This window comes from Sarcophilus harrisii, chromosome 2 (genome assembly GCF_902635505.1).
Source record: "Sarcophilus harrisii chromosome 2, mSarHar1.11, whole genome shotgun sequence".
Classification (NCBI taxonomy): domain Eukaryota; kingdom Metazoa; phylum Chordata; class Mammalia; order Dasyuromorphia; family Dasyuridae; genus Sarcophilus; species Sarcophilus harrisii.
Window position 1 is genome coordinate 493,096,639 of NC_045427.1, and position 72,089 is coordinate 493,168,727.

Sequence of the window (72,089 nt, forward strand, 5' to 3'; positions counted from 1 at the left end):
TGAAATTGTTTCTCCTAATGAAATCTCCTCTCCTCATATCACTTCATTTGGTGGATGGAGATACAGGGGAAAGAATAAGGGAAAGATCATAGGCCCATAGATCTTCTCAGACATTTTTAGGTCCTAATGCAAGGATCTGGACAAACAGAGGAAACAGATGAAAACCCTGAGGGGTTGTCCCCCCCTGAGGGAGGTTGGTACTATCTTCCATTGGTCCACTCTATCTCTGGGGCTCAAAGATTGCTGCTAATCAAGTCCTGTCTTTCTCTAATAAGTGCCATTGTTCTCCTAAAGTAAGCTGTCTCATTTAGAAAGTTCAGGAGACATAATTTTCTGGGTAACATAATTTTCATCTTGTTAATAATGTTAGCGTATTCATAAAGAGTCAATGGCACTCTCAAATGCCAAAAACAATCATGGAGGTGGGTTCATAGCTTATATGCCCTTGGAAGAGGGGTATTCCTGAGGGTGACAACAAATTCTGAATGATTAACAATTAATGAAAGAATGAATAATGCAATGAGGAGCTGAGAGTCACATGAAGTTGCTCTTGGACAAAGGGATTTTACCCAAACTACCCCCAGCTTTGGACAATCTTGACAAATGATTTACCTCCAACCAAGCTTGATTGAGTAGAATTCACCTGAGATTATAGACTCTTTATAAAATTGGGTAAGGTCTGATAGAGGAGAAAGTGAGTTCAACTTTCAGAAACCGAATTTTTTTTTAAATAAGGACTTTAGAAAAAGGGAGAATTCTGAATAAGCATTGGTTATTACTAAATATTTCTCTCAAAATTAGTTTCTCAATGGGAATTAAAAGGATATCTCTTTCTTGTACTTGAGGTTATTTACAATTAATTTTATGGGCAATTAATTTTAGCCATAGTCCATTGTGGCCTGGAACAAAACTTATGTCCTGAATCCCCAAACTTTCCTTTTCACATGTGCATCTACAATGACTTCCTCAAGATAGAAAAGAAACATCTCAAAGGCATAGCTTTATTATTTTAAGTCCACCCGTTGAGTTCAGAGCCCATAACATGCTGTGAGTTGCTACTGTTCAATCATTTGAGTCATGTCCAACTCTTCATGCTCTCATTTTAGAATTTGCTTTGTTTGTTTATTTTTTGCTAAGGGAGGGGTTAAGTGATTTGCCCAGGGTCACATAGAGTTTTTCTTACCAAAGATACTAGAAAGATTTGCCATTTTTACAGATGAGAAATTTGCTATGAAACTTCAGTACAAATAAAGAAATAGAAGGCCACTCAATTTTACATCTATAATATCTCTCCCATTGCTCCCTTGACAAAGTCACCATTTTTACACAGGCCTTCACTATTTCATGGGTCATTTTTGTAATAGATTGATGTTTGGTCTCCTTTCCAAAAGCCTCTCACATCAATCCAAGTCCATCCTGTACTCAGTTTACTTTTTTATTTTTCTTATTTAATATTTTCCCCAATTACACTTAAAATGTTTTAAAATTTATTTTAAAAATTTTTGAGTTCTAGGTTCTCTCCTTATCCCCAGGCACAATTAAGAAACGACATATGAGGTTATGTAAAAAATTTTCATGAAAGTCAAGTTGTGAGAGAAAACATAGATCTCCCACCCTAATGAAAATAAAAACCCTTAAGAAAAATTACATTTAAAAAAAGATAGAGAAAATCCTTCAATCTGTATTTAGATTGTTCCTTCTCTGGGTATGGATAGGATTTTTCATCATAAATTCTTCAGACAGTCATGGATGATTATACTACAGAGAATAGCAAAGTCATTTATAATTGGTCATCTCAGAACATTGCTATTACTTTGTATACAGTGCTTTTCATTTTGCTTGAGTTTATGGAGGAGTTTCCAGGTTTGTTTGTTTATTGTTCTATTTTTTTCTGAGAGTATTCTGCTCATCATTTCCCACAGAACAATAATGTTCCATCACAAAAACATCATGGTTTATCAAGTCATTTCCCAACTGATGGGCATCCCCTCAATTTCCAATCTTTTTGCCCTGAAAAGAGAGCTGCTATGAATATTTTTGTACATATAGACCATTTTCCTTTTTTTAAAAAAATCTCTTTTGGTATTCATGTAGTGGTATTGTTAGGTCAAAGGATATGTATCAATTTATAGCCCTCTTGGGCACAGATTATATATTTTGATTATTTATCAATTGGGATATGGTTCTTATTTTTTATTAAATTGATTCAGCTCCCTCTATGTTTGAAAAATGAGGTCTTATCAGAGAAACATGCTTCAAAATTCTTTTTTACAATTACTATTGATAACTGCTGTACTCAATTTGCAAAATGATCTTCCTAAATCATGTCTAACCACATCATCTCCCCTACTAAATCAATTCCTGTGGCTTCCTACAACCACCAAGTTTGAATCTGCTGTCTGTTCTACAAAGACCTTCATAATGTGCCTTCCCTTAAATTTTCAAGCCTTCATATACAATACCATGCTGCTTCTAATCACCCCCAAGTATTTCATAATGTAGACTATCATGCTACACTTATTATGAAAGATCTCCTGAATCTGGGAATTTTCACCAGTATTTCCACTTCCTCTTGAATGATCCTTCTCATTTCTGTCTCTAGGCTTGCCTAGCTTTCTTTAAGTCCCAGACAAAATCTTACCTTGTAAGAGAAGCCTTTCTTATTCTCCTTTAATTCTAGTAGCTTTTGTCTACTGATTATTTCAAGTATAACTCTATATGTGTATGTATAAATGCCTACGTATAGTTCATATATAGTTGTTTGCATATGATCTCCCTCCATTAGATTATGACTCACCTTTTCAGAAAGAACTTTTTGCCTTTCTTTGCATCTCCAACTTTTAGTATAGTGCCTGGTATACAGGAGGTGCTTAATCAATGTTTATCAACTAATAGAAAGGGCTTTGGATTTAGAATCACAGAATATCGTATAAAATCCTATCTCTGAGATATCATTATGAACTTCCAAAATTTGTCACACACCAATCCAGGATTCAGTTTCCTCATCTGTAAAAGATGATTAGAATAGATGATTTTTGAGGATTTTTCTTCAGCTCTATAGTGATGACCTTATCATCTTAAGATGTTCTTGAAAGTTCCAATAGATTTTATATCCTAAGAATAATACTGAAGTACCCTACTATACCCAAAGTAGCCAGGAATCATTCCTAATGAACTTTTTTTCATTGCCCTAAAAAGTCAATGGTTGCTCATAAGGGGGAAGAACTATGATAGGCAAAAATGCATTCAAGAGGGGATCCATGTGACAGTCAATGGGCTCTCGTATGATATATAACTGAAGCAACTCCAATTTACTGGGTAGCCAGGTTGAAACATCACTGGTGTGTTTCCTGGTACAATGAGAAAAGTAAAACATTTAGATTTGAAAAAGACAACTGGAATACAGACTACAAGTGGGTATTCTGTGGTTCAGACTGAGTTATTATTTATAAAGACAAGAGAAAGAATGGAGAAACCCCTAAGGACTTCATTAGTCATAATGTGGTTTCTATTAAAATGTAAGTTGGGATTTTTGAACATGGGAAAAGGAAATTCACCATTCCCTCAAAATATCATATGGAAGTTTAAAAAGAGGACATTCCCCAAAATGCTAAGTGGGAAAGGCAAGATGTCAGTTAAAATTACATGGGGTTTTCATGTATGACTGGGGAGGAGGGGCAGAGAATAGGGAAAGCAATGTAAAGGGGATAGTGACCTGAAAACCAACTTCCAGTGTCTGAAATTTTCTTTTTGCTCAGGGGTGAGCTGCCCACAGACAGTGGAACAGCATCCTCCATTTCTGAGTGTCCAGGTGGAAGAGAATATCACAATCAATTGTACTTATTCAGACCAAAATTTTCAAGGCCTACAGTGGTTCAGGCAGAATCTTGGGAAAAGCCTCACCTTATTAATTTACCTGGCTTCAGAGTCAAAGCAGGAGGGAAGTTTCAAATTCATGATCAACAGAAAATTTAGTCACAGCTCTCTGCACATCACTGCCTCCCAGTCTGGAGATTCAGTCACTTATCTGTGTGTTGTGAAGGCACAGTGATCCCCAGGTACCTGCGGTCTGTGCACAAACCATGTAACTAGAGCCCATTGATATACCCTGGAAGAGTGCAATAGAATGACAACCTCAGAGCACTTTATTTTTTCTCCCAGTCTTTCTCCCATCTTTCTAGATTCACTCTGGGAACCTCTTAATTATTGCTTTACCTTATAATTCCAAGATCAGGGGTTTGTTCCTCCTTTTCTAACCATCCCCAGGTGCTTATGGTGCTTATGCCTACTACAGAGCAGTGACAGAAAGCCAGAGCAATTTAAGGATGCAGTTGAGGGTCTGGTAGAGGTCACAATGTTTTTTATTGAACTGCTATTTTCTTATGTTAATACCTCTTTATACCTACCCCCTATGCAGATGAACATCCCTTGTGACAAAGAATCTAAGGGGGAATGGAACAGTATACACAACAGTTATCAAGTCTGACAGGATTTATAACATTCCATATTCATTGTACTACTACCCCCATCCATTCATCTGTGTAAAGGAATAGAAGGGAAAGAGCCGCTATAGCTTCCCATTTTCTCCAAAACTTTTTTTTATTAAACAACGTCCCCTTTGAATTGTTGGTCTTAGCATGTATATTGGTATAATGTTTTTTCCTACTTTGATTCATTCTACTTCACTCATCAATCCTTCATATATGACTTAGCACACTTCTCTTAATCAGCCAAAAAGCATTTATTAGTAATGTATTATCTCTCAGTGTTTTGGACATTAAATGATGTGGTATTTGGAAGGGCCTTAACAAACCTATTACATAATAGGTGCTTAACAAATATTTGTCTTCTCTTCTTCCCTATTGTGTACCAAGCACTCTACTAACTTGGCCTTACAAATATTAACTCATTTAATTCTCACAAAACCCCTGGGCGGTAGATGCTGTTCTGATCCTTGCAATCTAGTTTACAAAACTGAGATAGACATAGATGAAATGAATTACTCAGAATCACATAATGGTGAATGTCTGAGGTCACATTGGAACTCAAGTCTTCTTGGCTCCAAATTTAGCACTTTGTTCACTGTGCTACCTTCTTGTTGTTGTTGTGTAACCTTTGTTTTCAAATAAGACCATGAAATCAGCAAGATAATGTCGTGTCATAATGTGAGTTTGTATTGAAGTGAGGTAGGGCTATTCAAAGTCACCTGCCTCACTCTCCCCTCCAGAGCCATCTGGGTCCAGTGGCCAGATATAGATTAGGACAACTGGAAATGGCCCAGGATGCAGTGGGAGAGGTTGGTCTTTTCAAGCTAAGATCTTTTCCAGGTCTCAGTTTGACTCCCATTAAGTGATTAAAGCTAGGTCAGAATTAAGGCAGAAAATGGCCTCTTTTACCTAGTCAAAAAAAAGTCAATCTGAGAAGTGAAGACCATCAGGATTTCTGCTCAAAACAAAAACAATTGCTATTTACATTCACTGTGAGCAAACAGAGTCCAAACAGTATCTCTTGGGCATGGGCAGGAGTCTACACAATTGGTCAATCAACGAGAGGCTGAGTGATTTAGGGCCTTACATAGCTCTCCTCAACAATGAGATGATCGATGCCAGTTCCAATGCTCTTGTGATGAAGAGAGCCATCTCCACCCAGAGAGAGGACTGTGGGAACTGAATGTGGTTCACAACATAGAATTTTCACTCTTTTTGTTGTTGCTTGCTTGCATTTTGTTTTCTTTTTTCTTTTTTTTTCCTTTCTCATCTGATTTTTCTTGTGCAGTAGATATTTGTGGAAATATGTATAGAGAAATTGCACATGTTTAACATTCATTGGGTCACTTGCTGTCTAGGAAAAGAGGTAGAAGAAAGGGAGGGAAAAAATTAGAACACAAAGTTTTGCAAAAGTGAATGTTGAATATATTACTACTATATTTAACATATATTGGATTACTTTCCATCTAGGGGAAGAGGTGAGGGAAGAGAGGGAAAACTGGAACAAAAGGTTTTGCAAAGAATTATCCATGCATATGTTTTGAAAAATAAAAAGCTTTAATAAAGAAAAAAATGTTGAAAATTATTCAAGTATATATTTTGAAAATAAAAAGCCTTAATTAAATAACTGGTCCTTAATAAAGAAATCTAGACCCAAACCCCAGGATATCTAGCAAAGAATTCACAATTTAACAAGTCTCACAAACACAAAGATTTGGTCTTGGCTTTACTGCTAATTTTTATTTAACCTACACATGCAAGTTTCCACAATCAGGTAAGAATGTCCTTAAAACTCGTTCAAGTTTAAAGGAGCAGATATCAAGCACATTCCTACAGGTAACCTACAACACCTTGCTTAACCATTAAAAGTTATAATCCTTTGGACAAAACACATGCATTTCAGGATATGATACCTTATGTGGATCAATGGAGAGGAGGCAAGCAGGGTGAGGTCGGGCAGAACTTTTTGGTCCAAATGGCCATTCTAGTACTGCTACTCGCAAATTGCTGTTCATCCTTTGTTCTCAAAGAGAACCATGACATCAGGAAGGTTATGGCTAGTTTCTCAGATTCCAAATTCTTGAAAGTTCCAATGAGCACAGCTGAGAACCAACAACAAACTGAATTTCTTTCCAGAAATGATTTTAATTAATTAATTAGTAATGTAATAGACTTTGTGGTGATGAAAGTTTTCATAGTACTTCTCCCACTCAAGAGGAGGAGAATCCTTTCACGAGATCATGAGGATACGCATTTGGAACCAAAACTTAACATGTTCCTAGAATCTCTTTCTTAAAACACCAACTAACAATTAATCCTTAAGTGCTTCCTATGAGCTCAGCATACTGCAAAGCATTTTCTAATTTTCATCTCCTTGTGATCCTCACAACAAACTGGGAATGTGTATTATTATCCTCATTCTACAAATGAGGAAATTATGGAAAAGAGAGATTATGTGACTTGTTAAGGGTCAGACAGTTAATGTCTGAGATAGGACTTGAACCCAAATCTTCATGACTTTAGAACCTGAACTCTAATCTACTTAGTTGGCCAACACAACTTTTCATAACTGCTATTGATCTTTCATAAGCTATATGAAATATAGCTTATGAACTATATTCTATATTTATTTATATAATATATATTTCATATATTTTCATAAGCTATTGATTGATTTTATGTCACTTTACCTTCCTTCAAGGATTCATGGACTAGATAAACTAGACTACTCTATGTTCTCCCTTTCATTTTGATCTTAAAAGTTTCCTATGTATCTCATATTCATCACACTCCCAATAGACACAGGGTTTGTTGTATATTTCTCTCCAGAATAGTGGCTTGCATGTAACAGGCATTTATTAAAGACCTGTTTATTGGGAGAAAGAATAGAAATATGATGATCTCTCTGCCCAAAATGTTCATGAATTCTGAATAAGGATTATTTTGTCATTGCCTCAGAAATATAATATCCATGGCCTGAGGAGGGCAATATTGTCTTGTCTGGCTTACCTTCAGCTGACTGCTCAGGCTGAGCATCTATGAATGTGACTGCTAAAAGTCTTTGAAGTATCAGAACAGGCTGATTGGGGAAACATTCAGGCTGATAATCCCTACCCTATTTCACAGAGTGAAAAACACTAGTTACACTAAGAAGTGACAAAATCTCTTTTCACTGAAGGATTCATTTCCCAGAACCCAGAACTAGTTGTTCACTGATCCTGGTATTGGAAGATGGAGACATGCTATGGATATGGAGCATCTCTGCTGATTCTGTGTCTTCACCTGGCCTGTGAGTTAAGGGGTTTCTATACATGGGGACAGGACAACCCAGAAGCCATTCCCCCAAGGAGTCAGCAGCAGTCAGGGACCAAGCAAATGGGGCTTGCTGGCTGTGTTGTGGAAATGATAGACAAAAATGAGGAGATATGCTGACCTGATGGCCAGGGACCTATGTCTCACATTGTCTTTCTGCCCAGGGGTGAGCTGCCTGCAGAAGGTGGAGCAGAGTCCTCAGTCCCTGAAGATCCAGGAGGGAGAGAGCACCACAATCAACTGCAGCTACACAGAAACTACTAGCCAAGGGCTGCAGTGGTTCAGTCAGGACCCTGGACAAGGCCTCACCTCCCTATTTTACCTAACTTCAGGGGAGAAGCAGAATGGAAGGTTGAGATCCAGGTACAGCATGAAGGAGCACCACAGCTCCCTCCACATCACCAACGCCCAGCCTGGAGACTCAGCCACCTACCTCTGTGCTGTTGAAGCACAGTGATCCCCAGACACCTGCAGGCTGTGCACAAACCTAGAAGCTGCGACACAGACCCTTCCAGAGAGCACATTATGGTCCCCTATAAGCATATCCTTATCACATGTCATAACATAGCACATTATTACTCCCTTGTAAGCATAAGCTTTTTCTCCTGGTTCTCCCTCAAATTCTTTCATGGATTCTGGGATCAGTCACTTGCCTCCTGACCAAATCCCATCGCCTCCAGGTGCCCCACAATGTTCCCCATATTCCTGCTTCCACTACATTCTACCCAGGTTAGTATCATTCTCACTCCAACCATTGAGGACAATGGATTGTGGACAGTAAAACAAACACAGCCTCTCAATCAGGAAGCACAAAATAGCATCTATGACAAGTAGCATGGGTGCTGGTATACATGTCCTAGTGCTACTGAAACCATGCCCCCCCCCCATCTAACTAATTCCCATGCATAAGGGCAATCACCTAAGAAACAGTTTGTCAATTAATTGATTAATTATTTAGTTATTAACCAGCCAGTGGTTGAGTTATATACTTTGGCCACTGGAGGGTGCTCTGCTTACATATAAATGAATAGGGGGGGAGGAGGAGGGTTCCCATACTGACTAGAGATCTCCAAGTCTAGTACTGTATAAATTTAGAGTTATGATCTGAACTTTGGCAAAAATTGAATTATACAAAAAATTCTCAACCCTGTTATAAAAGCCATATTCTTAATTTAGAGAAGAGATTTCTCTGATTCACAAACTACTTGTTTCATTAAGAGGATTCAATTAAAGTAACTATAAAATGCTACCACAGCAAAAGAACAAAATTGTGATCTAAATAGAAAAGGCTTTTTGATAGTAAGTTGAAATGAAATTGTTTCACCTAATGAAGTCCTTCTCCAACATTTGGGAGATAGAGCTACAGGAGGGAGAATAAAAGGAAGGAAAAGGAAGGACCATAGGATTATAAGTCTGCTTAGACTTTTTTAGATCCTATTAAGATGAGTTGAGCAAACTGTCCTGTTCTCTCTAAGCCTCTGGCCACTGCCACAGTTCTCCTAAAGTAAATTATTCTCCCAATGGAAATAGGAAGAATAGCCCTTTCTTGTAGTTGAGTCTACAACTCGTAGACAATTAAATTCAACCAGAGTCCAGTGTGGCCTGGGATAGAAACTTTATTCCTGGATTCTCCAGGCTTCCCTTTCAGTTTTAAAGCCACAATGATTTCTTCAAAATAGAAAAGAAACATCTCAGAGTCATGGATTTATTGCCTCTAAGTGCCCCTCATAGGTCTATAGCCCAGAACATGCTGTGGATTGTTGTTTAATCATTTTAGTCATGTCTGAGTCTTCATGGCCCTGTTTTGGTGTTTTTCTGGGTAATTTGCTATTTCCTCTTACAGTTTATTTTTTAAGAGATGAAGAACATGACATGAGATGTCAATACAAATAAAGAATTAGAAGTCTTCTCAATTTTACCTCTGTAATATCTCTCACATATGCCCCCATTACTCCTCTGATACTGTCACTATTCTGGGGAAGGACCTGGACTATTTCAATAGCCTGTTGGAGGGTCAGTCTACCACAAACTTCTACCTACTCCATGTATCTCTTCTACTGAGCTATCAGAGTGATCTTTCTAAAACCCGTGACCAACCTAATGATATCCCTTATTACATCAATTCTTGTGGCTCCCTCTCACCACAAGGATTGAATTTTTTGTCTGGCTTTCAAAGAACTTCATAAGGTGACTCCCTCCCTCCAAAGTTTTTCAGTCTTCATACACCTAAACTCTTCACTGACAATTATCACCTGAGTATTCCAGTTATACCTTGCTGTATCTTTTACAAAGGTTTTTATCTCCTGAATACGAACATTTTTACTGACATTTTTACTTCTTGAATATACTCCTTACCTTTGCTGCCCGGCTTATTTATTGTTCTTTAGGTCCCAGGTAAAATTTGACTTTCTATGAGAAGCCTTTTTTGTTTTTCCTTAATTCTATTGATTTCTGTCTGCTGATTATTTCAAATTGAATATATGTGTATAGACACATATGCATATGTTATATATATATATATATATATATATATATATATATATATTTCTTTGCTTGTGATCTCCCCATTACACTATGACTCCCTTCATATGCTAGGACTTTCATTTAGCTTTCTTTGCATTTCAATCTTTTAATACAGTGTCCAGAACATAATAGGTACCTAATAAATTTTTAATGACTAATAGAAAGAGTCTTGGACTTGGAGTCCCAAGATATTGTATAAAATCCCATTTCTGAGATGTCACTATGGACTTTAAGTGTTTGTCACAACCAATCCAGGATTCAGTTTCCTTATCTGAAAAATAAGTAAAAGAGATAGTTTATGAAGTCATTTCCAAATCTAAATCTATGATCTTATCATCCTAAGAAGTCTTCAAAGATTTCAAAATATTTTATATATTAAGGATAGTACTGAAAGCTTTGTACTGTAATACAAAAGGTTCCCAGTGGGGATCTAGAAAAAATGAACTTTTTTCATTGTCCTAAAATGTTATAGTTGATCATAAGGGGAGAAAGACTATCATGGGCGAAAATGCCTATAATTGAGGATCTATCTGACTGTGAATGGATTCTTGTGTGATGTATAACTGATGACATTTTGATTGGCCAGTCAGATTGAAGCATCACTGGTGCTTCCTGGTTAAATGAGAAAAGAACAAACATTTACATTTAAGAAAGATGCCTTGATTATAAACTACTAGTGTGCATTCTAAATATCAGACCTGAGTTCTTATTGATCAAGGCAAGGGAAAGAATGGAGATGCCCTTAAGAACTTCATTAGTGATCATATGGCTTCTGCTAAAATGTGAGTTCAGAGCTGGGGGCATAGGAAAATTGAGACTCATTATTCCCCCCAAAATATTATATAGGATCTTAAAGGGGGACATTTCCAAAAATTCTAAATGGGAAAGGAAAGACTTTAATTAAAATCTTGTGGGCTTTCCATGAATTAATAGGGGGAGCAGAGGGTGGGGAAAGCCATGTAAAAAGGATGACTACTTTCCAGCATCTGAAACTGTCTTTTTGCACAGGGGTAAGCTGCCAGCAGAGGATAGAACAGCATCCTCCATTTTTGAATGTCCAAGAGGGAGAGAATATCACTATCAACTGCACTTATTCAGAACAAAATTTTCAAAGCCTACATTGGTACAAGCAGAATCCTGGGAAAGGCCTTACCTTACTAATTTACCTGGCTTCAGGGACAAAACAGGAAGGAAGATTCAAATTCATGATCAGCACAAAGGATCGATACAGCTCTCTGCACATCACTTTCTCCCAGCCTAGAGACTCAGCCACCTATCTGTGTGCTGTGAATGCACAGTGATCCCCAGGCACTTGCAGCCTGTGTACAAACCCTGTAGCTGGAGCCCAGTCGTACTCCCTAGAAGAGTGCAATAGGGGGAGTTGTTGAGGTTTTTTTCTCCTAAGCTTGTCTTCTTTCTAGATCCCCACTGGGAACCTTTTAATTATATCTCTACATATATCCAAGATCAGGGGTTTATCCCTTGTGTTCTGATCATCTTCAGGTTACTACAAAACAGTAAAAAAAAAAAAAAAAAAAAAAAAAGCCAAGGAAATCTGAGGATGTAGGTGGATCTTAATTTTTTTTTTTCCTTATTGAATGGCTATTTTATCATCTTGACTATATAATATCTATTTGTACCTACCTCTATGCAAAGGAACATCCCCTATGATAAAGCACCCAAGAGGGGAAACAAACACTATACACAACAGTAATCTAGGATATGTAATATTCCATATACATTGCATTCCAACTCTATCCAAGTGATAAAGGGCTTTGAATGTTCTTTAGAATTTTCTGAATTCCTTATCATCATTGACATTGAAATATTAAGTGAATTAATATATCATCATATGCTCTCCCCCAAATATCATAAGTTTCAACTCAGCCTTCTAGAGGAGTATTAGCATTGAAGACAGAATCATAACAGCAGGAATCTTTTTTTTAAATGGGCAGTTCTAGACTCCCTTTTTTCCCTCAGATGGGTCCCTAGGTCTTGACAGACTTTGCCATTCTCACATCTCCCTCTTATTAACATTTCTCTCTTGAATTCTTCTGTTTCAATTATTTTATATCAGATTTCCAGTTGCCCACCTAATTTTTATCTCTCTGAAATGATTAATCCTTCCTTAATTCTAATAAGAATAATAGGAAAAAGGGGCAGTTGACCCAAACATCAACATCATAGCTAGAATTTCCCTAATGTTTTAATTTTTCAAAGTGTTTTTCACATATTATCTCATATGATCCTCACAATGGCTCTTAAGGAGCTATTTTTACCCCTATTTTACATATAGGGAAGCTGAAGCTGAGAGATATTAAGTAATCTACATAGTATGTGTTTCAGAAAGCATTTGAATTCAGATCTTTCTAATTCCAAGGCTATTCTCAGAGTCATTAAGAATGGTAAATATCACCTATATCAACATCAGCAGTTCTCTTACTCTTTCAGAATTTCCCAAAAAATTGAAAATTATGGACATATGCCAATCTTCATTACTGCAGGACTTTCTCAATGTTCTTCACACTATTGAAACTAAAGGACTGAATAACAATTAAACCAAAACAGCAACAACAACAAAAACTATCTAATAGAAAACATGAAGTCATTTAAATAACAACAGTTAAAAGTATCAGAATTTTAAATTTTTTTTATTTTTTAATTGAATAGCTTCTTCTTTCTACTTCTTTCACTGTTTTTTAAAAGAAAAAACAGAATACTGAATATAAATCAACAGCTGATATATTCACTTTTTTCTTTTTCTTCTGTTTTTTTCTCTCACACTTTTCCCTTTTGTTCTGATTTTTCTCTCCCAACATGATTGTGAAATGTGTATTTTAAAAATTAATGTATGTGTATAATCAGAAAAAAATCAAACAATAAAAAAAGAAAAAAAGCAGATTAGAAAGAGAAATACAGAAAAGGAAAATAAAAAACAGAACAAAACATTGTCTTGTGCCCAGAGAACATCGCTGGGGATTCAAAATCTATAACAATAAATTTCCATTTCAAGAAAGCATGTATAATAATGGAGGAAATAATATTCATGAGTATCCATTTTTTCTTTGCTTTCTTGTAGGTTATTCTTTTGTTCTCTGGTGTGCACTTTTAACTTTATTCTCTTTACTGTATTATCTATTAATAAAGTAAAAAAATACTTTATTATTTCCACTTTCATCCTCCCATGTCTCCCAAGTCAACTACAGTTAAACACAGATATATTTATATATACATATATATTTACACACAAACATATATATATATATATATAACCCTCTATACAAAGATGAACATGAATGTATACATTTGCATTTACTCATATGTAGACATGGATCTAAAACAATATTAATATGAATGACATATAATGATTTTTCTTGACTGAATCTTTAAGTTTGATTTTGTCTAAGATCAATGACAAAATCAAACTTATTCTAAGACAAATAATTAATAATCTCCTTTTTTTCTAATAATTTCTACTCCTGATCCTTGTTGTAGTGCTTATGTATATCTCTTATTTCCTATTCCTGCTAACTCTTCTACTTTTAATTCTGCTCTTTACCTTGCCTTGTTATTACTTAACCTTCCCACATTCATCAATCCCTTACTTATCTTCTCCCCCGACTCTTTCCTTCCTTCTTTACGTCATCCCTCTTAATTCCTCTTAATCTTAATCATTCTACTCCAAATAATGTAAATATTTTTCTGTATCCCACCTTATCCTATGATACTCTTTCCCCTCTCTTTATCCCTTTCCCATTGATCTACATATTTTCTTTCCCTACCATTACTCTATACACCTTTCTATACTCAACCTTACCCCTTTTCCCTTGCCCATTAATCTATACACCTTGTCCCACTACCATAAATCTACATACCCTTCAATATCCTAACTCATCCTATTCCCTCCCTCCTTATTTCTTTATAGAGTCTCTATAAATGTATAGATTTCTATAGATGTACCCTTTCTTTTGAGCTCCCCAATTACTGATGTCAATCTTAAATATATGGTATACATTTCCATGCACAACATATAAATGATTTGTCTATGTTGAGTTCTTTGAAAATAATCTTTGATACTGGCTCTTGTATGTTAAATTTTCTATTAAGTTTGGATTTGATTGAGGCAAACAGCTGAAAATCTGCAAGTTCATTAAATGTCCATTTTTTTTGTTCAATATTATGAATAATTGTGCTGGATTGGATATTTTTGGCCTCAAGCCTAATTCTTTTGATTTCTGGTATATATTATTCTAGAATCTGCATTCTTTTATTTGACTGCTTTAAGTCCTGTACAATTCTAATTCTAGCTCCAACATATTTGAATTGCCTTTTTTCTTTTGTTTTGTTTTTTGCAAAATTTTCTCTTTGATCTTAAATTTGTTCTTGAAATTTGGCAATTATATTCCTATGTGCTTTCTACAAAGCATTTCTTTGAGGTGGTGATTAGTGGATTTTTTTTCTATTTCTATTTTTTCCAAGTATTCTATGACTCCAGGACAATTTTCTTTGATTTTTTTTTTGTTGTTGCATTATTGTATCAAGGTGTTTTTTGGGTTTCTTTGGTCACAGCTTTCAGGTAATCCAATTATTCTCATATTTTTTTCTCCTTGATTTGTTCTCCAGATTTGTTTTTTTTTTAATATTTCACATTCTGTTCTAATTTTTTCATTCTTTATATTCTGTTTTGTTATTTTTTGGTCTCTTATAGCTTCACAAGTTTCCCCTTGTCCAATTCTAATTTTTAAAGAGTTAGTTTCTTCTTTAAGATCCTGTATGTCATTTTCTAATTGGTTAACTTTTTTTTCATAATATTCTTATTTTTCTTGGATGATATTTTTAGTTGTTCCTCAATCTCTCTTACTTGATTTTTAAAGTCTTTTTTGCATTCTTCTATAAATTCTTTGTGGGCAAGTAGCCATTTAATGTTATTCTTTGAGGTAAAAGAGGCTTTTTTTACTTTACTATCTCTCAAAAGATGACTTTTTTTAAACCTATTCCCATAATAAATTTCTTTGGTTGGGTTCTTTATTACTTGTCTATTCATTTTTTTTATTTGAGAAGTATTAGTGTAAGCCCCTTTAATCCTGTGGTGGGGAGGTGGTGCCTCAATTTTCACTTCAACTCTCCTGTCTACTTGGAACCTCAAACTAAAAGCTCCATCCTCCTGCAAGTGCCCACAGCCAATGGAAAATCTGCCCCACTGGATGTAGTAGTTCCTTCTTGCTTAAGGCTGCATCTCTGCAGCACAGCTTGGTTTGGTGTTCCTAATCAGAGGAGGTTCCCTCAGTCTTTTAGGATTCAGATCCCTGACTTTCCACTCTGTAGAGGAAGTGAAAGTTTCTGTGATTGGGGCTGAACTCCAGCTAAACCCAGCTTGTCCCAGGGTTCTCCACTTGCTGCTTCTGTGGAGTCAGCCTGGAAGTATTTATGCTTCATATTAATTAATCCCTGTCTTGAGGTCTTTGTTCAGTCTTCTCAGACTTCTTGGATGGGAGAACCCCGTTCTGCCCCAAGTATTGATGTTTCACCAGTCTATAATTGCTCTGCAATTTTGCAATTTTGTCCTGTTTGTAGGGGAAATCTAGAGATCCTGAAATTTTGTGACCTACTCTGCCATCTTCCCAGAATCCTTTTCAGAATTATTTTTGCTTCTAAGAATAGAAACTCTTACAGTTCAGTGAAAACATGATTAGAACTAGACTTTGAACTTTCTTAGTTTCCATTATTCTTACAAATGCAATTTGCTGTTGCCCCCAAAGTCATTTCCAGTTATTTCCCAACTAGTCTGGGATAAAACTAGACCAAAGTCTCCATGCCCAAGAGACATTTCAATTGGCAAAGCTATTGGTTTTCTTAGTCTCCTTCCAGAATCAGCACCTGGATTTTATCTCTAATTATGGAATACACAACTTCCTCATGGCCTTTGATACTGGTAATCACCTTGACTTGCATGTTCCCAGAACTCCAAATTCTTGAAAGTTCCAATCAGCATATCTGAGAATCAACAACAAACTGAATTTCTTTCTAGAAATTATTTCAATTACTTTCATAAATTTGATAGACATTATGATGATGAAGATTTCCACAGCACTTCTCCCACTCAGAAGAAGGAAGATTTTTTTTCACCAGACCATGAAAATATGCACTTGGAACACCTAATTTGCATGTACAATAACTTTTTTAAGACAACAACATCAACAAGAACAACTTACATTTATAGAATTTTTTCAGTTTTTATCTTATTTGATCCTCACAACTTAGGAAGTAAGTGTTATTGCTATTACCATTTTACAAAAGAGGAAACTGAGGAAAAGAGAGATTACGTGACTTGCCAAGAAATTGAATTCAAATCTTCACAAATCTAGGCCCTATATTCTAACCACTACATCATCTAGCTGCCCAATACAGCCTCTTTACGATTGATTACTGATAGGACTTATTTCACATTTAAATCAAATTGAATTCTTCATGCTAGACCTGAATCATCCTGAGGACAGGGAAGTACCATCTAATTCTACCATATAAATCTGCCACCATTTGCAAGATAAATATTCAATGATAGGAACAGTCACTTCTGACTCTTTCTTGTCCTTTTTCCAATACATTCAATTACATTTAAGTCTTATTTCATTCAGTCAGATCTTTATCTCTTTTAATATACGTCCAAATACTTGTCCTGCTCCAATGTATCCTTGTAGCAATATGCTTTTAATGTTTCTATCTGTGGGGTCTTCATAATGTTCTACTATGATGATGTCACAACTATTCTCAAAAACCTTCAGGTAGCTTCCCATTGTTTTCTGAGTAAAGCTTAAATTCCTGATCCTGGTATTCAAGATCCTCCATAAATTGGCCATTAGCTATTGGTCTAATCTTATGTCACTATTTCTCCCTTTCAAGGATTCATGGGCTAGATAAACTAGACTACTCTATACTCTCCTCCCATTTTCATCCTATAAGTTCCCATTTCAATTGTTCTGTTCATCTCATCCCCAAGCATTCAATTGTCCTCTTCAATTTCCATACATGTCTGGTGGAATTTAATAATCCAATTCTTCCATGACATTTGCCATGACTCTCTAAACCCAGTTGGTATCTCATCTATTCTCTAATTTCTTTTTAATATTTTTTATGTCTTTTCTTTGTCTCTATCACATTCTACCCTCTACCCTATTCATTCCCATGCATCTCAATTCATCACACTTCCAATAGAGACATAGCTCGTCCAGAACATTTCTATCCAGAACAGTGGCATTTTTAAAGATTTGTTTGTTGGAAGAAAGAACAGAAATATGCTGATCTCACTGCCCAAAATGTTCATAAATTCTGAATAAGGATTATTTTCTCATTGCCCCAGAAATGTAACATCTATGGCCTGAGGAGGGCAACATCGCATTTGTCTGGGTTACCTTTAGCTGAGTGTTTAGGCTGAGCATCTATGAGTATGACTGCTTACATTGTGTGAAGTAACAAAGCAGGCTGATTGGAGAAACATTCAGGCTGACAATGCCTACCCTATTTCATAAAGTGAAAAAAAACTAGTTACATTAAGAATTGTCACTAAAGGATCTATTTCCCAGAACCCAGGACTAGCTGTTCACTGACCCTGGTGATGGAGGTGGAGACACGCTATGGATATGGAGCCTCACTGCTAATCCTATGTCTTCACCTGGCCTGTGAGTTAAGGGGTTTCTGTACAGGGGGACAGGACAAGCCAGAAGCTATTACTCAAAGGGCTCAAAGATTGTCAGGGACCGAGCAAATGGGGCTTGCTTGCTGTGTTGTGGAAATGATAGACATGAAACGAGGAGAGATGCTGGTCTGATGGCCTATGTCTCACATTGTCTTTCTGCCCAGGGGTGAGCTGCCTGCAGAAGGTGGAGCAGAATCCTCAGTCCCTGAAGATCCAGGAAGGAGAAAGCATCACAATCAACTGCAGCTACACAGAAACCACTAACCAACAACTGCAGTGGTTCAGGCAGGACCCTGGACAAGGTCTCATCTCCCTATTTTACCTAACTTCAGGGGAGAAAGAGAATGGAAGGTTGAGATCCAGGTACAGCATGAAGGAGCGCCACAGCTCCCTGCACATCATCAACGCCCAGCCTGGAGACTCAGCCATCTACCTCTGCGCTGTTAGAGCACAGTGATCCCCAGACACCTGCAGGCTGTGCACAAACCTAGGAGCTGCAACACAGACCCTTCCAGAGAGCACATTATAGCACCCTAAAAATGTACCTACAGCTTATTCTGGTTCTCATTTAAACTCCATTATTTGATAGTGGCATCAGTCATTTAACTAATACCACTTGCCCTGGCCTGTGTCCCATTGATACTTCAGTATAATAGAACAGAACCAGATCAAATTGGGTGTTAGCCAGTGAATTAGTAGAGGTCACACCTCTTAATTATTCAGTGTAGCCTCACAGAATATGTTTGGTTTAACACAAGGAGAGTGGTGTAAATGATATTGGCCAATTAAGGATAATTTAATGGAGTTTTGGTTTGGGGGGGATACAGCCTTATACCCCACCATCTTTCCAAAGTAAAATTTCTCTCTTGATTCCATGGCTGCAGCTGGTTCCCAGGTTCTTTATCAGTCTATATGTTTTCTAAATTACTAACAATAGGAAACACCTTTCATATCTAATCTCTGAGTTCCTATTCCATACTTAAAACCCTTCTGCCATCATGATCCTTTAATCATAAGATTTAACAACTAATTGACTTTGTTAATGATCTTTTAATTTATTCAAACAATTAAATAAATAAAATGGCACAGCAATACTAAGATAATAATGTAAAAGTCTTTTAAAGAACAAGTTGAAGGATCAGTTACAACCTAAATGTACTCCCCTTTCCCTCACATTTCTTTCCATACTGTCGAAAGGAATAGATTTGACAAGTTGTAGGTGTCACTGGAATTTCCTCATTAAGTGCTTTGAGGGAATGGAGGGAGGAGGAAGTCTTAGAGTTGCCTCCACTTACTCTCAACTGTGGCCGTTTTGAGGATTTGCCTCTTCTGGACAGACTCAAACCCTCTCCATTCTGGTCTTTATTCACTCCACCAATTCCCATCTCCCCCAACCCCCAATTCTTCTGGTATACACTCCATTGATTGCCACTACATTCTACCCCACTCAAAGCTATCTCTACTCCAGTCATTGCGAAGGAAAATCCAAAATAAGTTTGGGCAGTAAAACAAACAGAACAATTCTATCAGAAAGCACAAAATACCATCGATAATAAGTAGGATTGGTGCTGGCATATATGTCCTAGTGCTACTGAAGCTATGCCCACCCACATCATTCACCAAAGAAATAACTTGTCAATTAATTGATTAATTATTTAATTATTAACCAGTCAGTGGTTGAGGAATATACTTTGCCACTGGAGGGTGCTCTGACTACATATAAATAAACTATCAGGGGAGGATTGTACTTATATGGATTAGATTTTCTAGACTTAGTCCTCTAGAAATTTATAGTAATAATCTGAACTTTGTGCTGAAATTAAATTATATGAAAGACTCTCATTCTTGTTATAAAAGCTATATTCTTGATTTGAAGGATTCTCTCTTTCTGATTCACAGACTCTCAGTTTCATTAATAGGATTCAAATCACTCCCTACTCCAAATCCCTCCCCTAATCAGGAATTGAAAGCATGTTCCTAAAACAAAGGTCTGACCATGTCATTCCCTTATTAAATCAAGTCTTTGGCTCCCTATCACCATCAGGATTGAATCTGCTCTCTAGTTTTCAAAGATCTTTTTAATGTGCCTTCCCTCAATTATGGGAATTGTGCTTTCACAATTTTATTACAAAGAAGACCTGACATTTGATATACAAGATCAAAGAGAAATATAAGATAAATATCAAAGACTAATTACAAGGGAATCAATAAGCATAAAAGGTTTACGTTTTCTACATGGAAATGTAAACCTCATTCTAAGATTGTCATTAGTAATTGGGTAGTTCAAAAGAAAAATTGGGGTAGAACCATGTATGATGTGATTCTAAAAAAAAAATAAAATGCTAGGAAACACAGAGGAAATAGATGAGGAAGGAAGACTGGTAATTCTGCTACCATACTCTCATCAGAAATGGTTACAGAGAGAACAATACATATATATTTAGAAGGGTATAAAAGTCTTCTAAATTTAGAAAGAAAGAAAAGGGCAAAGGAATAGGGAGAGGAGAGATGACAGGGGAGGAATTTTTAGATGAAATCCTAATCAGTTCAGATCAGGATGAAAGTAAGAACAACATATACATTTAGAAGGGAATAAAAGTCTTTTCAATTTATAAAGAAAAAAAAAAGGGTGAGAGAATAGAATGGGAGAGTAGAAGGAGATATATATATATATATATATATATATATATATATATATATGTATATATATATATATATATATATATATATATATGTAGGAATGGGATAAAGTGTACAGATTAACAGAATAAGCATAGATAAATTAAGGGAGGGCTTCTTGGGGGAGGGAATAGGTTATGTAATAAGAGGACAAGATAACAGTAGAAGTAAACAGAGGAATCAGGAAGTATAGGAAACAAATGCACATAAACATCAGAAACAGAATTTATCAGATAAAATAAAAGCAAAGATAGTAATCATGATTACAGAAAAGTTAAAGCTAAAATAAACTTGATCAAAAGAGGAAAAGAGGGAAACTATACCACATGCCAGTTATATTAATCAGTATTGTTTTAGACTATTTTGAAATAGCAAGATAGTATAAAGTTGTAATATTTCTGTGATGAAAGAAATGAAGAATTGGGTGGATTTAGAAAAAACGGAAAGACTTGGACTTATGAAGGAAGATAACATCAACCTTCAGAGAAACAGAGGACAAACAAGTATATTATGGTCTTACATAGATATATGTGAAAGTATATGCATATGTATGTGTAAGATTATAAATACCTATATATATGTACATATATATGTGTGTATAGGTGGTATTTATTATATAGGATCTCTTGAAATAAAAATTTATTGCTTTATATTTTGAATCCTCTTTTATGGTCTGCTGTGCACATAGCAATGGGGTTTTTTTTGTTGTTGTTTTGTTTTTTGCTGAGGCAATTGGGGTTAAGTGACTTGCCCAAGGTCAAACAGCTAAGAATTATTGTGTCTAAAGCCATATTTGAACTCAGGTCCTCCTGATTTTAGGGCTGGTGCTCTATGCACTTAGCCATTTAGCTGCCCCTAGCAATGTTTTTTTTTTCTTTTTCTATTTTGGATTTAAGTTTAAATTTTTTTTTTAATGTCGATTAACAATAGAAAGAGTTTTCGATTTGGAGTCACAGGGTATTAGATAAAATACCATTTCTGAGATGTCACTATAGATTTCCAATGTTTGTCACACAACCAATCCAGGAATCAGTTTCCCCATCCATAAAGGAAGATTATAGTAGATAATTTTTGAGTTACTTTTCAGCTCTAAAACTATGATCTTATCATCCAAAGATGTCCTCAAAGGTTCCCACACATTTTACGTCCTAAGAATAGTACTGAAGCATCCTATGGTACCCAAAATAGCCAGGAATCTTTCCTAGTAAACTCTGTCTTTGCCTTAAAATTTCTTTTTTTAATTTTTTAGTTTTTATTTTCCTCAGTTACATGTAGAAACAACATTTTTTATTTATGCATGTACATTTTTTTTTTACATATTACATATGAATCATGTTGGGAGAGAAAAATCAGAATAAAGGGAAAAACCACAAAAGAAATAAAAAAGAAGAAAAAAGAAAATAACTGAGCATAACACGTGTTGATTTGTATTCAGTCTCTATAGTTCTCTCTCTGAATGTAGGTGGCATTTTCCATCCAAAGTTTATTGGGATTGCTTTGGATCACTGAATAGCCACTGAGAAAAAGCAAATCCATCATAGTTGATCATCTCACAATCTTATTATTGCTGCGTACAATGTTTTCCTGGTTCTGCTTGTTTCACTCAGCATTAGTTTATATAAATCTTTCCATGCCTTTCTAAAATCTAAAATCTAAAATGTTCATCATTTTTATAGAACAATATTTCATTACTTTCAAATACCATAATTTATTCAGTCAATCCCCAATTGATGGGCATCTTCTCAACTTCCAATTCTTTGCCCCACAAAAAGAGTTGGTACAAATATTTTTACATATATAAATCCTTTCCCCTCTTTCATGATTTATTTGGGATACACATAATAGTCATTGCCCTAAAATTTCAATGGTTGACCATAAGGGGGAGCAGGACAACCATGGGAAAAAATGTCTTCAGTGGTGGGGATTTCTGTGTCTGCATATGGTATTTTGTATGATGTATATAACTGATGCATCTCTGATAGGCTAGGCAGCCAGGCTGAAGGATTACTCGTATGTTTCCTGATAACAATGAGAGATGTTTTGAGAAAGATAGCTTGAAAAGAGAGCAGTGGTGTGTGATTCAGGTTTTTGACCCGAGCATTCATTGATCAAGGCAAGAGAGAGAATGGAGAAGCTCCTAAGGACTTCACTAGTGATCATGGGGTTTCTACTAACATGTGAGTTGGGATTTTGAGAGGGGGAAAAGGGAGACTCACTATTCCCCAAAAATATCATATAGGAACTTAAAAGGGGGATATTCCTCAAAATACTAGGTGGGAAATGGAAGACTTCAGTTTTAAAAGCACATTGAGTTTCTATCGATGAATGGGAAGGCAGAGGCCGGGGAAAGCAAAATAAAAGGAATGATGACCTGATGACCAGTTTTCAGTGTCTAAAATTGTCCTTTTTCACAGGGGTGAGCTGCCAACAGAGAGTGGAACAGAATCCTCCATTTTTGCATGTCCAGGAGAAAGAGAATATCACTATCAACTGCACTTATTCAGACCAAAACACTCAAGGCGTACAGTGGTACCGACAGTATCCTGGGAAAGCCCTCACCTTGCTAATTTACCTGGCTTCAGGGACAAAACAGGAAGGAAGATTCAAATTCACATTCAGCAGAAAAGATCGTTTTAGCTCTTTGCACATCATTGCCTCTCAGCCTGGAGACTCAGCCACCTATCTGTGTGCTATGATAGCACAGTGATCTCCAAGCACCTGTAGCCTGTGCACAAACCCTGTGGTTGGAGGCTATTCATACTCCCTAGAAAAGTACAATAGCATGACCAACCTCAGAATATTTTTTTCCCAGTTTCTCTATCCTCTTTCTAGATCCACAATGGAAACCTTTTAATTATAGCTCTACATTACAATTCTAAGATCAAGAATTTATCCCTTGCTTTCTGACCTTCCCCAAGTGCCTATCCTTACTGAAAGCAATGGCAGAAAGTCAGATGCAGGTCTGAGGATGCAGGTGCAGACTAGGTAGAGGATATACTTTATTTTGATTGTGTGGTGATTTATCATCTTAATATCTTAATATTTCTTTATGTTCACCCCTAAGCATAGGGTCATAACAAAGAATCGAAGAAGAGAGAAAAAATACCATACAAGAGTAATGAAGTCTAACAGAATAAATAATATTCCATATACAACCTCCATTCCCACCCATCCATCTCTGTAAAAAAAATGAAAGGAAATATTAGAAATTACATTTTCTTAATCTTTTCCATAGTTATTGTGGTCTTTTTATTTAGGCTACAAATTATTAGTCTTACCATGTATATTGTTGCAATCAACCTTTTTTCCCCCTTGATTCATACTGTTTCAGATAACACTTACTATCTCACTTCTCTATCAGTCAGTCAAAAAACATTTCTTAAGAGCTTATTACCTTTCCATATTGTTTTGGAGATTAAATGGCAAAATATTTGTAAAGAGCTTAGCATAGTCCATAGTAGGTGCTTAACAAAGGTCTATCTTCTCTCTTCCACTATGTACTAGCCATTCTGCTTATTTGACTTTACAAATATTATCTCATTTAATTCTCATAAAAAGGAGATGCTGTTCTGATCCTCACTGTATGAGACAGAGAGACAGAAGTAAAATGACTTGCCCAGAATCACACAGCCGCTAAAGGTAAGGTCAGACTGGATCTCACCACTTTATTCTCTGTGCAACCTAGTTTCTTTAAGCAAGCTAGAATTACCAGATCTAGGAGTACCTGCATGTAAGGAAGGTATAAGAAAGGCTAGAAAGGTGAAAGGAACCAACTGAAAAAGGACTTTGAATGTCCTTCAGAATTCTCTGAATTCCTCATCATCACTGGCATAGAAATATTTAGTACTATTAATATACCATCATCCATTTAGACATTCTCCAGAGCTCATAATTCCTAACAACTCAACCCAAATTTATAAAGGAACATCAGAGTCATAACAGCAGGATTATCTTGTTAAGGCTATGATTTGGAGTCTCTTCCTAAAAATGGGACAATTCTTTGCTCTCCTTCTGCCTTAGGTGGATCCCTGGGGCTTGATAACTTCCTCATCTTCACCTCTCCCTCCATCGATATGTTCTCTTATATTCTTCTGTCTCAATTACTTTACATAATATATTACAGATTTTCATTTTCCACCATTCTTTTCTCTCTGTGAAATGATGAATCTTTCCTTCATTCTATGAGAATTCTTGGGGCAGCTAGGTGGTGTAGTGGATAGAGAACCAGCCCTGAAGTCAAGAGGACCTGAGTTCAAATTTGGCCTTAGACACTTAACACTTCCTAGCTGTGGGACCTGGGCAAGTCACTTAATCCCAATTGCTTCAGTAAGGACAAAGAAACAAACAAATAAAGTATTCTTATAAGAATAATAGAAAAAAGAGGGAGGATGACTCAAGTATCATCACCATAGCTAGCATTTCTGTAGTGTGTTAAGTTTTCAAAGTATTTTTCATATATTCTCTCATTGATCTTTACAATAACTCTACAAAGCAATTATTATGACCATGTTACATATGAGGAAGCTAAGGCTGAGAGAAATTAAGCAATTTACATAGTAAGCATCTCAGCACTTGATCTCAAGTCTTTCTTATTCCAAAACTATTCTCAGAATCAAGAAGAGTTGGGTGAAAGTCTTTCCTCTGACAAATACCACTTATGTAAACATCAGTAGTTCTCTTAACCTTTGAGAACCCCCAAATAATTCTCTAAGATTAAAAATTATAGATATTGGCAATCTTCATTATTATATCCATGTTCCTCACAACAATGACATTAATGACTGAATAACAAATACTAAATAAAACAGTATAAAAAATTAAGTCATTTAAATAACAAAAGCTAAAATTATCAGAATATTTTTATATTCTGATAGAATATCTGAAAATAGAAACTCTTACACTTTAGTGAAAACATGATTAAAACTGGATGAACTTTCTTAGCTCCTATTATTAGAAATCCAATTTGTTGTTCCAGAGTCATTTCCAATCATTTCCTTCCTAATTCTAAACCCATCTGGGATTGATGTCTAAGCAAAATACCAACTTCTTTGCCCAAAGGAGATTCCAGTTGACAAAGCTACTGGTTTTCTTAGTCTCCTTACAGAAGCAGCACTCAGATTTTATCTCTGATTATGGAACACCCAACTAAGAAAGACATTTTCCTCATGGCCTTTGACATTGATAATCACATCAACCTGCATGTTCTCAAGATTCCAAATTCTTGAAAGTCCCAATGAGCCCAGCTGAGAACCAACAACAAATTGAATTTCCTTCCAGAAATAATTTTAGTACTTTTATAAATTTAATAGACTTTATGAGGATGAAGGTTTCCACAGCCTTTCTTCTACTCAGGAGAAGGAGGATCCTGTCACTTGATCATGACAATATACATTTGGGGCATCTAACATGCTTATAATTTCTTTTTTGAAACAGCAACTCACATGAATCATCATCATTTCTATATATTACTGACAAAGCCCTTCAGCAAGATGTAGAGAAATTCCATTTAAAATTACAGTAGACAAAATAAAATGTGTGGGTATCTACCTGCCAAGAGAAACCAAGAACTATATGAACACAATTACAAAATACTTTTGGGGAAATACCAATTGTTCGTGGCTAAGCTGAGCTAATATAAGAAATATGATAATTCTGCCTAAATCAGTCTATTTCTTCAGAGCCATACAATAAAACTGCTCAAAATCTTATTTTATAGAACTACAAAAAATAATAACAAAATTCATCTAGAAGAGCAAAAGGTCAAGAATATCAAAGGAATTAATGAAAAAAATGCAAAGGATAGTGGCAGAGTAGTACTAAACCTAAAACTATATTACAAAGCAGCAGTAGTCAAAACCATTTGAGACTGGCTAAGACATAGAGTGGTCGATCAGTGGAATAGATTAGATACATACAACACAATAATCAAGGCCTATAGCAATCTAGTATTTGATAAAACCCCCCAAACTCCAACTTCTGGAATAAAAATTCAGTATTTGACAAAAATTGCTGAGAAAACTGAAAAATAATATGATAGAAACTCGGCATAGAACTACATCTCATACCCCGTACCAAAAAAAGGTCAAAATGAATACATGAAGGGCAGCTAGGTGGTGCAGTAGATAAAGCACCAGCCCTGAAGTCAGAAGGACCTGAGTTTAAATCTGGTCTCAGACACTTAACACTTCCTATTTGTGTGACCCTGGGCAAGTCACTTAACCCCAATTACCTCAGGAAAAAAAATGAAAACATGATTTGGGCATAAAGACTGATACCATAAATAAATTAGAAGAACAAGGGATAATTTATCTTTCAGATCTTTGAGAAGAGAGGAATTTATGACCAAAGAAGAACTAGAGAACATTATGAAAAGCAAAATGATCAACTCTGATTATGTTAAAATTTAAAAGGTTTTGCACAAACAAAACCAACAGAAACAAGATTAAAAGGGAAGTACAAGGCTGGGAAAAAAATCTTTACAGCCAGTATTTCTGATAAAGGTCTCATTCCTAAAATATATAAAGAACTGTGTCAAATTTATGAAGATAGAAGTCATTTCCCCAATTGACAAATGGTCAAAGGTTATGAACAGACAATTTTCAGATGATGAAATTAAAGTCATTTATAGTTATATGAAAAAGGCTCTAAATCAATATTGATTAGATAAATACAAATTAAACAACTCTGAGGTACCACCTCACACCTCTCAAATTGGCTAAGATGACAGGAAAAGATAACGATAAATGTTGGAGGGGATGTAGCAAAACTGGGATACTAATGCAATGTTGGTGGAGTTGTGAAATAATCCAACCATTCTAGAGAGCAATCTGGAACTATGCCCATAGTGCTATAAAACTATATATACTGTTTGACTCAGCAGGGCCATTAAAGATATAATAAAGAAGGGAAAAGGACCCACATGTGCAAAAATGTTTTAGCACCTTTTTTTGTGGTAGCAAAGAATTAGAAAACGAGTGGATGTCCATCAAGTGGGAAGTGGCTGAACAAGTTGTGGTACATGAAGACAATGGGATATTGTTGTTCTATTAAAAATGTTGAACAAGCTGATTATAAAAAAAAGAAAAAAGAAACAACAACATCAAGATGACAGGAAAAGATAAATATTGAAGGAGATGTGGAAAACTGAGACACTCATGAATTGTTGGTGGAGTTGTGAACTGATCTAGTCATCCTGGACGGCAATTTAGAACTATGCCCAAAAGACTATAAAACTGCATATATTCATTGATCCAGTGCTGTCTCTACTGTGTCTCTGTATCCCAAAGCGATCCTAAAAGAGGGGGAAAGAAAACATGTACAAAAAATGTAACAACCCTTTTTGTAATGGCAAGGAGCTGGAAACTGAGTGAACACCCATCTGTTGGGGAATGGCTGCATGTTATGGTATATGAATGTGATGGAATTTTATTGTTCTATAAGGGAACCTGAAATCATGAGCAGGCTCCCTTCAACTTCCACATATCTCCAGCTGATGATACCCCTTCGGAATCTGAAGGTCTGCTTCTTTTATGATAGTTGCCATTATTCTCTCAACCAAGTTAGTATTTTTTCTGTTCCCAAATTTCTTTTTAACAATTTTTATGTTTTCCCTTTATGTTTATTACATTCTACCTATTCATTTCTATGGATTTTATATTCACCCAATCTCAACAAATACATAGTTTGTTGTGTACTTTGTTCCAAAACAGTAATTTGCACATAGTGGGCATTTATAAAAGATTTGACTATTTGAGAAGGGGAAAAAAGCAGAAATACAATGATTTCCCTGCCCAAAGTATTCATGAATTCTGATCATTCTCTCATTGCCCCAGAAATATAATAAACATGGCCTGAGGGGGGCAATATGCCATTGTATGACATAGCTTCAGCTGAGTGCTGAAACTGAGCATCTATAAATGTGACTACTTATAATATATGGAATGATAGGCCAGGCTGATTGGCCAAGTAGTCAGGCTCATAATGCCTATGCTGTTTGACAGGGTAGGAAAAAACTAGTTATGTTAAGAAGTGACATCATCTCTTTTTACTAAAGAATCCATTTCCCAGAACCTAGAGCTAGCTATTCATGGACCCTGGTGTTGGGAGATGGAGACACACCATGGAGTCTCACTGCTGATCCTGTATCTTCACCTGGCCTGTGAGTTAAGGGGTTTCTGCACATGGGGTCAGGATAAGCCAGAAGCCATTCCCCCAAGGACTCAGAGGCAGTCAGGGACCAAGCAAATGGGGCTTGCTGGCAGTGTTGTGGAAATGATAGACAAAAAATGAGGAGAGATGCTGACCTGATGGCCAGGGACCTATGTCTCACATTGTCTTTCTGCCCAGGGGTGAGCTGCCTGCAGAAGGTGGAGCAGAGTCCTCAGTCCCTGAAGATCCAGGAGGGAGAGAGCATCACAATCAACTGCAGCTACACAGAAGTTACTACCCAAGGGCTGCAGTGGTTCAGTCAGGACTCTGGACAAGGCCTCACCTCCCTATTTTACCTAACTTCAGGGGAGAAGCAGAATGGAAGGCTGAGATCCAGGTACAGCACAAAGGAGCGCCATAACTCTCTGCACATCACCAATGCCCAGCCTGAAGACTCAGCCACCTACCTCTGTGCTGTTAGAGCACAGTGATCCCCAGACACCTGCAAGCTGTACAAAAACTTAGGGCTGAGATGCAAATTCTTTCAGAGAAAACTTTATGACAACCTAAAAGAATACACACTGGCTCATTTTCCCAGTATACAGAAGCATTCTCATTTCAGTTCCATCTTATGGTTCTGGGATCAGAAATTTAGCTACTACCTCCTGTCCTGGCCTCTGCACCTATTGGCAATACAGTGTAACAAAATGTAACTAGGGGTCAAGCAATGATTCACCTAATGGTCTGTTAGGGATCACACCTCTTAAACACTCAGACTATTCTCACAGAATATGTTAAGGGTCAGCACTTAAGACAGTTTTATAGCATGTGATTGGACTGCTGATGCGAACTTGAGACATTTCTTTGCTCTGGTATATATGTCTGTGTCCTACTTTTTATCCTCTGTGAACTTTCTCTCAATTCCATAATCTGCAGCTAGTCCCTAGGTTCTTGATCAATCTGACCGCAAATACTTTCCAAATTACTAAAAACAAGAAATGTCTCTCATGTGTATTCTCTGGGCTCTCCCTTCCTTCCTCATTCATAATCCTTAAATGACATTATTTGACAATTAATTGATTTTTCTTGATCTAAAAATTTATTTTATTGATTCATCAATTGATTTACAATTAAGTAAATGAAATGGCATGGCCAGATTTAGACAACAATATAACATCTTTCAAATAGAAAGCTGAGGGATCTGTTGCAACTTGAATGGACTCCCCTTTCTTTCACATCCTTTCCTATCTTGTAGAAACAGGAAAGGAAAAAATTTGCAAGTTGTAGGAGTAACTAGGATTTCCTCAGCAAGTTATTTTGAGGGAACAGAGGGAAGGGGAGCCACTTGCTCCACCTAGTCTCACTGTGACTATTTTTTAGGTCATGCTCATCTTGCCAGGCTCAGTTTTTCTATTAAGTTTTTATTCACTCCAATTTTTATATTCAAAGTCCTCCATCAACTTCTCCATCCTGAACAATCTTTCCATGATTCTTACATGTTACAGCCCTTCTACATATATTCTTCAATCCAGATTTTTCTGTTCCTTGAACAAGATTCTCCATCGCATTGCTCTGGGCATTTTCTCTGGCTATCCCCATTCCTGGAAATCTCTTATTCCTCATCTCCACCTCCTGATTTCCTCTTCTTCATTTAAATTCCAGATGAAGTCCTGTTTTCTGTGAAAACTTTTCCTAATTCCAGTTAAAACTAATGCTTTACCTCTATTCATTATTTTCACTTTTCCCTAGACATACTTTTATCTTACATATTTCTTTGACTATTGTCTTCCCCATTAGACTGTGAGCTCTCTGAAAATTGTTTTTGCCTTTGTTTCTAGCCCCAGTGTTTAGCAAAATGCATGAAACAGAACAAGCAGTTAGTAAATATTTATTGACTTTTTGTTCATCCTTCATTATTTTTTATGATTTTTCCCCTTTTTATCAAATCAAATATTTTTACTTTCAAAACATATACATGGACAATTTTCAAAAATCATCCTTGCAAAACCTTGTGTTTCAAATTTTTCCCTTCTTTCCATCCAACCCCTCCCCTAGACTACAAGTAATCTAGTATATGTTAAACATGTGTAATTCTTCTATACATGTTTCCACAAATATTATGCTGTACAAAAAAAAGATCAAAAAGGAAAAAATGAGAAAGAAAAATGCAAGCAAACAACAACAAAAAGACTGAAAATACTATGTTGTGATCCACATTCAGTTCCACAGTCCTCTCTTTTCTTCATCAAAAGACTATTGGAACTGGCCTGAATCACCTCATTGTTGAAGAAAGCCACGTCCATCAGAACTGATCATCATATGATGTTGCTATTGTTGTGTATAATATATATAAATGTAATATGTATGTATATGTGTGTGTGTGCTGGTTCTACTCATTTCACTTAGCATCAGTTCATGTAAGTCTCTCCAGACCTCTCTGAAATCATTCTGCTGATCATTTCTTATGAAACAATAATAATCCATAACCTTCAAATGCCATAAATAATTCAATCATTCTCCAATTGATGAGCGTCTACTCAGTTTCCAGTTTCTTGCCACTACAAAAAGAGCTACCACAAATATTTTTGCATATGTAGATCCCTTTCCCTCCTTTATGATTTCTTTGGGATACAAACCCAGTAGAAACACTACTAGATCAAAAGGTAGGCACAGTTTGATAACCCGTTGGGCACAGTTCCAAATAGCTCTTCAGAATGGTTAGATCAGTTCATAACTCCCCCAACAATGTATTAATGTCCCACTTTTCCCACATCCCCTCAACATTTGTCATTATCTTTTCCTGTCATCTTAACCAATCTAAGAGGTGTGTAATGGTACCTCAGAATTGTCTCAATTTGCATTTCTCTGATCAATAGTGAGTTAGAGCACCTTTTCATATGACTAAAAATAGTTTCAATTTCTTCATGCGAAATTTTCTGTTCATATCCTTTGATATCCATTCTCAATTGGAGAATGGATTGAATTCTTATAAATTTGAATCAGTTTTCTATATATTTTAGAAATTTTAGAAAAAAGTCCTTTATCAGAATCCTTGAATGTAAAAAAATCTCCCCAGTTTATTGCTTCCCTTCTAATCTTATCTGCATTAGTTTTTTTTTTTTTTTTATACAAAACCTTTCTAACTTAATATAATCAAAAATATCTCTTTTGTATTCAATAATGTACTACATTCTTCTTTGGTCACAAACTCCTTCTTCTCCACAGATCTCAGAGGTAAGCTATCCTTTGTTCTTCTAATTTGCTTATAATATCACTATGTGTAAATCATGAACCCATTTTGACCTTATCATGGTATACTTAGGTGTGGGTCAAGGCCTAGTTTCTGCCATACCAACTTCCAATTATCTCAGCAATTTTTGTAAAATAGTAAGTTCTCATTCCAAAAGCTGGGGTCTTTGGGTTTGTCAAACACTAGATGGCTATAATTATTGCTTATTTTGTCCTGTGAAGTTAACCTATTTCACGGTTCAACTACTCTATTCTTAGCCAGAGCCAAATGGTTTTGATGACCATTGCTTTATAACATAGTTTTAGGTCTGGTACAGCAAGGCCACCTTCATTGGCATTTTTTTTAATTAATTCTCTTGAAATTCTTGATCTTTTGTTCTTCCAGATGAACTCTGCAATTATTTTTTCTAGCTCTGTATAATAATTTCATGGGAGTTTGATTGGCATGACACTGAATAAGTAAATTAATTTAGGTAGTATTGTCATTTTTATCATTTTAGCTTGGCCTATCCATGGGTACTTAAAAATTTTCCAATTGATTAGATCTGACTATTTATGTGGAGAATGTTTTTATAATTGATTCATATATTTTCTGACTTTGCCTTGGCAGATAAACTCCCAGATATTTTATAATTTTGACAGTTATTTTAAATGGAATTTCTCTTTGTATCTCTTGCTACTGGACTTTGTTGGTAATATATAAAAATGCTGATGATTTCTGTGAATTTATTTTGTATCCTGCAACTTTACTAAAGTTGTGAATTGTTTCTAGTAATCTTTTACTTGATTATCTAAGCATACCATCATATCATCTGGAAGAGTGGTAATTTTATTTCCTCATTACCTACTCTAATTCCTTTAATCTCTTTTTCTTCACCTATTGCCAAACTTATCATTTCTAATACAATATTGAATAGTAATGGTGATAGTGGGTAACCTTATTTCACCCCTGATCTTATTGGGAATGGTTCTAGTTTATCTCTATTCCATATGACGCTAGCTGATGATTTTAAATAGATGCTACTGATCATTTCAAGGAAAACTCCATTTATTCCTATACTCTTTAGTGTTTTTAATAGGAATGGACATTGGATTTTGTCAAATGCTTTTTCTGTATCTATTGAGATAATCATATGATTTTTGTTAGTTTGATTATTCATATAGATAACTATGCTAATAGTTTTCCTACTGAATCAGCCCTGCATTCCTGGTATAAATACTACTTGGTCATGGAGTATTATCCTGGGGATAACTTGCTGTAATCTCTTTGCTAATATTTTATTTAAGATTTTTGCATTAATATTCATTAGAGAAATTGATCTATAATTTCTCTCTCTGTTTTGACCCTATCTGGTTTAGATAGAAGCACCATTTCTGTGTCATAAAAGGAATTTGGTAAGACTCCTTTTTTCCCAATTTTTCCAAATAGTTTTCATAGCATTGGAATTGGTTGTTCTTTAAATGTTTGGTAGAATTCACATGTAAATCCATCTGGCCCTGAAGATTTATTTAGGAAGTTAATTAATAGCTGTTCAGTTTCTTTTTTCTAAAATTGGACTATTTAAAGTAATTTATTTCCTCTTCTTTTAATCTAGGCAATCTATATTTTTGTAAGTATTCCTCCACTTCACTTAGATTATCAGATTTATTGCCATATAGTAGGGAAAAATAACTCCTAATTATTGCTAAAATTTCCTCTACATTATTAGGAAGTTCTCCCTTTTTCATCCTTTATTCTTTAAGAGGATCCATTGGTCCTCATCACAAGAGTTTGTCCTGACTTGTGTGTGAATTGGATTTAAGTGAGGCAGAGCTACTCAGTGTTGTCAGCCTCATTCTTTCCTTCAGAATCATCAAACTCCAGTAGCAAGACAGCAGTCAGGATGGCAATGACCTGGGATGCAGTGGATGATCTTGGCCTTTCTAAATTAAGATTTTTTTCCCAAGCCTCAGTTTGTCTGAGGCAATGCCCAGTCAATGACTAAGAGCTAGGTAAGAATTAAGATAAAAGGTGATCTAATTTACAATTACAAAAATATAAATCTAGTGAATATAACCATGGATATGTAATCACAAGATACTGGACAAATTCCCATATTTAAGATGTCACTACTCAGTTTTAGTGTTTGTTACTAAGCCTATTTAGAACTTATTTTCCTCATCTGTAAACCAAGATTAGAATAGATGGCTTTTGAGGTTCTTTCCAATTTAAAAATTATAATGTCATCCTAAGATGTCCTCAAAAGCTCCATTATATTTATTTTATATCCTAAGAATAGCACAGCAAGTATTATTCTTTACCCAAAATAGCCAGCAATTATTCCTGGCAAGTCTTTTCCCATTTCCCTAGAAATTCTATAGTTAACATGGGTGGAGCAGGACTATCATGCCAAAAAAAATAATCTTCATTTGGGGATTTCTGTGTCTGTGAATGAGACCATGTACAACTTATTCCATAACAGATGCAGCTGTGATTGTCTGGGCAACCAAGTTGAGTACCATTGCTGTTTCCTCATTCAATAATATTTAGATTTGGTTCTTTACTAGATAGTCCTGGTCTAAACTTCACATTTTAGATTTAAATACTTTTTGATCAAAATAAGGGAGAGAATGGAGAAGTTCCTGGAGAACTCTTCAGTAATAGTGTGGCTTCTGATAAACTGTGATTTGGAGGATTTTTGAAAAAATAAACAGAGAGACCCAATCTTGCCTCAAAAGGTGGGAATTTAAAAAGAAACATTCTCCAAAATGCTGTCAGTAGCACAGAGGAGTGCATTACCTCAAAATGTTATATCAAGGAGGCAGAATCCAGATTAAAATCACATAGAGTTTCATAGATGTATTGTGGGAGCCAAGAAGAAAAACCTTTAAATGGAATGGTACCTAATGACCAGTTTCTAAAGTATGACATTGTCTTTTTATACAGTGTGAGCTCTCAGCAGAAGGTGGAGCAGAGTCCTCAGTCTTTAGTGTTTAGAAAAGTGTTTAGAAAAGAGAGAATATCACTATCAACTGCATTTATTCAGACAGTACTTCCCAAGGCCTTTAATGGTTCAGGCAAATCTTGGGATAAATCTGACCTTCCAATTTTATGTGACTTCAAAGATGAAGAAAGGAAGGTTAAGATCCATGAGCAGCATGATGTACCATCACAGTTCCCCAAACATCACTGACTTCCAACCTGGAAATTCAGCCACCTACCTCTGTGGTGTGAAATCACACTGATTCCCCAGGCATCAGCTACCTGTGAATAAACCTGCAGTTGGGACTGTAGCCGCACTCCCTGGAAAAGAGCAATAAGGTGACAGTTCAGAGCTTTGATTTGTTTCTCGCAGTCTCCTCATCTTTCTGGATCTACACTAAGCACATTTTAATTCCATCTCTATCTTATGATCCCAAGGTCAGGGGTTTGTTGTTTGCTTCGTGACTTTCCCCAGGTAGCTTATTGCTTCTGTGGAGCAGTTAAGAGGTCTGACAGCTCAAGAGGATCTCACACTTTACTTAAAATTATACTGCTTTTTTATAATACTTTCATTCTTAATACAGTTATCTCTTCCACATCACAACTTTTTCCATCGCAGTTTGGATATATTGCAGGCCATCATAAGAAATTAAATTGGAATTTAGGGGGAGTTTTGTGGAAGTTGCAGATAGCATATGAAGGTCAGTAGATGAAAGAGAGCCTATCCAAATACTTTCCTGAAATTTTACAATATTATACTGTAAACACCCCAATAAAAGAAAAAGAAAAAAATCAGACTTCTTCTCTGGTATGAATGGAAGGCCAAAAAATTTCACATATATTTTCCAGATCACAGTGTATCCTTTAAACCCCGTGACGTGGAAGGGATAACTGTCTTTTTTGCCCTCCCCTATCCAGAGACTATGTACCTAACTGACACAGTAGATGGGAGTGGTGAGTCTGAAATCAGGGAGACTCATCTTCCTAAGGTCAAATATAGCCTCATATATTAGCTATGGGACATAGGGCAAATTTTCCTCTGGTTCTCATCTTTAAAATGAAATTGAAAAGGAAATGGAAAATCACTCCAGTATCTTTGTCAAGAAAACCCCAAATGGAGCCATAAAGAGTCAAACAAGAGCAGCAAATGTTCTTTTCCAGAAATTATTTCAATTTGCTTTATAAATTTATAAATTGTGATGATAAAGGCCCCTATAACAATTCTCCCACTCAGAAGAAGAAAGAGCCTTTTCCCATAGCATAAAAAATGTCCATTTGGACCTGGAATATAATATGTACAGAGAATCCTTGTCCTGTATCAACATAAACTCTTAAATCTGATTACCCCCATGAATCATTTCACATTTAAGTAAAACCAATTTCCTCATGCTAGACATGAAGTATCATAAGGTCAGGGAAGTACCCTCTAGTTTTGCCATGTAGATCTAGCACCCTAAGCATGTTAAATGTTCAGTGATAAAATCATTTCTGACTTTTCCTTGTTCCTTGCCCCATACATACAATTAATTACTTGTAAGGTCTACTTCACTCAGATCTTAATCTCTTTTTATCTAAAATATTCTAATAGCCTTCTAAATATTGTCCTATCCCCAGTCTATTCCTTCTGAAATATGCTTTCAATACCACTATCTGTGAGAGGTTTATAATACACCACCATGATGATGTCACACTTCTCAAAAACCTTCAGTGGCTCCCCATTGACTGCTGAGTAAATCTCAGACTCCTGACAATGGCATTCAAGGTCTTCCACAAACAAGTCCTAACATATTAGTACTTACTGTTGTCACTTTACTCCCCTTCATGTATTCATGATTTAACAAACTAAGCTACTCTATGACCTTCCTCCCATTCTCATCCCATAGGCTCCCATTTCAAGTCATATCATACCTCCCTGAATATAGAAACTCCCTTCAGTTTTCTATTTATGAAACCTACCTTGACTGTCCTAATCTGAATCTTGTCTTTCTCTTCTCAAATTTCTCATAGCAATTTTTGGGAGTCTTTTATTTGTTCCTTTGGCAGCTTGTGGCACAGTGGATATAATGCTGAGCCTGGAATGAAGAAGAATTGAATTCCAATTTGGTTTCAGCCAATTGCTAATTGTATTACCCAAAAAAGTCACTTAATCTCCATTTGCCTCAGTTTCCTCAAATGTAGTGTGAGAATAATAATAATAGCACTTACTTCACAGGGTTGCCATCAGGATCAAATTACATATTTGCAATAGGCACTTAGTACAGCTCCTGACACAATGAGTGCTATATTTCCTTTCCCTATTACATTTCATTTTGTATCATACTCATTTCTTTACATCTCATACTCACCATATCCTCAATACATACATGGCTTATTGTGCATTTCATGATTCACACATAGTAGGCACTTAGAAAAGATTTATTTATTGAAAGAAAAAACAGAAATATGATGATCTCTTTCCCCAGAATATTCATGAATACTGAATAGATTTATTTCCTCATCATTCCACAAACATTATATTCATAGCCTGAGGAGTCAATGTTACCATTGTCTGACATACTTTCAGCTGAATGCCTTGACTAAGCATCCATAAAATATGACTGCTTACAGTGCAAGAGATGACAGACTAGGCTGTAATTGACTGAACACACAAACTGAAAATTCCTCCCTCTGTTTCATGGAGCAAAAAAAAAAAAAAAAATAGAGAAAACATTTAAAATTGAGATTGACTCCTTTGACTTGATAGTCCATTTTTCAGAACCCCAAACTGGTTGTTCATTGATCATAACAGGAGAAGAATGGAAATACCTCATAAAGCCTCCCTGTCAATCCTATGTCTTCACCTGGCCTATGAGTTGAGGGATTTCTGTGGGAGGGAACAGGAAAACCAGAAGCCATTTCTCAAAGGACTCAGAAATAGAAAGGAACTGTTCAAATAAGGTTTCTTGGCTGTGTTGTGGCAATTATTTAAAATAAGGAGAGATCTTGAACTGATGACCAAAGACCTATGTCTGACATTATCTTTATGCCCAGGGGTGAGCTGCTTGCAGAAGGTGGAGCAGATTCCTTAGTCTCTGAAGATCCAAGAGGGAGAGAGCATCACAGTCAGCTGCAGCTACACAGAAACTACTAACCAAAGGCTGCAGTGGTTCAGACAGGACCCTGGGAAAGGCCCTATCTCTCTATTGTTCATAAAGTCAGAGAAGAAACAGAATGGAAAGCTAAGATTTGTGCTCAGAATGAGAGAGCACCTAAGCTCCCTGCACATCACCAATGCCTAGCCTGAAGACTCAGCCACCTACCTCTGTGCTGTGAAGGCACAGTAATTCCCAGGCTCCTGTAAGCTGTACACAAACCCTAAAGTTGAGACAACAGCCACAGTCTCTCACCCTAAATGCATTTTTATATCTTCATCCTTTCTGGTTCATATTACAAGCTTTTTTATTCTAGCTACACCTTAAGATTCTGAAACTAATTCATCAATCAGCAAATATTTATTAAGCATTTATTGTGTTCCAGGCAATGTTCTAAAGGAGGGAAAAATAAATAAAAAGCAAAAATGGGCCCTGACTTCAAGAAGCCTATATTCTAAAGAATCAGAAGTCTGGCTAATGTTACCTATCTGATTCTGTACTACAGCAGAAGTGTTAGAACCAAACCAGGTCAGATTGATACATGCCCAGAGGTTTGGGAGAGGTCCTGGATCCTCATTTCAGTTTCATCATTGATGAGGTGCAGTATTATTAGGGTTCTCCTCCTCTCTTTGCCGTCTCTGGAGAAACATTTCTTTGTTCTGGAATAGTTCCCTCTCAGCCTCCTGTGAACTCTCTCAGGTTGGTCTGCCTACTCTCTTTCATATTCATTGGATACATGCTTCTGGCTCTTCCTACCATATGCATCACCCCACATATAGCCCAAAGTCTTAAATCCTAAGCCTTATTTGCTGCCTCTAAGGGTTTTATTGTAAGTAACTAGGGAAAAAACTATACAAGTATCTTTTCCAAAATATTATCCAAGTATTCAAAGTGCCACTGAGAGTTTTGGGGATAGAGCCAAAATAGCTGAGTGAAGCCAGGAAGATGCTTGAGCTTTCTCAGTTTCCCTTGAAAATCACATGAAACCAAGAATTTGAATGGCAGAATGAACCACTCTCTAGCTCAAGATAAATTGGAAGGACTTCAAGAATGGTCAGTTTCGGAAAACAAATGGATGTCCATCAATTGGAGAATAGTTGGGTAAATTGTGATATATGAATATTATGGAATATTATTGTTCTATAAGAAATGACTAGCAGGATGAATACAGAGAGGATTGGTGAGACTTACATGAACTGATGCTAAGTGAAATGAGCAGAACCAGGAGATCATTATATACTTCAACAATACTGTATGAAGATGTATTCTGATGGAGTGGTTATCTTCAACAAAAAGAAGATCTAATTCAGTTCCAATTGATTGGTGATGGACAGAATCAGCTATACCCAGAGAAGGAACACTGGGAAATGAATGTGGACTACTTGCATTTTTGTTTTTCTTCCCAGGTTATTTTTACCTTCTGAATCCAATTCTTCTTGTGCAATAAGAGAACTATGTGGATCTGCATACATATATTGTATCTAGGATACACTTTAACATGTTTAACATGTATAAGACTGCCTGCCATTTAGGGGAGGGGATGGAGGGAAGGAAGGGAAAAGTTGGAACAGAAGTGAGTGCAAGGGACAATGTTGTAAAAAAAATTACCCATGCACATGTTCTGTCAATAAAAAGCTATAATTAAAAAAAAAAAAAAGAATGGTCAGTTTCACTTGAGAATTGTATCTTTTATCAGAGCAGTTGAAGGGGAATACATAGACAGGAATGTGAATATAAATTGACTGTGATGTGATGGTATCAAAGAAAAAGTGATTAAGGGATGGAAAATGGATTGTGCTGGGAGAATAGTAAAGAGGAGGTAAAATGGGACAAATTTGATCACATGAAGCTAGATCAAAAAAAAGATGTCAATTCAATGATAAGGGACTTATCAGAGAAGGAAGGGAGATAAGCATGATGCTGAATCCTAATTCATTGTATGTGATGGCATCAAAGAAAGGATTAAGGATGGAAAATGGCATTGTGGAGATATAGAAGTAATGGACAATTTTATCCATAATGAAGAGGCAAAAGCACAAAGGAAAGAAAGGGAGGCTGATAAGATGCTGAAGGCTAGACTCACTTAGTTTGGCAGAAGAGGTAATAAATATTCAACTACATTGAGATAAGAAAATGTTGGGTTGATCTAAGGATGGCTAAAGACAGACGAAAAGATACAAGGAGGGCAGGATAGAAGAAGGCAGGACCACTAAAGAAATAAGGTAGAAAATAGAAAAGAGGATACAGATAAGTGAAGTGAGTATGGATGTGAATGGCTTAGAAACAACTACATAAATGGAAGGAGAGACTGAATGGATAAAAACAGAATCAAATATGATGATATTACAGAGAAATATTTGAAACAGATACACAGCTAGTAAGTCATAACGGAATGTAGAAATTGCTAATCTTCACCATAAAATGGAAGGAAAGCGAGGTTAAACAGAATGCTAATGTTAGTTAAAGCATATTTGCAAACAATAGATCTAATAAAAGAGTTAAGTAAAGAATGAACAAAATTTATTATACTTACCATAGACATAAGGAGGTAGCAATACTAATGTTATATAACAAGTGCAAATAGATCCTAATATAAGTTAGGAAAGAAAAGTATTAAAGTACATAGACAAGAAATAGATATCAATACTAAATGCTAATGGATCCTCAATATACATCATATTCTTAGGAAAGTTAAGCATTATGAAAAAATGACAAAACTATCTATGGATCCAAACCCAATGATAAATCTAGCCACACAATAAGCAAGAAAGAAACTATGAAATTTCATAGAATCTTAGAAAACTTAGATATGACAGAACTCTGGAGAAAATTGAATAGGGATGGAAAGAAATATACCTTTTCCTCAGCAGTACATGTCACCTATGCAAAAACTGACCATGTATTAGAGGATAAAACTCTTACTGAAATGCAGGTAGGCAAAAATAGTAAATCCTTACTTTACAGATCACAGTGCAATAAAAATTACATTAAATAAAGGACCAGGAAAAGATATACTAAAAACCAATTGAAAACTAAACAATCTAATTCTAAAGAATGAGTAGGTCAAACAACAAATCATAGAAACAATATATAATTTCATCCAAAAGAATGAGACAACTTACAAAACCTATGGGATGCAGCCAAAGCAATTCTCAGGGAAATTTTACTATATCTAAATAGAAGCAAAACCAGGAAAACATTGCACAAAGCAATAGCAATTTTGTGCAATTATCAATTATGACAGACTTGGTTCTTCTCAGTAGTTCAGTGATTCAAGGCATTCCCAATAAACTTTGAATGGAAAATGCTATTCACAGCCAGAGAAAGAACTATGGAAACTGAATGTAAATTAACACATGCTATGTTCACTTTTCTTTTTTCTTTTTCTATTTTTCTCTCATGGTGTTTCCTTTTTGTTTTAATTTTTCTCTCTCAACATGATTCATAAGGAAAATTTTTTTTAATGAATATACATGTATAACCGAAAAAAAAAGTTTTTACATGTAACTGGGGAAAATAAAATTTTTAAGAGGAAAAACTATATAAGTCTTTAAAATAATAAAGTAAAGGGGAAAAATTACACAGATATACTACATTTTTTTAATCCTTTGGGAGTGAAAAGTCCTAAATTTCTATATAAATATAAATTAAGCTCAGTCCTGGATTTTCTTAATTCTTCCTAATCAAAGATTCATATTTCTCAGATCATTGCCCCCAAATTCTACTGTAGTTATGTTCAGACTTGATCCTATACTCAAGACAGACACAAATATATGATACAAATTTATTTTACACCTCAAGAGAGTAGGAAGATAATACTCACTAGGAATAGTGCTAAGTATAAAAAGAGCACTGGATATGGATATGTTTGAATCTATTAATTCTGTGAGCCTGGGCAAGTCCCCTGTCTGAATCTCAGTTTCCTCATCTGTCAAATGAGGAAATCTCACTCGATACCTTCTAAGAACCCTTCCAACCTCTAAATTTATGATCTTATAATATGAAGGCATTTCACTATTTGCCTTTCTCCACTCCCCCCAAAAATTATCTGTCACTAGTATCTTAGATACTTATATTCCACCCCTATGCTGGGGTACCTCAAAATAAATATTCCACAATAGAAGTACATAGCAGCCCTGAATTCTTACCAGATAACATTGTATCAAAGCTTGGGCCCCTTGCCAGCTGCGTGATGTCATGACTAAGTACCTGAGGCATTCCAAACACCTGATTTAGGATTCATTTCCTCATGTACAAAATGAGACTATTGGATAATGTGTCCTCCAAAGTTCCTTCAATTTCTAAATCTTAAAAACCGTATTGCAAGAATCTTACTCTGAATATATTTTCATTTCCCCAGAAATTCAATGTTTGGGGAGGAGGAAAAGAGAAGAGATAGAAGGGATAAAGTCTACATTTTTTTAAATGCCACAAAATATCCAATTGTAATTTTAAAAATATTCCCAGAAATTTGCCCCCTGTGGAAAGAGTACCTCTCCTGTCCTGGGACTAATATCCTCCTCTTAGAACTATAAGGCAACCAATCCATTGTGGACAGGGACTTTGTAGGCCTCTTCTTGCTTAGGAAGCAAAGATGTTATGAGTTATAATCCCATATCCTTGCCGCTATAAAATATGCATATTACTAAATATTCATCAAGATCCCACATCATATGTTGAACATGAGATCTGGAGACTATAGAATAGATATATCCCTAACTTTAAGGAGACTCTTTGTACCATGACAAAGTGGTTTTGTTTTCATAAAGGAGGCCATAGTGGACTTTGAAGATCTGTTTATGGGCCTGTGTACAATTTATAAAATGACAAAGTTAGTTCTAATTAGCTGACTAGCCAGGTTAAGAATATCTGGTGTTTCCTACAATAGGGGAACTAAAAACTTTTAAATATGAGAAAACCCTTTTAGTGGAAAGCTCTGATTTGTATATATCAGGTCCCAGATCCAAACACTCAATAATGGGGGGGTGGGGAAGGGGCAAAGATGTATTTTCAGGTAGATTGTGAATTATAAGGGAACAGGTAATGTGTGGGTAGAAAGTATAAAGAGGGCCACATTCCCCATAATGTTAAGGTAGAGAGATAGATGTTGGATATGGATCACATGGGATTTTTTGACTATGTTATGGAAGTTAAAAAAGCTTAAAGAAGATAAAGAATTGATGACCAAGCTCCCATGTCTGCATTGCCTTTCTGCACAAGAATGAGCAGCCAATAGAAAGTGGAGCAAAGTTTTGAGTCCCTGAGGGTCCAGAGGAAGATGCATCACTATCAATTGTGCCTAACTCAGAAAGCAAATTTTCAAAGGCTGTAGGAAGAGGAATATCTACCAAATGGGAAGGGGAAGGGAAAGTTAAGGAAAATTATCCCACATAATCAAAATGGTCAAGAAAAAGTCTAAACATACAAAGAGCAAAAGGTGGAGCAGATGACACTTGAACCTCTCATCTGAACTAGTCAAAAGAGAAAAGAATAAATTCACACGATGAATTGGTACAAAAGAAAATTTCATTCAACAGGGAAATAGATAGGAAAGTAGAGTGAAAAGAGAGGAAATTAGAAGGAGAAAGAAAGTTATAAAGAGAGAGAGAAAAAAAGCATTGAATAGCACCTATTATATACCAGACATAATGCCAACATATTTACAAATATTCTCTCCCTTGATCCTCGTAGCCACCCTGTTGCTATTATAATCAGTGCTATTATAATTTACATTTTACATTCAAAGAAATTGAGGCGAGCAGAGGTTAAGGAAATTGAGGTGTAATACTGGAGAAACTGGAGAAAATACGTTTTTAATATTTTAATAGTGGAGAATTTAGACTAGCTGAAGCCAGCCAGCTAAACTGGACTCTTGTCTCAAAGCATCCAGCCATGAGCAATTAATTCCAGAAATTTTTGTAGGGCTCCAGCTATCAGGGAAACAAAGGCAAGAGGTGGGGCAGAACGCTGGGTGAGTGGACGAGCCATAATTCAGAAAAGGATCATAACTTTAGTCTTGACAGAATAGGGGTTAAGAAGGTTGGGAGCAGGAGACAGAGAGTCTAGGGAAGGGGATACTGAGCAATATCCAGGTATTTGAGATAAGCCACCTGGAGTTCTATGACTCACTGATATATAAAAGTGGTCAGAGCTTAATGGAATAAGGAAGGGAGAGGTTGCCATAATAATTTTATTCAGGGCATAACATAATTCAGGGAAACTGAAATATAATAATTCAGGGAAACTGTGGTAGGGAAACTGAGGCATTACAGAGACAAATAGAGGTTAAATATCTTGACTAGGTTCACATAGCTAGCAAATATCTGAAATCAGAGTTGGGGTAAATTAAGATAGGGATCAACATTTAGCAAAAACAAACTCTTAAGTATTTACAAAAAGGTTTATAGCTCTCTTTGAGCTATAAATGTGCTTCCTGCTTGTTCCCATGTTCCTTCTGGACATCTAGATGGTTCTGGATCTTTTAAGTTCTATCCTCTTAGCAGTTAGAATCTACAGAAAACTTTCTTCCATACCCCCCCAAAAATCAGCTACATTTGTGGGATAAATATAGGTTGGGGGAAAAGTTTCTATAGACCATAGATGATCTTTTCTTATGCATAGGTAACTAAAGTCATCCCAAATCACTGTAACCAGGGAACATAAGACCTCCAATGCTATTCCCTTAAACTTGGTTTTCATATGTGAAGTAAAACTATCTTGTAGGATCACAGGATTACAGATTTAAGGATAAAGCAGACTTCAGAGACCATCTCATATAAATCTCACATTGTACAGATGAGAAAATTACTAAGATCTGAAATTGCTGGAATGGAAGAACACAGAGGACTGAAAAATGTTTTACAATGTTTTTTATTAAGATCTAAGTTCTTCACACAAACTACAGATTCTAAATATTCAATGACAGAAATAGTGATGGTCAGGTATAGTAGTACACATTTGTATTCCCAGCTATCAGGGAGGCTGAGGTTAGAGGATCCCTTGAACTCCAGAGATCTGAGCTGCAATGGTCTATGCCAAATGAGAGCACACAAAAAATTAACCATTAATATGGTAAGTCTTGAGAAGAAGAGGGACACCTAAGAAGTGGGGAACTAGCCAGCATCAGAAACAGAATGGGCCAAAACTCCAGTGTTGATCAGAGTGTGATGAGAACCATGAGTAGCCCCTGAATCTCCAGCCTGGGAGAAATGGTATTTTTTAAATAATTTTTATCTTAAGAAGAAGAAGAAAGAAAATATGGTGACTAAGGGATCTCTTTTATTCCAAAGAATTCAGAAACACGTCCTCCTTTGCCCCAGCAATTTTATCTATGTCCTGAAGGGGGCAATGCTTCCTTAAATAGAGATGCCTTCAATTGAAAGTCTCTTGTTAATTATCTCTAAATAGGATTGTGTACCGTTTGTAAAAGGATATAATGAGCGTATTCTGTTTTTGCTGCAACCAAAAAAGAAGAAGAAGAAGAACTACAAACATTTGGAATTAAGAAAGGCCCTTTGACTTAGAGAGTCCAGGCCACAAAATCTTGGCAGAAGGGAAAAATGGAAAAATCCTGGCTGGTTTCATTACTAATGTTTTCTCTTCAGTTGAGCTGTGAGTTGGGGGTTTCTGAAGTTGGGAGGAGGAATATCAGCATGGGGTTTCTTGCTCTGGTATAGAAGTAAAGATAATATTGAAGGTGATGAGGGCTTCATGATGGAACTCCCAAGTTTAACATTGTCTTTCTATGCAGGGGTGAGCTGCCAACAGAAGGTAACACAGAGTCCTCTGTCCCTGAGTGTCCGGGAAGGAGAGAGTACCACTATCAACTGTACTTATTCAGAGAGTAATCCAAGAAGTTTTCAATGGTACAGGCAAGATCCTGAGAGAGGTCTCACCTTCCTATTTTATATGACTTCAGGAAGGAAGCAAAGAGGAAGATTTGGATCTACAACCAACATGAAGGAAAGTCACAGCTCCCTACACATCACTGCCTCTCAGCTTGAAGATTCAACCACCTACCTGTGTGCTGCTAACACACAGTGATCTCTAGGCACCTGAAACCTGTGCACAAACCCTGCATTTGGATCTCTAGCCATACTCATTGGCAGAGAGTATCTGATATACACTGAAAGGATTTATATGGGCTCACAATGAAACATTATAATCCTGGCTAGAAAATTCTAGGTTTGATTATTTGATTCCTAACCATCTCTTTAGTCCGTTGTCAGTCAACAAGTGCTTAGTAAACATTAAAAAATGTGTCAGGAACTTTAGCAAACATTGGATATAGAAGGGGGAAAAAACATGGTCTCTGCTATTAAGGAGGCCATATATTAATTGGGGAGATGATATGCAAATAACTACGTGCATATAAATCTGTGTATATATGCATATATATAGTAAGTATATTATATGAAGCATAAATAAAAGAAAATGTTAGACTAAGAGTAGGGGAGCAAAAGGTGGGGGGGGAGGGAGGTTTGAGAAAGTTCTCATACAGAAATGGAATTGAACTTAGTCTTAAAGGAAGACAGGGAAGTGAAAGTGAGGAGGAAGAACATTCCAGGCACAACTGATGACCAATCCAGAGGTATAGGGAGATGAAAAAGAGATGGAATTCAAGGAAGAGGAAACCAGTGTAGCCAGATAGAAAAGTGAGTAAAGAAAAGAAAAGAGCAAAAAAACTGGGAAAGTAGGAAAGAAATAGATTATAAAGGATTTTAAATACTAAATAGAGGATTTTGTATTTGATCCTAGAGTTAATATGGAGCCAATAAAGATTACTATGTGAGAACAATTACTTTGGCTGTGAGGCTGGTCAGACAAATCCCTTCGTTCCTAAAGAGGAAAGATCTGTGTGGAGAAAGGGCTGGGGTAACTAATGAGTCTATAAACATATACCAAGAAAAAGTTAACAGCTTTGTTGAACAATCTTACCAAAGTCACCCCTGATTGTTGAATTAAAAGGTTCCTATTTTGGTGCATTTGTGAAGTTCCCTTTCTTTGATTTTGAGTATAAGCCAGTATGGGTGGCTAGGTAACATAGTGGATAGAATACCTGGCCTGAAGTCAAGAACTCTCATCTTCCTGAGTTTGAAACTAGCCTCAGACATTTCCTTTGGCACATCATTTAACACTGTTTGCCTCAGTTTCCTCATCTGTTAAAATGTGCTGGATTCTACTCTAGTATCTTTGCCAAGAAAACACCAAATTAGGTTATAAATAGTCAGGACTGAGCAACAATGACAATGAAACAGTATAATCTCCAAGGTTTACAGACCACTCAATCAGACTGAAACTTTGGAAGAAACAATTTAGCTGGACATATATGTATGTTACATGTAATACAGTAGGAAAATTGGCTGGTCTTAGAATCAGAGTCAAGATTCAAATCCTAGATGTACCCCTGAATACAATGTGACCTTAATAAATTACATTAACTCTCTGTTCTCAGTTTTCTTATCTGTTAAATGAGGAAGGAAAGTTCTCTGAGGTCCCTTCTAACTACATTTATGATCTAAATCAGGACAAAAGGAACTTAGATGAAGCCAGGATCTAGTATAATAATGATATTTAATAGCAACGAGTCAAAATTAAGCACCTTATAAGTGTGACTTATATTTCTTGTCTTCAAATCTAAATGGATATATCCATCTGGTGATGAGCTTAACATTTAAGAAAGAGAATCTATTATTTCATTGGGAATGTTCAAAGGCAAAAGCAAGCATTAAATTAAACTCATTTAATTCTGGATTGATCAGTATCCTGGATACATTTTAGTCCAGATAAATCTGATTGCACTGGAGGCAAATAATTTTTGTTTGTTTGTTTGTTTGTTTGTTTGTTTTTTGTATTCTCTTTTTTTTCCTTTTTTTATTATAGCTTTTTATTTACAAGATATATGCATGGGTAATTTTTCCGCATTGACAATTGCAAAACCTTTTGTTACAATTTTTCCCCTGCTTCCTCCCATCCTCTCCCCCAGATGGCAGGTAGACTAATACATGTTAAATATGTTAAAGCATATGTTAAATACAATATGTGTATATGTGTCCATATGGTTGTTTTGTTGCACAAGAAGAATCAGACTTTGAAATGATGTACAATTAATCTGTGAAAGAAATCAAAAATGCAGGTGGACAAAAAGAGAAGGATTGGGAATGCTATGTAGTGGTTCACACTCATTTCCCAGAGTTCTTTTGCTGGGTATAGCTGGTTCTATTCATTACTACACTATTGGAATTGATTTAGTTCATCTCATTGTTGAAGAGAGCCATGTCCATCAGAATTGATCATCATATAGTATTATTGTTGAAATATATAATGATCTCCTGGTCCTGCTCATTTCACTTACATCAGTTCATGTAAGTCTCTCCAAGCCTCTCTGAAATCATCCTGTTGATAATTTCCTAGAAATCAATAATATTCCATAACATTCATATACCATAAATTATTCAGCTATTCTCCAATTCATGAGCATCTACTCGGTTTCCAGTTTCTGGCCACTACAAAGAGGGCTGCCATAAACATTCTTGCACATACAGATCCCTTTCCCTTCTTTAAGATCTCTTTGGGATATAAGTCCAGTAGTAACACTGCTGGATCAAAGGGTATCACAGTTTGATAACTTTTTGAGCATAGTGCCAAATTGCTCTCCAGAATGGCTGGATTGGAGGCAGATAACCTCAAAGTACCAAAATGAGTAATGGAATGATAGCAGAAAATGAGCACCAAGATGACTAGGACCAGGACTTGATCTAGGTGAAACTAGAGGTAATTACAGAGAGATCCAAAGCCTGAGCATTTCTGGATAGGAGTAGGAAGAAGAAGGAAAGGATAGAAATAAAGTGGAGGTAGCTTTCTGTTGTGAATAAGGAAGGATTTTCTTAGTCAAAATTAATTCATCCTTTAATAAAAAGGGTACCTCTTTTGTCCCTCATATCTGATGTTATAGAAATCAAAAGAAAATTATGATGCCTTGATGGTCAATTCTTTCCTGCCATTGTCTTTATGAATAAGACAAAGTGGGAAAGATCCTGGGTCCCTAATCATCTAGGAGTGCTCTCCACTCTGAATTTGACTTATAAATACAGTCCTTTCTAATTGCTCCACTGGTTCAGACAAAATACTGGGAAAGGTCTTGTCTTCTTTACATTATTTGATTCAATTAAAATAAAAATTTCATGGATTATTCATGGCCTTATTATAAAAGCAGTGGATATTTCTCTTTGCATATCACAACTTTGAAGCCCTGGGACTTAGCTACCAGCTTTTGTATAGCAGGAACACAGTGTGCCCTAGGCACCTGCAGTCTGTGCACAAACCTTGCAGCCAAGGCTCTAGTTTCCCTTCTAGCCAGGGGAATCCATCAGAGTGCAGAGACAGAGCATATGGCTTATCCATCTGCAAGAGGAAATTCATACAGCCATGGGAAGAGGAACAGAAAAATCTGATTTTAAGAACATCCCTTTTTCCTACCATCATTTTGCAATCAAAGTAAAACTTGGAAGAATTAATGAGGTCTTTTTTCTTTAAGAAAGATAATTTCAAAAAGTACAGAAAGACCAAAAATAGTTAATGGTTCCATATACTTCAGGGTCATAAGATTTCAAGCTAGAAAGAACTGTGATCTTAATCATCTCATTTTATAGCTAAAGAAACTGTGATTCCAAGAATGAAAGTTGTTTGCCTCATTCTGTATAGTTAAGAAAAGAACAGACTCAGAATCAGACCCTGGTATTTAACCTTGGAGTGTTCTTTCACTTGCATGACACTGCTTCCAAATAGAGCATAGGAGATGTAGGGAAGAGAAAGAGTAAATATTACAGGATTATCCTCTAAGTAGTATATATTTCCTTAATTTTTAAATGAAGATAATGAGATTAATGGGGAGAAGTGACATGTTTACACAGATAATACATGCCAGACTTTTGAGCTCTCTCCTAATCCAATACTCTTGCCACCATCACACACTGCCTCAGCCTTAGCTGAAGAGGTTTGTATATAGGCTCCAGGTTGCTGGGCACAACATGTACCCTCATATATCCCTCTTCATTAAAAGAATCACCAGAAATTCTGAAAGGGAAGACAGCACAGAGAAGGATAAGAAGCTGTTCAAAAATGAAATTCTGTTTGAGCAATTGAGAATGATATAAATGAGCAAAAAAAGAGGGTAGCATTTTAAAAGCTACCCATAATGTGAAAGTACATTATTCCTAAGAGCTAAAACTTTAAAAGAAACTTTTATGAAAAGAGGAAGAAGAGATATATAACCAAGGCAAATATAACAGAGAGATGAGGAATAACATCAGGGAGGATAAAGAACAGAATGAACTGAAACATGTTGAAATGTGCTGAGGACTGTTCAAAGGACTTTTAAGAATGTATTCAGAACAAGAAGAATAAGATAGAGAATGAAACATATTTGACATGACCAATAGGAATTTATTTTACTTGACTATATTTATTTGTTACAAGGTTTTCATTTTGTTTTTTTCCAGTGGACGAAGATAGGAGCTAGAGAAAAACTTCTCTTGTTAAACAAAAAACAAGTTAATTTTTAAAATTCAAGTAAAAATGAATAAGACAGCAGAAATAGACTCACTATTTAGAAGGGATGATATATTTTAAGTACAAGAGAGAAAGGAAATAGAAATTACTCAACTTCTATCATTCCTCTAAAATCTGTCAAAGAGAGCCATCTTTAGTCTGGAGAAAATAGAACAAAGGTACCAGTAAGAGGAAAAGTCTAAGTTAGCTGAAAAATTAGTAAGAGGATGCATAAGTCCCAGAGAAGATTATATCCCAAGCTCACAAAAAAGATCACCCACAAAAATACCTAGTCGAATATGAAAAGGCTGTAGTTAATATGCCAGTCTATGACAATGCAACAAATAAGGGTAGGACCATGGTTAGTTCACCATCCACATAAAGGAATGTCACATTTGAAGAAGAAAACTGCAATCTGTGGGCAACTATTGCTTGCATATATGGAATATGATCCTTGAGCTTATGCTGATCTTCCATACAATAGACATTGGTCTAAACTCTATTTCTGTCTCCTTCCTCACTCTTTGAATCAAGCATCTGGGCAAACTTCTCTGGCTTATTCTCCATTTCTTATTTGCCAATCTATCTTCCAATATACATCACCTGATGTATAAGTTTGGTGAATTGGAATAACAGAGAAAGGATTTAAACCCAGGAACTTTGGTTTCAAAATCATCATTCTTTCCACTGCATCTGAATATTCTAAGTGTTAGGGAATATTTAGAAAAGGAAATATTGATCAGTCTTTCAGTTTAAAAATTATGCTAAATAGAAATCCATTTACTCCTCATCCTGTGAATATCTTCCCATAAATCCTTTGTAAAGGAATCACCTAACATGAGAAGGCATCCTTCTGGGTTTGTTTGTTTGTTTTAGTATTTCATTGGATGATAAATACAGAGAAGCATGGGAATACCAAAGTGAACTGATACCAAGTAAAGTAAGCAAAACCTGGAAAACAACAGACCAATAATTACAAAAAGGTAAATAGAAATGACAACCAAACCATCTTGTCTTAAGGCTATGGAAATACAATGTCCAACCTTGACCATAAGGAAAAGATATGAGAAAACCCTTTGCCCCTTCATTTCTTTATAGAATAGGTACTATAAATACTGCATATAAATCAGAGTTTTTGGTGATCAGTTTTTCTGAACTGTCCCCCTCTTTATATTGTTTATCATAAGGAGTGGCTCTCTGGGAGAAGGAAGAAAATATGATACATATTGGGAATGTTAAAAAAAAAAAAGTGATCAAGAAAAAGTTTTGCATTTTTTTGAAAAAAAATTTGAAAAATATTTCAAGGATACCAAGATAACTCTTTACTATATACTATATAACTATACCTGTATAACTAGACCACAACCTTTCTAATTATACTTTTTCAGAATATTTTAAGGTAATGTTACATATTCAGTCATCTCTGACAATATACTATAGCCTGATTATCTTTTTATTTTTATTCACAATTTGAATATTATCTTCAGTCAGCAGTTTCTTTTTAGGAAACCTTTTAAACCATGAGAGTTATAATGCTTAAATCCACTTAACTAGGCATATATGTGTAATATATGTCTACAATATGTCATGATATACTAAACGAAAATGAATGAGGGTGTCACTGTCAAGCCCTCAGAATTTCATTCTTACTTCAATGAGCAAAAGCAAATGTTTTCTTTCCCTTTTAAAGTCTATGGTAATGGAATCATATTATGAAGAGGGACAACAGCACTGTGTAGGTGATATGTAATCATTTAACAAATGGACCAGTCCATAAAGGAAATATAAGTGAAATAAGTGAAAATATAAGTAGATAGAAATAAACAAACATAGGAGTTTTAACAGTTTCTTTTCATACTTCAATGAATCATATTGTGCATACCTCACCTTAGGGATCACTCCTTTAGACTGTGGACAGACTACATGCATTATCACTATCTGCACAATTATGAGAGGTATAAAGAAAGTTTTCCTGCTTGATAGTGTAGATTCTCATGGAGGATTAATAGAAAGATATGAATAAGAGGCACAAAGAAAAAAAAGAAGGAAAGAGAAATAAGGAAAGACAAGGGAAGTTGAGACAAGGGAGTCCAAGACAAGGAGAGACAAAGGAGGTCAAGACAAGGAAAGAGAAAGAAGAGATAAGGAAAGGGAAAGAAAGGGAAGGGAGAAGGGAAGGCAAAGGAAAAAAGGCAAGGGAAAGGGGAAAAAGGGAAGGGAAGGGAAGGAAAAGAAATGGAAGGGAAGGGAAAAGGTAAAGGAAGAGAAAGAGATAGGGAAGGGAAGAGAAAGGAAAGGGAAAGGGAAGGGGAGGAAAAAGGAAAGGGAAGGAAAAGAAGAGTATTTGTATAGCATATTCTATGTACTAAGTGTTTTGCAAATATTGTTCCATTTGATTTTCACAATTCTGGGAGGTATATGCTGTTATTATTATCCACATTTAATAGGGAAATTTTGGTAGATATAGGTTAAATGGCTTGCCCAGAGTCACATAGCTAGCATGCATCTGAGAATAGATTTGAACCAGATCTTCCTGACTCCAGACTCAGAATTCTATCTTCTACATAGATAAATTTCAATCTCCACCATTGAAGGTTGGGGTTATCCATATTAATGAGATTATAGATCCTTCAGTGTATTAAAATTAACACTATGAGAGCTGAAAAACATAACACTTTCCAAGCTTCCTTCAGGATTGCAGTCTAAGCTAGCAAAAGCAACAGTGATCACTGAGAAGTTATTTGTAATTTAATAGCCTCCACAAATATTCTAATGGATCCAGGATCCTAGCAGTTTAGATGTTCCCAAGACACAGATTACAACTCATCTGTATCTGTCTATCCTGGGCCTTCATTGTCTCTGTCCTCTCATGAGTTCACCATAGGAAATCTGCCCAATGAACTAGGATTCTTGCTCACTTTCTCTAAACAATATGAGGATGCCAGGGGAATCACACAAGTCAGCCATACGTTTCCAGTTACTCTGACCATAACAGATAATCTTTTTTCAACCATACCTTTATTTTAAGATGATCTTTTCTCAGTCCTTTGAAGTTTTTTATGTTTTACAGTCTGCTCATACCTCTATATGTCCCTCTATTGCTCTCTTAGTAACACTCGATTTTGTTTTCAGAGATTGTAGTGTCTCATGGCCTAGAGTCATCCAATAACACCAGTTGAAAGATGAGCTGTTGTTTGAACAAGAAATTCAAGGTCATTAAAGGATCTCAGTGATTTCTCATTGGTGATATTGTCTATCTCTTCCTCCTGTTTAATTCAGGGCCAAATTCATTGTACATCTGTGATATCTATCTAAAGCATTTTTTCTGATGGATGAACTATAAGAGGACAATAAACAAGCAGAAGATGGAAAAAATATGCAAAGATTATTATAATAAACTCTTTTCACTATCAAGAAAAAGTGGAAATACCCCATTTGAACTTAAACATCAGAGTTGTATAAATGCTTAAAAAGGAAGTAGAAAAGGCACCCAAAAGAACAAAAAAAAAGGAGATATAGTTAATGTTTTTCAAAGTATACATAGAAAAGATCTGTGCTGAAAGTGATACAATTATGATGGTACTGAGGCATCAATTCACAAGGTATCTGAAGGGAAATAAATACTAAAGATGTGGGGAAATTTAGACATTATCCATATCAAAAAAGGTGAATGGAAAAAGAGTTGCAGGTATCAACTATATACCTACTCCAAATTATAAAAGATTTTAATTAGAATAATGTACACATGCATCAAGGGTATCCTTTTTAATGCATTACTAGGGGATTTTAATTAGAATAATGTACACATGCATCAAGGGTATCCTTGTTAATGCATTACTAGGGAAGACATGGGTTTTTGTCACTGATACACAATAAGTCATATTTTTCTCATCACACAATTGTAGAAAATAGAAGAGTCTACTATACTTATTGTTTGTTGACAAAAAGCTTTTGATTTTACAGAATTTATTTTTAAAAAGGATTTTAGTAATAATTTAGTAAAACCTATACCTGGAAAAAATTTGTTAAAGAATAAGTAATGGTTTAAATAACTTTCTCTTCCTTTAAAAAAAAATAATAGTATGGGGGCAGCTAGTTTGTGTAGTGGATAGAGCACCATCCCTGAAGTCAGGAGAACTTGAGTTCATATCTGGCCTAACACTTCCTGGCTGTGTGATCCTGGGCAAGTTACTTAACCCTATTGCCTCAGCAACAAAATAAAAGAAAATAGTATCAGAAACAGTATTTGAATCCAATAAGATTCAAGTCTGGGTATATCAGGACTAAAAATCCCGCTTTCTACTTACTGGTTCTGGATTCAAACCTTGTCTCAGATACTTATGAACTGTTTAGTTTTAGATAAATCATTGAATCTCTCTGTATGTAATATCCTTACTTGTTGAATCAGGGAAGTTGGCCTCAAGGTCACTTTCAAATCTATGATCCTATGTTCTTACGATATAACTCCATTTTGATAGAAGAAAATGCCATTGTAAAGATTCTTACAACAAGGTGTCTTCTACTCATACATCAAAATTATGCAAAATTATTTGAAAGACAAACAACAGAGATAAACTTGTTCCACAATCCTCCAATAATTACCAACAGACAAGACATAAAGCAAGGAGAGATGATTTTTGCTTCTGGAACTTGTTTCTGTTAATGACAGAAATACAATGTAAAATCCAAGTTGAAAAAGGATGCCCTATAGATGGTAGGGTAGTCATTAGAGTGGATGACATTGTCCTGATTGTATAAAGCCCCAAAACATTTCAGAGCTTTCTGAATAAAAAGGGAGTTTATGTAACTGATTCCTACATTTGGGAAGGACAAGCAATAGTGTCATCTCTCCTGTGAAGACTGAAAAAGAAGTAGGTATATTTGGAACATTACTTTAGCAATCTGATCCCAAGACATCATTATTTCCATTTTTCTTAACCATAAATGGTTCCTTATGATTGAATTTGCATGTGTTTGTGTGTGTATGAGGAAAACAGTTTATTTCAAATTTACTGGGCAACCACAATAAGAATCCTATTTTTTGAAAAAAGCAACTAGAAAAATCTACTTCAGGGGAACTGAAGATTCCTCTTCAATATTTATAACCTTAGCAAGACTGGACAAGGAATAAGTGAGAAGTCCTCAAAAGTTTTACTAGGGATCCTGTGTAGGAATTGTCATGAATGTTGGGATTGTCTGCAAATAATAACAGAGACCCAAGAGATACGCTTCCTGTGGCTTACTGGAAGCACTCAGTATGGTTCATTTGGAATAATCTATGGAAGCCTTGAAAAGAAAAAAAGTTACTCAATAATTAATCTTGTACATAGTCTGATATTGCCTTGATTTAGGGAGAATAAATCTTAAATGATTCTGAGAAAGACTAGATCAGATTCCTTGAAGTAAAATTCTATAGGGAAGAGACAGAACCAGAGATAGAAAATACTCAAGAATGAAATTTCAAAGAAACCAAAAGAAACAATTCCAATGAACAGGAAAAGGAGAATTGTCTAAGGAGAATAATGTGGATGCACACAAAACTCATTAAGCACAATAGTTTTTAAGATATGTATAGAAAATCAAAATCAAAAAGAGAAGGTAATGAAGAGAAAAAGAAAAAACATGTCATGGTGCTATAAGAATCGTGTCAGAAGTGCTTAAGCTCAAAATTAGCTAAGGCTGGATAGAAAAGCTCAAGATAATAAAAAAAAAGTGAGGATAGCTATATTAAAGAAAGGATGAGGAACAAAGAAAAGCTAGGACCATTGCTCAGAGTGGATGTAACAATGATTATAGAAAATGGAGGAAAGCAGATCTATTCAATTTCTAATTTCATTTTTGTTTTATCTTCTAAGGAGAATGATCACTAGCCAAAAAAAGTATGAAAAGAAATATGGCTAATAAGGAAATGAAATCAAAGCTAAGTAAGAGAACACTCAGTTGTCCTTGAGTTCAGGTCACCAGGTCAAAATGAAGTATGAAAAATATATTTTCTTTTTGCATTTATGTCTTATGATGACTAGGCCACTGTCAGTGTTTGACAGTCTATGGAAAGGAGAAGACAGAAGGGCAAATGCTCAAAAAAAAGAAAGAAAAGAGAAGTCTCTAAAATAAAGTCCAGGGAGTTCAGTTTCAATTTCTAGATAAATTCTAGACTGTTCATATTTAGTGATACAAAAGGAATAGTAATAAAGAATCTAAAAGATGTTAGCAAAAAATTGGAGTACTAGGCTTGGAATCAAACACCTCAAATGCTGACTAGCCATGTGATCCTGTACATGTCACTTATTGTCTTTTAGCCTCAATTCCCCATCTCTAAAATACAACTAAAAATAGCAATCACTCCACAGAGTTTTGTAGGCTTAAATTAAATAGATAGATTGACAGATAGATAGATGCATAGAGAGATAGACAGACAGAAAGACAGACAGATAGGCAATGACCATAGTTAGGTGAATTGAGAATCCTTCTAATGGCTAAATTGAAAGAGTAGTCATTTATGGTTTGCTAATAACTAGCAAGATTGATGGTAGAATACTCCAGGATCTATGATTAGTCCTTACCTAAAATTTTTAACATTTATAGCAATGACTTAAATGAAGGAATAGCTGATATGTTTACCTTCAGATGGTACAGTGCTCAGAAAGTAACTAATGTGTTGGATGAAACAGTTAGAATCCAAAAAGGATACCAACAGAATGATTGACTCAATTTTATTAAGATCAAATTTAAAAGGGCTACATAGTCTCCTTTCAAAAAAAAAGTCAGCTCCATATAAGCATTAGATAGCTAAGATATAGCTTAGACATTTGTCTGAAAAAAAAGTGAGGATTTTAGTGGATTATAAACTCTCATGAGCCAATTTTAACATGAGAACCAATAAAAAAGCTCATGTGATCTCTGGCTCTACTGAGAAAGCACAGTGAGTATGGTAAGAGAAATCCTCATTCTGCTGCAATCTACCCTGATCAATTGATATGTGGAGCATTGCAAATAGCTCTTGTAATGCCAGAGAAACTGAGGCAATTTAGAGATTAGAGAGTTTTTAATATTTTATTTGGGTTTCTCAGACGGAGAGATAGTCTGGAAGAAGAGTGGAATCCATTCTGCCTCCAGCCCTGAATTGGACTTTTGTCTCAAAGAATCTAGAATTGAGTGTGAGATTCCTATGATTTATATATGGCTCCAAGTGATCAGGGAAGAGAAAGGCAAAGGGTGGAGTCCAAACATTGGTGAGCTCAGGAATTTCCAGGAAGGGACCATCAATTCGGTTCTGACAGGTTGGGGGTAAGACCATAAATTCTTGGTAACTTGGGAGTGAAGGGGATAGTCACTAGAGATAGAAAGTCTGGAACTTAGAGCTATGTAAGCATAGCTCTAAGTAACTTATTTGCAATTTATGGCTCTATGGAATGCCAATGGTCAGGGCTCCTAGCCCAAGTTTCTCAGTCCTAATGATTAGGAAAGGGGGGGGGGGTTACAACCAAGGGGATTGCGGCAGAACAATTTAGGGAAACTGAGGCAGGACAAATTAGGGAAACTGAGGCAGAACAATTTAGGGAAAGTGAGGCAGTACAATAAAAGGACAAAAAACTGTGGCACAACACTCTAGGTGTCACATTTTGGAAGGACACTGGGGGCCTATCATCTGTCTAGAGGAGATCAATCAGGATAGTGAAAAGTTATCAGATAGTGATTGTACCAATGCAATGGTAATTTGAAAAACTTAGGGATGTTTAACCAGAAGATGTAGTGAAGTAGCATATAATCATGTTCTTCAAGTGTTTGAAAAGATCATGGGAAGGAAGGACTCAAATTGTTCTTTCTTTCTCCCAGATAACAGAGCAAGAAACAAGAGGTAGAAATCACTGAGAGCCATCTTTAGATTTAATTGTAAGGACAAACTTTTTAAAAATTTGAGTTAGCCATAAGAAGCATAGGCTGCCTCATGAGGCACTTGGTTCCCCATATTAAAAGTCTACAAGTGAAGACTGGATGATCATTTGTGGAGCTTATTTTAGAGGTGATTCTTTTTTAAGTACAAGATTGAAGACCTTTCTACTGCCTGAGAATTTTGCACTAAATCATAGATACATCTGAAGTAGTTATAGAATATATATATATATATATACATATATATATATATATATATAATGTTTTTAAACTTGGGAAAGAGGGGTCTTTCAATGAGAATAGAGGTATCTCAAAATGAGACACTATATCTATGTAATTATAGATCTACAGAACCTAGATAGGTAAGTGGTCCAAAGTATGATAAAGCAGACTTCCTTTCCTGAGAATCTGAAAAGAAGAAAATTCCATTTTTCTGTATATCCTAAATTCAGAGATAATGAAATTCAGAGCTCTAATCCATAATACCACCATTCAGCTTCCCTCCCATCAGGGCTTCCCAGCCTGGAGTGGGCCACCTATCTCTGTACTGCATAGATAGTGTTCCCTAGGCACCCACAGCTCCAGGCATATTTCCTGTAGATGGAGAGGACTTGCTTGGACTTATTTCTCTGTCCTAAACATCTGCCAATTTTTTTCTCTGGCTCAAAACACTAGAAATTGCTGGTGATTTGAACAAAAATATAAAGAAGCTTTTTTTTATGCAATGTTTTAGAACATGCACACATCTTCCATTTTAATTAAAAACCAAACTTTTGAATATAATTACTATTATACTAAGTCATATCCAACCCAGGTTTCTACTTCTGACAATAAGACCAAAGGTAACTTTAAAGCGTTCTATCTATTTTCCTCAAATTCAGTGGGAAAGTTGCTGATTTAGAAAACAGAAGAGCTGGGTTCAAATCTTAACTCTGTCACTTTGTGCCTATGTGACCTAGAGCAATACATTGATCTCTCTAGGTTTCTTCATCTTTAAAAATGAGAGCTTTCCATTTGGTGCCTGTTAATGTCCTTTCCAGCTCTAATCCTTGGGATTTTAGGATCCTATTGGATCCATATTCCATTAATGGAATTATCATTATCATAAGTAGAACCTCAATGAATTTATCTGAAACCTCCTTGAATGTACATTTCATTCTATTCTACCCATAATGTAAGATTTCTTTTTATTTGTTACAAATTTAACTTTATCAAAACCCAAAGGATGCCTTCTAGAGCTAGTATTTGGAAATTTATTGAGCAAGTCTGTATTTACTCATCCATTTCCCACCCAACAATCCATGATTCTATAGCACAGCGCCTGGCATACATAGTGGGTTTTTAACAAATCTGTTTTGTTTGACTGACCTTTTTTTTTTTTTTTTTTTACTTTTTTCCAATTAAAAAAAGTGCTAATACTTTAGTTTGATATCAGTTCATCAGTCTCCAGACCGACACTCAATCCTCTTAAGAGCTCTAATCTTTTAGAATAATAGAATTGGAAGAAATCTTAGCATTTTTCTAGTCTAACACCAACCCAAAATCAACTGAATTCAACAAACATTTATTAAACATTTGTTGGCTATTATATGCAAGACACTATGCTAGGATAATTCCTTCTACAATATCATGCACCAAGGGTGATTAAGACTCCTCTGAAGACCTCAAAGAATGGGTATATAACTAACTCAAAAGTCGGTCTATTGAATTGCTCTAGTTATTTTTTGCACTTAGTTTTTATTTTATTTTCTCAAATACATGTAAACCAACATTTTTAACATTTTAAAATTTTGAGTTCCAAATCCTCTCCCTCTTCCCCCTTGCCACTCTTTGAGAAGGCAAGCAATTTGACATATATTATACATTTTCAACCATGCAAAATATTTCCAGATTAGCCATTTCACAACAGAAAATGTAAACAAAAAAAAAAAGATTAAAGAAAGCAAATAAAGTAAGCTTCAATTTGCATTAAAGCTTTATCAGTTCTTTCTCTAGTGATAAGATAGCATTTTTCATCATAAGTCCTTCAGAATTATCTTGGATCATTGTATTTCTGAGAACAATGAAGTCATTCAGTTGGTCATCTTCCTATATTGCTGTTACTGTGTACAATGTTCTAGTTCTATTCATTTCACTTTGCATCAGTTCATGTAAATTTCCCCAGGTTTTTTTGAAAGCATCTTGTTCCATCACAATCATACACCACAACTAGATCAGCCATTCCCCAGCTGATGGCTGTCCCCTCAATTTCCAATTGTTTTGCCACCATAAAAAGAGCTGCTATAAATATTTTGATTCACATAGCTCTAGTAATTAATACAGTCTTCTTCATTGGGTCTAAAATGAGTTGTCACAGGATTTTCAATGGCATTTCCCTTTCTTCAGAGGAAGGAATATACTGGCATAAAACATCATAAATTCTCTCTGGTGAAGAAGAGTAGACTAGCTAAAATCCCAGAGATACAGTCTACTAATAGATTCACAGTTTCACAGGACAAAATAGCACTTATGTTCTTTTGATAAATCATAGTTTAGGTGTTAGTAGTTTTCTTCCTCTAGGATTAATCCTGGGGAGACCATTCACTGAGAGAAAGAGAAAGAGATGTTTTCTGTCGGCTTTTTGATAAGTTCTTTTCTTCTAGTATTTTCCTTACCCCTTTATAAACATGGATCTTGACCCTTATGCCTCAGTCTGATTTAATTTGCTTTAAAAGAGACACAACCTCATCCCAACTGATATTTTAAAATGCCATAACTAGCTCTATTTGCTTGCCTAAAGCAAGCAATTTGAAATACAGGTTCCTTTAAATCAAATCAACTTAAAACAAATTAAGTTGAGGAAGCAGAGGAGAAACCACAGAACAGAAACACCAGGATTTTATAAGGCCACTGCTGGGGAAGCTAATGGTTTAGAGTTAGCACATAGGAATGGGGAAAAGGAGAGATGGGGACCAGGCTGGGGAGGAGCTAAAGTGAAGCTACTAAAAGGAATGAATTGTCATCTTGCATTTTTTTTAATTTTATTATTGAGAACTAAACACTATTTCTATGCTGTGCCCTTGGTCAAAGCCCCGATCACCCCATCCTACAAATTTGCATAAGAAACTTCCTCTCCCAGGTGGAAGAATTGCACAGATTAAGTCCTGAATCATGGATGGTTTGCAACAGAGTTCTTTATTATCAATTCCTTTTATTCATTAAATCAAGCTTGGTGGCAACTACAGGAAGAAAGGTTAAAGGCTGCAAGCAACTTAAACACCTTCTCTAAACTGCAACATACATCACAAGTTGGCCCTCTGACATTTTTAAGACAAAAATATGTGTGGTCTCTCTTTCTCTCTGTTTTTCTCACATTCTTGTTCCTGTGCATATTTCTTTTTCTTTAAGTTCCTGCCTACTTTAAAAAAAAAAAAAAAAAAAACAATGTCTCTATCATTTATAAAACTAATTCACGCTTGCCTTAACTACTAATCTGTTTGACTCTTTGTTTATAGACAATCACTGTTCTGTTTCTCCTCATGTCAGTTATAAATACAAAGGGTTATTATTGAGAAATTATGCATCCCTTTAAGGAACAGAATCTAATGTAATAGAGAGAGGGACCATTCCCCAACCCCATCTTGTTGTGTCATTTCCTGTAAGCAAAATGGGCTATAGTTCTATATCTAGAAAGAAACTTGAGGGTCATTTAATCCAACTCCTTATATTTTAGAGGAGGATATTGGCTTGAGATAGTAGAAATAAGGGGCTAGATTTGAATCCAAGTGCCAGTGCCAAGATATTCAACATATTGCTACATCTGATCTTTTAATCCTCAGTAGAGCTCTGTTAAGCACATACAGTATTCTTGCCTGCTCTTCTAGCTCAGATCACTATAGTTATATAGAATCAACATTCACCTCCTTTTACTTCTACTCATTGCTTATTGTCCATTCCTCTGCCTTCTGTTGTCCTTTCCTGGATCTTCTTCAGCCCCCAACCTCGTTTATTTTCAGTATACCAAACTGAATGCTATATTGCACTTTAGGTCTGATGAATAATGGTTTTGTAAAAGGAGAGGATAATCCTTCCTGTGTAGCTTCTGATTCCTTCCATCTGCTGCTGATTATGGCTGACATTTGTAGAGGAGGGAAGTAGGCTTTATGGATCATATCATCATGTTGGGCTAGCCACTCTAGGGAACTCTTGATGTACAGTGAATCCCCAGGTCTTTCCTTAGTGAAACAGTAATCATTTAGAGAAGAAAATTAGCTTAAAAGAATAGTTTAGGACAAACAAGGATACATAGTCCTGGAATTCTCATAACCAAGAGCCCATAATCATAATCACTTATTGTTCAGGCGTGTCCATCTCTTCATGACCTCATTTGGGGTTTTCCTGGCAAAGATGCTGGAGTGATTTGCCATTTCCTTCTCCAGCTAACTAAGATAAACAAGGTTAAGTGATATGCCGAAGATCACACAGCTAATAAGTATCTGAGGTAAGATTTGAACTCAAGAAGATGAGTCTTCTTTACTCCAGAAGTGGCACTCTATTCATTGGGTCACCTAGCTGCCCAAGTCTACTGGTAAAAAATAAATACAAGGTCTAAGAATACTACAGAAGCTACCAGATTGAATTGGTCTTGTCTTCTCTTTACTCATTAGACCCAGAAAGGACATATTGGAAGATACAGCAAGATTGTCCCCTTGGGGTTAAAGCCAAAATGAAAATTATGCAAATTGTCATTGCTCTGAGGTTCTTGCTGATAAAGTTCTCAAGTTTCAATTGGTACCTGGAGATACCTGGAACCCTTGGTTTTAGGAAGTCTTGTTAGGAAACTAACTAACAATGTACCCAAGATCATCACAGGTACCGAGGCAATGATAAACTACTGCACTTGGGTGATGAACCCAATTCTTCTGATCATCTCTGCTCCAGTCATAATCATGACTAACTGGCTATGCTATACAAACAACAGAAGTCAAAGCAGAAGTCCCATTGTAAGCAAACCCTCCCCTATCCCAACAGCAACAAAAAACAGCTTATAAAAGCAGAGAGAAGGCAGATAGATAGGATCTCATCTTGCTCCTTTTCCCACCACCCTTCTATCCCAGACACCAAAAATCTTCCTAGCACTTGCAGTCACATTAGGATACCCCTATTCTACACAAGTGCATGAAGCCTTAAAGTTACTATAGTCCATTTTGTAGTTAGCTCTTTCTTCTTCTGGATAAGTTGTGATAGCTATCATCAGGGGATCAATGAAATCATCATTTTTACTAGTAAAGTCATTTTGCTTATGGAAGCAGACGCTATAAGGGTCTTAAATGGGGAGTTTTGTTTATTTTTATATCTTACTAGTTGGTATAATCTTTCTTGATCCTCTTGCACCAAAATTTCTGATTTTTCCCTTCACCACACCAAAAATACACTCTAGTTCCAGAGAACAGATATGCAATCCTGAAAATGCTGCTACATTCTCTACCCAGCACAGGCTGGTGAGGGATGACAGAAACTCTCACAGATTGTTTTGTAACTTTGTAAACTGATGCTTTGGAGTTGTTTTACAGAAGTTATTTTTTGACATAGAACCTCTTGTTTAAACCTCCCTTGTAACAAAGAAAAACAATTAAGTAAAGCAGTCTACCAGTTAACTAGGTAGGTAGGTAGATAGATAGATAGATAGATAGAAAGAAAGAAAGATAGATAGGTAAATAGATAGATAGACAGATAGATAGATAATAGATACATAGATGTCTGTTTTTATATATATAGCATTCTGAATCCATAGTTTCCCACTTCTACTGGAAAAAAGGCATTCTCACTATTTTTTGTAAACCATTAGCTATATTATCTCATTTCATGTCCTTTAACCTGAGTTACAGTGAAAGGATTATAATGATGTAGTGGGAAGTGCACTGGATTTAAGAGTCAAGAGGCACTTGGGTTTTAATTCTATATCTGACTCTTGGCTGTGTGATCAAACTATTTAAACTTTCTGACTTTCATTTTCCTCATCTGTAAAATGGATCAATGATATTTAAAATATCTACTTTGAAGGTCATTGTAAGACTCAGATGAGATAATGTATGTAAAGATCCTTGAAAAACATAAAGAATCATGTGTCAAATAACACTAAATAACTGTTAAATAATACTGTATATATTATATCATTTGATCTCATATTATTTGTTCCTGGCCCACCTTTTTCATTTCAGCTATTACTTACATTTCTTCAGCTTTACTCATTATACCCTTTGGTCAGTTTTTCTATTAATGAAATTTCAGAGAAGATGCTTGGAGTATTTGTGGATAAGTCAACGTCTTTCATATAGGTGATTCCTGCAGTTAAGTTCCTTCATAGTAGAGATTATTTTATTTTTTGGTTCTGTGTCCCCTGCATCTAGTACAGGGCTTGGTGCCATGAAAGGCATTTAATTAATGAGCATTAATTGATTAATAATATGATATCTGTATTAAAATATGGCTTAAAATAACATTGGTATATCAATAAAACAGCACCATTTCCATAAAAGATTATTTTGCAGTAGCTTGTGGGTGCAGAAGACAGACAGACCCATGAAGGGAATTTTGCTAAGTAAAAGTGAATATTGCTTTTTTTTAAAAGTGGTAAATGGGATTTGCATTTTTTTAAAAAAAAAAGTAACTTTGGCAAAGATGCCTACTCATTTTGGCCTCCAGTTGGGACAATAGCACAGTAAATGATGTCTAAAACTGCCATTTGCTGTACCTATTTTGGGTACAAGCTCTGCTCCCTACAGCTTACTCAGATGCATAGATTGAAAACTCTCAACATAGTAATACTCGGGACAACTAGAAGCAGGAACAATTTAATGAGAATGAGACTTTTCCAAATGACTATTTCATTATGATAACCCAGGGTATTACAAGGTTGAGTTTCCCTCTATCTCCAAGCGAAATCTTCTGAACCACAGAATTTAAGACTTGCAAGGTGATAAATGTAGAGATATGTATAGAACAATTATACATGTTTAATATATATTGGAATACTTGCTATCTAAGGGAGGGGTGAAAGGAAGAGAGGGAGAAAAATTTGAAACACGAGATTTTTGCAAGGTTTTGAAAGAAAAGTTTAGAACACTATCTTTGCAAATATTTCAAAAGTAAATAGCTATTATTTTTTTAAAAAGAGTTGCAAGGGATCTCAACATTCATCTAACTCAACCTATGCATGACAGGAATCTTCACTATAATATATTAACAAGTAGTCATCCAACTTTGGCCTGAAGACTTCCAAGGAGTAAGGAACCCACAACTTCTTTTTTTTTCCAAACATGGTAGAAATATATATTAGATCCAATATATACATAAGATACATACATATTTATACAATTATCTTGCCACACAAGAAAATCAAATCAAACCATTAAAAAAAAAGAAGTAAAAAATATGCAAGCAAACAACAACAAAAAAGAGTGAAAATGCTATGTTGTGAATTATACTCAATTCCCACAGTCTTCTCTCTGGGTGTAGATGGCTCTCTTCATCACTGAATAGTTGGAACTGGTTTGAATCATCTGATTGTTGAAGAGAGCCACATCCATCAGAATTGATCATTGTATAATCCTGTTGTTGCTGTGTATCTCCTGGTTCTGCTCATTTCACTTATTTCATGTAAGTCTCTCCAGGCCTCTCTGGAAATCATCCGGCTGGTCGTTTTTTATAGAACAATAATATTCCATAGCATTCATACACCATAATTAATTTAGGCATTCTCCAATTGATGGGCATCCACTCAGTTTCCAGTTTCTTGCCATTACAAAAAGGGCTGCCACAAACATTTTTGCACATGTGGGTCTTTTTCCCTCCTTTAAGATCTCTTCGGGCTATAAGCCCAGTAGAAACACTACTGGGTCAAAGGATGTGCATAGTTCCACATTTTTTTTGAGCATAGTTCTAAGTTGCTCTCCAGAATGGTTGGATCCGTTCACAATTCCACCAACAATGTATCAGTGCCCCAGTTTTCCTACATCTCCTCCAACATTCGCCTTTATCTTTTCCAGTCAACATAGCCAATCTGACAGGTGTATAATGGTTATCTTAGAATTGTCTTAATTTGCATTTCCCTGATCAATAGTGATTTGGAGCACTTTTCATATGACTAAAAATAGTTTCAATTTCTTCATCTGAAAATTGTCTGTTCATATCCTTTGACCATTTATCAATTGGAGAATGGCTTGACATCTTATAAATTTGAGTCAATTCTCTATGTCTTTTCAAAATAAGGCCTTTATCAGAACCTTTAACTGTGAAGATGTTTTCCCAGTTTATTGCTTCCCTTCTAATCTTGTTTGCGTTAGTTTTGTTTGTACAGAAGCTTTTTAATTTGATGTAATCAAAATTTTCTATTTTGTGCTCAATAATGGTCTCTAGTTCGTCTTTGGTCACAAATTTCTTCCTCCTCCAACTTCACAGCTTTCAATCATTGCTCCTGGATCTGGGACCAACAAAACAAATTTTTCCATCAAAAGATAGCCTTTTAATATCTGAACAAATCTATTATATAAACCTGAATCTTCTCTTATTTAGGATAAAAATGATCAGTTCTCTTTATTGATACTCATATAAAGAGGGAAAAGTAAGTCATTTTCTTCCCCATGAGCCACAATCTCAGTGTTCATTTCAGTCTTTGTGACACTACTCTTATTGAATAACATTTCATTTTATCTTCATAGTTCTATTTTGATTATGTTTTATAAAAATGTGTTCTCTTCTCAAATGAGTCTTTGCAACATCTCTTTGAGTGTCTTGGTTTATAGCTTTTACAAGAGCATAATCAGTGACTGAGCCTGGAGACTGGGTTGCTGTCTATAAAGTAGATCCACTAGAATTGAAATGCATCTATTCATATTCTGGGAATATTTCTCTCCTTTGGTACATAAAGTGCCCCCAACAAAGAGCTCCAGCTTCTCTTGGAATACTTAAAAGAAAATAGCTTAATTCTCTGCAGCAACATTTTGAAACTGAATTCAACAAAAGTCAAATTTCCTCCCACTTAAAACATTCCATCCAAAGGAGTAATTTGGTTATGTACTTGTTTGCTTGTGGTATCACAATGTTTGGGACCATTTGATGTCTAAAAATACCCTCCCCCAGGAGGCAGTGCTGTATAGTAGAAATAGTACTTGATTTAGTATTCTAGGTTATCTGTGTGAGCATTGGATAGTCACTTAACCTCCGAGTTTCAGTTTTCTTGTCTATAAAATATGTTTTCTTCTTCTTTTTCCTCCTCCTCCTCTTCTTGCTCCTTCTCCTTCCCCTTTTCCTTCCCTTTCTTCTTTCTTCTTCTTTTTCTCCCTTCTTCTCCCTTCTTCTTCTCCCTTCTTCTCCCTTCTTCTTCTCCCTTCTCCCTTCTTCTTCTCCTTCTCCTCCTTTCTTCTCCTCCTTTCTTCTTCTTCTTCTTCTTCTTCTTCTTCTTCTTCTTCTTCTTCTTCTTCCTCCTCCTCCTCCTCTTCCTCTTCTTTCTTCTGTCTTTCTCTCTCTCTCTACCTTTTCTTTTTTCTTTTCCTTCCCTTTTCTCTGTTCACATAGAGTATAATATCCTATCTATGGGCACTTTGTCCCCCAAAGAATAAATTTTTGAACCCTCCAAAGATATCTTGGGGTTTATGAGGTAAATTTATTTCTTAAAGACCATGGCTTAAATCCAATTCACTCAATCTCTCATTGATTGGCCAACAATAAGTCCCAGGCCAAGCTCTACTTGGACCATTTTTTAGGCCCCATTGGTTGAGTAAACATAAATAGCAATTGTTTCAGCTTTGGCTACAATTTTCCTCTCCCAGATTTATTTTTTAAAAAAGCCATTCTCTGCTTCTTTACTTACCTACCCTCAATCACAGACTGGGCGTTGCCTCAGTCAAACCCAGACCTGGGGAAGACTTTAGCTTAAAAATTCCAAAGTCTTCCACTACATCCAGGGCCATCTCCAGTCATCTTGATCTTTGTCTTTCCACTGAATCCAAATGGTTCCAGAAGAGAAAGTGAGCCTGATGACTTTGCACAATCCTTCCTCATTTAAATCTAATTGACTTGCAAGTCATGATATCTCCTTCTTGATGTCATGGTCCTCTTCAAGAATAAAGGACAAACAATTATAATAACAAACAATGTGACTATAGAGGGAGACCATGGTGCCAGTCAACCTTCTCTCCTATCCAATTTTCTAAACTAATAAATAGTCCCTCATTTCCAGGACCCCTTGTTTCATGTTACCCAAAAGATAAAATATGACTTATTAAGAGGTAGGGAACCATGAGGTATGGAGCCCTTTCCTAAAATAATCTCACATTAGCCCATTATGGTATCAGATTTAACCATGAACTCTCCTTTGGGTTAAGTTTTTAAAAATCTATTAAAATACCCATTGTCAACTTGGTTGAGAAACAAGTGAAGCCATTAGCTTGTTTATTTGTGATGGAACTCATTGACTTATCCAATTAACCTCATGGAATGGGTAAGAGTTGCTGAGATACAAAGTCAAAAAGATCCAGAGCATGATAATAGTTTATGTTTATGTGGCACTTTAACATCTTTTACATGTACTATATATATATATATATATATTAGACCTGAAAAGGACCTTAGAGATCATCAAATTCAATCCCCACATTTTGCAGATGAGAAAAAGGAAGTCCAGTGGGAAAAGTGAATTGTTCAAAGTCACAGAAGAAGTAAATAGCCAAGTCAAACTTTGAATCTAAGTTTTTAATTTCTAAACTGAGCACACTTTCTGTCATATTATACTATATCTCATTAACTCATTTGCTACACATAATTTTGATCCCACAGAGTCAACAAGGATTATTCTTTTCCTATTCTGTTTTACTTTATTCCTTCCCATTCCACGGCATTGAATTTTATATTCCAATCCATAATTATTTTAATCTATCCAATTCTATCCCATTTTATTCTACTCTATCCTATTCTAGCTTATCTTACTCTGTTGCATTCTATTCAATTCTGTTCAATCCTACTCAGTTTTTCTCCAGTGAAGAACCTTAGGTTCAGAGAAGTGAACAATATAATATGCCTCAAGTCCTATGACTATTACATGGTAGAGCCAAGTTTCAAGCTCAGATCATATGAATTCATGTCCATTTCTCTTTTCAATAGACTTTGCTATATTCATAGTTAGCTTAGCCTGGGGTCAGGATAGACAATGAATGAGAAGAAGAAAGGGGTAAGTGGGAGCCTTGTCTTCTCCTCTGTGATGTGTGTGTGTGTGTATGTGTGTGTGTGTGTGTTCATGGAGAAAATCTCCTGTATTAGGCCATACCATGAGCTCTCTGAGATCTCAGAAACAAAGATAACCAAAAGGTTATGGCAGTGATGAATCTGTATCCATAAGCCAGTTCATATCCTTTCAGGTATGGTCATGCCAGTCATAACTCTTTGACTATCCATGTTTAAAGGGTCCTGGCACTGGACTGTCTTTTTTATCATCCATTTCTCCTTTTTTCCAATTATACAGTGGAGGGATTAAAAATACACTTTTAGTAGATTTGTCACTAAGTCACATTCAATTCTGCCTATAAGCTGACCACGTGATTCACAGGTCTCTTGCCTATTCCTCAAATGATGTCTCTGATGCTATCACTTAAGGTCACCAATTTCATTACTTTATTCAATGGGAAGTCCTGCCTGATGTCCTTATGAGTCTGCATGTCTACATTTCTTATAATATGACATCCTCGACTTTACCGGGGGGTTTTGTCTCTGATTGAAAGTCCCTGGAAAGCAAGGTCTTTATCTTTCTTATGTGCTCTGCATGGTCCCAGCACAGCAGCATCCTTGTATGTGTACAGAATAAATCCATGTCATAATGTTGAGCCAGGGTTTTGAGGTGAGAAAGGGTTTCCTGAGATTACTTGGGCAGAAGAAGATATCTTATTGAATTGCCAATGTCCATACCCCTCTGAGACAGCTCTGCAATCAGGTCTATCCTCAGAAAAGTGTAGATCAGAGCAAATCATGTTGTATTCCTTATCGCATACTCACTCCTACCATTTCATACTGGGAAAATTCAGTTAAAATGAGTATCAAAGACATCTTTAAAAGGAGGAAGAAGGCACCAAAGTGGAAAATGCAGGTGGAGAACATATGAGCTAATTGAATACATAATGGCCTCAGTTGGGTTTCATTTTATTCTGTGCTTTTTAAACATTGGCTGGTGAAATTATCTCTTCCTGATGCTTTACCTCCAAAGTCACTTGCTATCTTTCTAGATCCAATAACAGGGTGCCCCTCCCCATTCTCCCACCAAAATCCAAGATTGAAGTTGCTTTCTTTGTTATCGGTCATTTTGATTCTAGGGATTCCATTTTGAAATGATATTAAAACTGTTAGTAACATTCTTTTAAAAACTTTGTTTCTGGCCTAAGTAGGCTTCTGTTGGAACATTTTTGACTTATGATCCAGTAAATCACCAAAGAATATGAAAGTCAGAAGAATTAGAATCAGATGAACTACAACTCCATGTCATTTACTTTCCATTTTCTCAGACTTACTTCCTCCTTAGAAGAATCATAGAATGTTCATAGCAAGAAATTACAATAATAATTATAATAACTAACATTTACCAGGAATTTTATGATTTAAAAAGCACTTTACAAATATTCACAACATCAGATTGTATCAGCCTCAGAGATTATGAAGAGTTTGAATAACTACACACTATAGGTGGTCCATTAGCTTCTAGAAAAGTATGAAGGGAGGACTACAAATACCTAATGGATAAGAATCATGGCTTAGTGTGTCTATTGCTTTCCCACACCTCTTGTCATATAAAACAGCATAAACAATAAAGAGTAGCCCCCTCTATAAACTCATTTATATATGAAAGAATGAATGAACATGGATCTTTATAGTGTAGGAGAAATTAACTACCCAGTTTGATAATAAAAAGGTAGTATTGTACCCTATGTATACCACAACTACCCAGCCCAGAATCTCAACATCCTACTTCAGTTCTGGGGAGACACAGTGCTTCTCAATCACCTGCACCCTGTACAAAAACTCTGTATCTGAGGCTCCAGGCACACTGACTATATCTTCCTGTTTCTCATTACCTTCCTGCTCCTACTGTCAGCATGAAGAGTGATGAAGATGAAGAGGAGTCAGCCTCCTTTTGAATAAATAATTATTTCTCCCTCTGTAATAAGGAGGAAGCTGTCAACAGATAGAGATGGGTTAGAAATTAAAAAAGTATAAGGAAAGATGATGATGATGATGATGATGATGAAGATGATGATGATGGCTGACATTTCTATAGTGTTTTAAGGTTTACAAAATACTTCACATGACCTCATTTGATCCTTATAACAATTTATGAGATAGAATTATTTTTCCCGCTTTTCAGGTGATGAAACTGAGCCTAGGAAATATTAAATGATTTGTTAGGGTCACCCAATAATAAGTGTCTGAGATGGAATTTAAAC

At 35.8% G+C, this 72,089-nt stretch overlaps 4 gene segments (V, D, J or C); all 4 read left to right on the top strand.

Moving 5' to 3' along the window:
- Positions 1-7,902: 7,902 nt before the first annotated feature.
- Positions 7,903-8,256, top strand: LOC100935562. The segment is given in 1 exon segment: positions 7,903-8,256. A coding segment is annotated over 1 exon segment (354 nt).
- Positions 8,257-17,934: 9,678 nt separating this feature from the next.
- LOC100935564 lies at positions 17,935-18,472 on the top strand. The segment is given in 2 exon segments: positions 17,935-17,998; positions 18,180-18,472. Coding segments are annotated over 2 exon segments (357 nt in total).
- A 4,235-nt stretch (positions 18,473-22,707) lies between these two features.
- LOC116421809 lies at positions 22,708-23,417 on the top strand. The segment is given in 2 exon segments: positions 22,708-22,871; positions 23,109-23,417. Coding segments are annotated over 2 exon segments (345 nt in total).
- A 5,562-nt stretch (positions 23,418-28,979) lies between these two features.
- LOC116421021 lies at positions 28,980-29,333 on the top strand. The segment is given in 1 exon segment: positions 28,980-29,333. A coding segment is annotated over 1 exon segment (354 nt).
- Positions 29,334-72,089: the final 42,756 nt, after the last annotated feature.